Raw genomic sequence first — 72089 nt, forward strand, 5'->3', positions numbered from 1 at the left:
TCAAATTATCAATAAAAAATCATCATGTTTTCACTGTCCATTTGTAAATATTATTATCAACATTATAAAAATCCCTCCATTCTCAGGCATTCCTATCCATTTGTGGGATTGTTAATCGTCTGTATCTTGTGAGCTCTGTTTTGATAATACAACTACGTTTTTTTTTTTTTAATCTAAAAGTGTTTCTGTTACATACTTGTGGGTTTCTGTGACCCATAAATGGGTCTTCATTGCCGTCACAACCACAAGAAACCATATCTCCTCATTGTGCGTTTATCTTCAAACTTAAAAATACAAAGAACATAATTTATTGTTTCTATTTTCTAACTACTAACTTGGTCTATCAAAGGAGCTTCCTCAAAATCACTGACCAGATCCAGCGTCAGATACGTATTAGTATGACTGGTTACCTGGTATAAAGACAGTGGGTGATGGAATCTAAATTCTTCAGCCAGAATACTTATCTAATATATATATATATATATATATATATATATATATATATATATATATATATATATATATATATATACATATATATATATATATAAAGAAATATGAGCATACGAGAAAAAAAATAGAATATGATGAAAGTCTGAGTGTATTTCCCAATGGTGTCAAGAAACCATTACAAGTCTAGTGGTCTGAAAACATCAACAGTAAAGTGAAGGGCAAACATATAATCAACAGTTCACGATGCACTCTATGTGAAATACACTCTCTACAAGCGCGGTTATCAATCACACTGTCTACTGCTGTCCAAACCTTGGCTTTTATAGGCTCCAAGAATCATATCTCGTGTGTGTGGTACGTAACGATAAATACAGTGCCACTAGGCATCTGGTCTGTCGTACGAAAAATATGGTCGGAACTAGAGAAAACACCTGCGCATGCAAGTGATGGAATACCGCATCTGTGAACGTCAAAGACGGAGATCCCCTCTCTCTCTCTCTCCACACACACACACACACACACACAAACTGCTCATACAACTCTGGGAATATGTCCACCACACTGCGAGTCACTGCTTATGGAACTCTGATAAGAGGAATGGTTCAGACGCCAAACGTCTCTGTTCAAGCTGTGTGTGACGTGCGACAATCAGATACAGACAAACTTCTCGAATCAGCACGTGTCATCGTGGTGTTGTACGCACCTTGTCACCAGCTCTGAAGATTGTCACCGTTATCTTGTGCTACTCTCGGCTCGTCTTCTTTCACTACTGTCTGTCTGCCTCCCTGCCTGCCCACATGTCTGTCTGCTTGCAATAAATGCCTATGTAACTGTCACCAACACTGCTTTCCTGCCGACTGTTCCCCAGCCCACTTATATATGGCTACAAGCTTGCTTAAATACCCACAATTCCACCAGTTAGTCCACATGCTTCCAGCACCGCAGCAACGGCCAAGCACAACTGGACCGGCAGGCAAATGTACCATTAAACAGTATGGGTGGCGTCGCACACACACACACACACACACACACACACACACACACACACGTACGTACACACTACCATTTTTTTTTTCTGGACACTATGCCTTGTCAGTGGTGTTTCACAGCTAAATACTGTATATTTATTTTGAGCACTCCATCATACACATATAATGCCACTTTATATACACAAAAAGACACTGTCCTTACTCCGCACTTGCACAAAGCAACCCTTTCAATAAAGGCACAGTGTCATTTACCAGCAGTCACACGCACTCAGTATTAACCTCTTCTGATTCAGCGCTACTCACACCAAAGAAGACAGTGTCACTCTAGTTATAGCGCCAACCATTCCTGTCACAGTGCCATACTCTCCACAAAGCGGCAGAACCTCCTCTCTAATAAGTACAGCGCTACTCTCTCTGTTTATGGTGCTACTTCAGCTACAATGACCCCGCTCTTCTCTCTCTCTCCACACACACACACACACTCCTACCCTCCCTGGACAGACATACTGCACATGGCCGCCTTCCCCACGAAACACAGCGTGACCACCTCAATCCACAGTGCCATCCCGGTTACGGAGGAAGTGTGTCGCTCTCGACACCCACTTAACGTGCCACTACCCAAACAAGGGGTGGTGCCAACGTCCTCCTTCCCCCGGAGCCATCTTTTACGAAGGCTTAGTGCCAACGTGCCACTACCCCAGTGGCCCTCTAGACAAGGCACTGTGCCACCGTCCTGGTGCCCTAGTGGCAGCTCACCTCAGGCACTGCAGACGCCTGGATCCACTCAAATAACCTTGCCATTTAGAGGTTAAGGCGGCAGGTGTTGTGTCTCCCGGGGCAACGACCAAAAACACACATCCCCGTCAGTGTTGTCAACCCCCTCCGCCCCGTCCCACCCCTCCCCCCGTGCACCACACGTCTTCCCAAGGCAAGGTCACGCCACCATTTTATTACATAATGCAACAATTTTAGTGGAGCAACAAAAATATTATCCTCTATTTGTTTGTTTGTATTGGCTCCTCCTGAGCGGTTTAAAGACGTTTGGCTCTGTTGTCGGTTGGAGTTCACTGCGGCGCTCCCTCTTCCTCTTAGACGCTGACTTTACTTCGACACGTCCCTGGTTGACACTTTTTACAAGGTTTTCTAACAAATGGAGTACTCATTCAATTAATTCATTCAATACCAAGGAAAAATATCTGGATTACTTCATGTGGAAGCGTGTGGCATCTGTCCCTCCAGACGCTGTCATCGATCGGGTGGCGTGACGCGTCCGACACCCGAGTTTCACTCCCCAGCAGCCCTTCCCAAAATGCATCCGATCGCATGCCACACCGAACGCTCATTTACGACCCCTCGAGTCAGTCAACGTCAATCTGGCCGTCTGGTCAGAGTGTTTGTGTTTAATTACTGGCCTGATGCTGACTGACAGCCTATTAATCTCCGATGTACTTATTCTTTTTGTTTCATGAACCCACCATGTGTTCGAACAAGACGGATCAATCTGGTATTTGACCTATTGATCGAGGGTAATCGAAGGGCTGTTGGCTTTGGGGTTTTTTTTTTTTATATAATGGCTTGGGAGATGAATTCAGTAGATGCATATTGATCTAATGATTGAGGATGATCAAAGGAGTGGTCATTCTCGCTGGCGGAGGTCAGTCTTAAAGGATGAAGAACACAGAGATGGAATTCAGATGAAGACCACTCATGGGTTGAGGACAGCGGAAGGTGTTGACAAGAATCTAAACAGCAGAGGTCAGTAACCCTCCCTGTCTCACCTCCCTGTATCTTACTCCTCCTCCTCTTCCTGTCTCCCTCCGTCGTTATTCGAGATTCCCGTCTACTTCTCCTACACTATACAACCCTTCCATCTATATATCCTCAATCAACCCTTCCCTACCTGCTCCCTCCCTCCATTACTGCGAGTACTCTGCCTTCAGGATTGCCCACCGTCATCCCTCGTCTCCACTCCCAGCACCGCTCCTTGCCCGAAAACCTTCCTACGCCTCTCCCTGTACTCCCATGCACACCATCTCTCTCTCTCTCTCTCTCTCTCTCTCTCTCTCTCTCTCTCTCTCTCTCTCTCTCTCTCTCTCCACCCACAACTCTGAACTTCATATTCCTTCCTCCATCTCCTTTACTACCCCTCCATCAACTAGTCACCACCTCCACGTCTTCCCTCCACTTTCTGCCATCCATCACCCCTCCATTTTATCTCCCACCGCCCCGTTCCATTGCCATCACCCTCCTACCACCACACTCTTCCCCTGTACCGTCCTCCACTCCCCACTACCACTGACTATCCTCCTCCAAGCCTCTCACTCCCTAACCCTTACACTTCCACGTTTCTCCCTCCATCACTTCTCTACCTCTACATCTCTCCATCATCCGTCCACTCCCGCACTTTCCTAACCCCCTACCACCTCTCATACTCCCGCCTCTTCTCTCATGTCTCTCCACAACATCCCTCCCCTCACCCTCTGCACAAGCGATCCACTCCCCAATCTCCCCCACAATCAACTTCCCTACCCATCGCCTCTCCCTCACCCCTCCACATCAACGTCTCTCTATCCACCATTTCTATACCTCCACGTCTCTCCATCTACCAGTTATGTGTTTTCGACTCGAGTTCAAAACAGACAAGCTCGACATGGGTCAACAACTCCCCATCCCCCGTTCTCTGTATTTCCCATCTACAGTCTCTTTCCTTCTATCTCCTCTTTTTCCCCTTCAGCATCCCTAACGCTATCCTCTCTTCCTTTATCACTCTACCTTAAGTCCCCACGTTTCTTCACTTCTATGGCTTTCCTACCACCTTCTTCAATTCTGTCATTTCCCGCTCCACCTCCACACTTCCCACACGCACCTGACTTAGACAAACACCGCTCCACTCTTGACCTACACACATCTCCGCTCCCGGTCTAATTGTCCGTGCAACCTCATGGCTTCCATTCATCTGCTCTCACTGTCTTACGATAAGTGTTAACAAACCTCGTATACAAGTAACTTTTGTTTTCATCTTCCACCGACACAAACACCTCAAGCAGCCACTCGGGCTGTAACGCAAACTTTTCACTGATATCAGGAGCTTTAGGGCCGCTAAGGAGTTGCTGTTCAGACGACCTGGTTTGATAAGATACGTAAATAACACACACTTTGCAGTAATCTGGAAATCTGGGGCAAAATAAACTATCAACTTGACTTCCGCGTCTCTCCTCCGCTCCTTGACTTCCAAATCTCTCCTCTGTACCGTCTTACTTCCACAACCCTCGACTTTAATAACTCTCCTTTGGCCCCCATGACTTCCACACCTCTCAAAGTCCCATACCTCCACCCCCTACACCTCCTCCTATCCCCTGGCCTCTGTGAAGGAATGATATCATCCCTTAATATCAATCCTTCCACAACTGCTTCACTCCAGCATGACGCTCCATGCTCCTGTGCTTGATTTCCCAGCATCTCAACTCTTTGGTTACGACATCTTCCCCCTAACCTCTATGGCTTCCGCAAGCCCAGCACACAATGCACACTGACCTCATACTTCTTTCTACCAACCAACACCTACAGCTCAAATCCAACGTCACTTCTACCTTGACTTTCGCATCTCTCCTGTGTGCCTTTTAATGTCATCGTCTCACCACAATTCTTCGATTTCAACCTCACCCCAACACTTTGAACTTTACAGCTATATTCCAGCCACTGACTTCCACGCCCCCCTCCACATCTCCTGGCTTCCACTAATTCACTTCGTCACCTGAACTTCACTTCATTACCTTTCCAGTCCCTTCTGTCTCACAATAAAGGGCATTATAAGATACAACCAAAAGCTAATTCCTATATAAATAAATAACAGCATTAGTCCTCTATGGACTTATAACACTAAAAGCTAATTCCTATATATATATTGGAAAGGATCACAATTTTGCGCGTGATCAAGATATTCCTATGAGTCCACGGGGAAAATGAAACACGAAAAGTTCCCAAGTGCACTTTCGTGTAATAATCACATCATCAGGGGAGACACAAGAGAGAAATATAACAGTCAGTTGATATACATCGAAGAGACGAAGCTAGGACGCCATACATATAACACCAGGGTCTAACTACTCTAAAGCCAGGTAACACCAGACGCTAACTCCTAAATAGACAGAAACGTATTCTCATCCCCAGAAGACACCAGAGGCTACCACTTATATATAGAGATGACATGAGAAATGACCTCCTACACAGACAGAGAACACCATAAAGTAACTCCAGTAGACAGATAACTCTGAAGATTAACACCTATACAGACAAAACAACACCAGAAGTTAACATTTACAAAGACAAACCACATCAGAACTAACATTTTTACATAAAGATAACACCAAAAGCAAACACAAGCAGATAACGCCAGGTGACTAACACATATAAAGATAACACTAGAATCTAACACCCATACACCGACGCAGAATGATCACACCAGATGCTAACTTCTACACAGAGACTACATCAGAAACCAACTCCTACATGGAGGGGTAACTCTGCACATATGGTTTTCCTGATCCGGTAGGGGAAGTTCCCCGTGGTTTTGGTCGCTGGGGATCAGCGGTCGCCAGAGAAACCTGGTGATGAAGGATGGATGAGGCCAAGACTGAGGAAAGACGGGGCCGAGGGAGGTGGATAACATGGGACAATGAGGGGAAAAGGAGAGAGGAGCTACAAAGTTACACAGACCACACAGACCAAAGGTCCAAGCGAGATGCTTTGGCCTTAACACCGCTGAAAAAAAAATGTAGTTCCCTTAAAGGGAGCAGAAGAAACAGGAAGGAAAAGCAAAGGTTTTCTCCCTACCCTCCACTCCCTCCGGCAACAACCCGGAAAAAATTTGCAAGACAAAATGCCTGAAGGGAAATTCTTAAGGGAAAGTCAGAAGGTAGAATGAACGTGAATACATCATGCATCCCACCACCAAAGACATGGAACCCTTCACTTTCTGTATGAAAGACAATAAGGGTGAAAGAGAGAGCGAGAGAGAGAGAGAGAGAGAGAGAGAGAGAGAGAGAGAGAGAGAGAGAGAGAGAGAGAGAGAGAGAGAGAGAGAGAGAGACCCCACACTCTTTTGGGCCCCATGTTATCAACTTTCTCTGTTGTCATACAACTTGATAAACATTTGTATGCTGTCACCACTGACAGTTGCACTATATACTTTACTCCATTCATCCAATACCCTGACGTCATAAAAGTACTTCTGTACATTTCTTTTATAAAAGTTTCTCCCTTAGCATCTTGTTAGGGCCTATGGGTGCCCTATGTTTGCATGCTTCGAAGAACTGTTTACCTTTAATATCTGGTTTAGAAACCGAAGGGTGTGATCAGGTAATACCCTCCCTCTTCTTTCTTCCATGGTGAGAAAATATAAGGCATCTTAAACTCACATTGTAACTCCTAAAAACATAAATGCAAATGCTTCAGCAGTTCACTAAGCACACACCCCTTGACACACACACACACACACACACACACACGTTCAAAGACCCGAGAGTGGTAATAATCTCCTGGAAGCACACCCATCTTTATTCCTCCTTCAAAACCACCCTCGCTTATTTTCCAACACCACTGATCAACACCTCACGCCAACCTCAACCCGCTCTCCCTCCTTCGCTGACCCCACCCCTTTCCACCACCATTATCGTCTTACTTTCGTGAACATGATATCAAAATAATAGACGAATCTTGCTTTTTTCTTTCCCCTTGGCAATAAACTTGCGTTCCTCCTTCGTATACCGCCGATTCCTGTGTGTTTCCGTACCACCATCACCGCTTCCCTCTCTCTGTCCCTACGTACGGGCCAGACACGTATTGTCCAGGGAGTGAAGCCGATAAGCGAGGGCCAGGGTTAAGGGTGTTGTCCGTCTGTTCGTGGGTGGAGCTCGGAGTTGTGATGGGGAGGAGGAGGGTGTATGCCGGACGACGTATGGAGGTGAAACTGGTGAATTAGGTTACCATGAGATGGCGATGTGGTAGGGGGTCGAGGGAATCCTTTCACGTTTTCCTGAAACTCCTTGACCACGACTGTACGACCCTAGAGCATAACGGTTCGACCCTTAGAACACGACAGTTCTAACCATGAGCACGACGACACGACCCCTTGAGTACGACGGTGCGACACATGAGCACTACGGTTCGATTCTTGAACTAGACAACACTGACCCCTAAGCACGACGGTACGACCCCTAGAGCACGACGGTACGACCCTTTAGCACGACGGCACGACCCATGAGCACGACCGTACGACCCTTGGGTACGATGGCCCGGCCAGGCCATCAGATACAAGCGATGATGTCGACGGGTCCCAATGCATCATCGAACTATCCTCTCTACACTTTACCATTTTAATGCATTCCTGTTTTACTCAAATCCTTCTAAGCAATCTTTCTTTACTTCTACTTTCTCACCTCCCATTTTACAACCTACTCACTCTGTTCCCTTTGGCACGACCAACTCATCCCATTTCCATTTTCTACATCCTTCTTACCTCATTTCTTTTGCAGCCTCTATCCATTTTCTTAATTTTTTTTTTCTAGTTCGTAGAACGTACTCATCCCCCTTCCTCCTACGCCAACCATCACCCGCCTCTGGCCCTGACGCCGTCGTCTAAACATTTCTTCAGAAAGTTATCTTCACAAGTTTGCCTCTTTATCTTCCATTTCCTTCACCCCGCATTTTTATCGCCCCTTTAAAGTGATTACCCCTCGCTTGGAAGGTTGCCAGACAGTGATTAATGGCCGTATTACTGATAGGGACCTCATCATCCATTTGCTTCTCCCCGCTTCTCTCGTCATATCCCATATTTTCGTTTGTTCATAGCTGCTCCTCTTCATTCTTTCACACATATTCCATTTTATCTAATGACTCGTGTGCTTTTATATCTCTTTAGATTTACACCTTTTTTTTCTCTCTCTCACCGTGTCTAAATTTAGGATCCGTACGTAAAGAATTCTTGTCTTGATCTGCTATGCTCCCGTCCCAAATCTATTCTAGTCCTCTATCAATCTCCTTTCCTAACTCTCTCGTCCCCTGCTTCCAAAGGATGAGAGCGTCTCGTCCCTCTTACCTAATTTCAGCCTGATCTATTTTCTCAAGTTAACTGCGTTCTTAGAGTAGGTCAATACCAGGTTCTTCCTGCAGCAGCATTGACGCTTTTCTGTAAATCTGGCATTCACCTGTATTCCTCTTGTATAGGATTTCCACCAAATTTTTCTTCGTTTCATTATTCCAGCTTGATAATCTAAAATCACTTTACCTGATGATTATATCAATAATAATAATAATAATAATAATAATAATAATAATAATAATATGATGATGATGATGATGATGATAGTCATGACGAAGAATTACATAGAGGGGAAAATACGTAAAGCTTAGATACACAGGCTATAAATGGTGGGGTGTGTAAATACACGGTCTTTACAATTACACTTGAGCGCAGTCTCACGAGTTTATCATCCCACTTAAGAACCCATCTCCAGCTCCCATCAGCCTTTCTTGTTCATCATCCCATCACCCTCTTGTTCACCATCCCATCACTTTCCCGTTCAACATTTCCATAAGCGCCTCCTATTCTCCTGTCCAATCCAAGGGCCCCCTTCTCTAGTCCACTACCCTAGCAGGCACATGCAAGTCCAGCCATCTGCTGCCACACCACCATCCCAGCACCTGACCTGTTCTACACCCCGGAAACCCCCTGGATTTACCATTCGAACAGCCAGTTGCCCTCAGTTGACCACCCCAGAGTCATTTACCGTACCCCATCCCAGTAGGCTCTCGTTCACAACCCCCAGTAACCTGGCCCCAGCCCGTTACACCACCCACGGCCGCTGCTCTTGGCTTGTATCCAGACCTTGGTCACTCTTCCTGTTAGCTCGCCTCTGCCTCTCACTCCTCCTCCTAAACTCCCCCCCCCCCCCCTCTCTCTCTCTCTCTCTTGCTGTATTCCTCTCCTCTTCAGTTCTATTCCCAACCCTCAAAACCCCCTATCATTCTTTGCTCCGTCTTCTCCTTTAACGCCAAACTTCTCACATACTTCATACCTTCGCTTCCCTTAGCCTTCCGTATATATATATTTGCACTTTCGTCATATGTGTCTCACTTCTAAATTTTTTTCTCCAGGCACCTTACCCATCCACAGCTCATTCCTCCATCCACTATCTCGTTATTCTAATCTATTTACTCCTTATTTTCCTATCCCTCTGCCGTCATAAATCTTCCGTCCTCTCCTAAGTGTAGAATTATTGGTTGTCTTAATATATATCTTCAACTGTTGCCAGCGACGCGCTTACGATCCTTTCCGGGCAATTTTTCACTAGTAACGAGGCTATTTCTCAGGCTTGTGCAGTGCTCTCTGCATTCCTCTCCATCTTGCTATGTAACGATGCTATCTCACAGTGGGTGCAGTGCCTCTGCCCTTCTATAATCCTTCTTACACACCTCCACGTTCACATTTTCTCTTACTTCTTGTTTACTTTTCTCCAATTCATTTCACTCCCTTTCCTTCCTCCGGCACTACATCACTCTTCATTCACCTGCATTTCTGAATTCATATAATCTCGCTTTCCTTCATGGCATGACATTATCGACATTCTTCTCTCTCTCTCTCTCTCTCTCTCTCTCTCTCTCTCTCTCTCTCTCCCGTCCAGGGTTGGCCATAAGATGGACTGAGGTACGGTATGGTACGTTCGCTCGTTCAGAAGTTCTTCCGTCGTGCGCTAGGATCATGCAAGAGACGCCACCGACCTCACCGACGCTTGGGCACACAGTCGCCGAGCGTCACTGAAGCATGGCCGAGCACCAAACGATCTATTCCAAATCAAAAGCTCCGACCGGCGTCCATTCTGGTGATTCAACCTGACAAACTTGTGGCCAAATACCTGGACATTACAGGACGGCCATCAGTCTGTTGCCGCTTCTTACCTCGATCCATAAACTTGGTAAGAGAGACGTGCGTCGTCTATACGTTATTACCACAAAACTTGTGCAAAGTATCAGTGGGATACGAAGTAGAGGTAAGCTGGGCCACCAGCACAGGATTATTTCAAGGCTGGTACTTCACAGTGGAAGACGTACGTCAAGGCCAATACTTCACATTGGAGGACGTACGTCAAGGCCAATACTTACCAGTGTGGAACGCACCTCAGGGCCATACTTCAGAAGACACATTTCATGGCCAATACTTCACAGCGGAAGACTTACTCTACGGCCATGTTTCAGTGGAAGACGTCTACGAGGGCCAACACTTGACAATGTACTTATTTCCATTCCTCAACCTCCTTCATTCCTGCGTTCTCAGTTTGTTTTCAAAAAAGGGGTCTCTCAGTTCTCCAATACTTCCCTTCACTTCACTTATCATTTCTGAGAGGGTTTATTATTCCTATCATTTCAGCATGTAGTTCCCAATTATTCCATGTGTTCTCTGCAGCTGGCCCTCTAATTCTCCCTAGTTTCATGTTCTCTTCTCTCACTTCCAATCCACTCAGACTTTCAGTAATAAAAACAAAAAGCATTTTACACACGAGACAGTGTACCACAGTCAACAAGCAATCAAATCACTCCAACATAAATGCAGGAGAATTCCTGGCTTAGAACTTACTCCTTCCCTCGCTGGAAAAAAATAGAAAATAAAACAGATCAATGAAGCGCTTTAATATAAACAGTAATTATAGGCTCGAGTTTGGACGGGATACTTAACACCATCAAAATAATCTACTGTATTTTTGTCAAAGTTCCTTGAAAGAAAAACAATCAACAACAGGTCATGGTGCATGTAGAACAAGCGCCGCTGTTTGCCACAAGTTCACGTCTGTCAACGACTTAAGCATAACAGTACGACCCTTCAGCACGAAGCGTCGGTGCGGCCACTGGATACGACGGCCTTGCCTCCAAGCAGGACCTAAAGGCGAAGGCCCATGCCATCATACTCAGCGGTCGTACTGTCATTCTAAAGGGTCGTACAGTCATGTTAAAGAGTCGCAGGGCCATGTTCAATCATAGTACCTCTGCATCCACCGAGGTTAAGGATCTCCGGCAATTCCAAAACTTGGAGTTCCAGGGTCTCTTTAGCTGAAGGCCTTACCGAGACGTCGGGAACTGATTGGGGCCGCAACGAACTGGGGAGGGCAAGGTCATAGCGAGGAGGCTATCGTCAGCTGAGCCAAAATCACCCAAGGAACGTGATACGTCCAGGGATACGCCTTTAATGCTCCTCATACTAAAGATCATCGGCGTTTGTCTATATTCGGCGCTGATTCTTCCATACTACCTTCGTCTTCCTCCCTCGCACTACCTACAGTAAGTTTCCCTAAACCGATATTTCTCAACGATACACTTACCCAAACAGTCTTAAGCGTTTCACTAAACCGATATTTTTCTCTTCGTTTCATTCCACCCGCCCCCATACGGCACTTTGTTTTCAATAAATCCATATTTCTCTGAGTTTCACTTCCCCACTTCAGTTTCACCAGCTCCCATTTTCCCTGCATCTCGTTATCACATACTGCAAATAATTTTCTCTCGCTAATTCCCTACATTGCATCACCACCTTTATCTTAATGGCCAAAACCTACCCATTCCCTACGTTTCATTTCCTTACCTGATTCAATGCTATTTTTCCTTTAACCTTTTGTTTCCTCCCTTACATTTCCTCCCAATTTCGCTGTATCCTGTGTAGAAGGGGACACCTTTGCTGTACTACCCCGTCATTGTCTGTACAGACAGACAATTTATGAATGCTGTTACTGTCCTCTAACAGATGACCTTGTCATGGGCCATCAGGTCTCCTGTTATCTGCCCTTCCCATGTAAAAGATTCTCTCCTGTTATACACGTGCTGAGTAAACTTATACAGCGTTCCACATGCATCTGATACCATTAGATAAGTGCTTCTACAAACAGTATGAAAAATACAAATGCATTCGCAAGTAGTGTGAGGTGCATTTCAAGCCCATCTTCGTGTAATTGGTGCATTCATATGCAAAGCTGTGGATGCTAGTTACGTGCGACTGCAAATATGGGCACCATGTTCATCTATTTGCAAATGACTATAAATGTAAGAGCCGGCAAAATACACATTATAAAGTAATTCTGCTGTCAAAACGTGCACTGTAAATTCGTCTGTCAGCAACAGGGGTGTTATTACCAGATCAACACGCAGCTGCTGCATTAAATGTGTATGAGCAGGAAGCTTGGTGCATTTTAACTGGCTCCACATATGCAGGTAGAGGACATGTGTCTCTAACGACCGATGTATTCTAAAAGAGGTGTGCTGTACAAAAGCACATAACAGATGCATTTACCAGCAAGTGTCATTTCAAGTACATTCAGAGCTGTCTACTTGTAGCTAATGGACTACACGTGAATCGTAGGGCAAAAGATCCTTAAAAACCTCTTAACCCCTTAAGTGCGACGACGTCATCGTACTCAAGGGGTGTGAATCGTCGTAGTGAAGGGGTTAAGTCGTACTTAAGGGGATGAGAACGATGACCCTGTCACCCTACTTAATGGGTTACGTCGTCTTACTTAAGGGGTTGAAATGAGAACGATGACCCTGTCACCCTACTTAATGGGTTACGCCGTCTTACTTAAGGGGTTGAAATGAGCACGACTTGTCACCCTACGCTAGTGGCTAATCCGTCGTGTGTAAGATAAAAAAAAAAAAAAAGTAAAAGTTACAAGTGCAACCAACTGGAGTCTCATACGTGACAAGCACGCACGTCTGCCGGCAACGAGTGCAACCTCCTGGCATGAGGTGAATCAGGTGCACACGAACTGCGGACAAAGAGCAGGACGTCCCTGAGCCAGGACACAGCACCCTCAGGTCACCTCAAGTGTCCTCCTCGGCCATTCAGGACAATCGTGGGTTTCAGTCACCACGGGTCCCCGCGTGTCACCACGGGGAGACCACGTTGCCAACTCGGGCCGAGTGGTCCTCACCAGCTGGATGGTTAGCTGCTTGGGTTCCGTCCGGTTGACTGGGTCAAGGGTTGGCTGGGCCCGCCAGGAGGTGAGTTGGCTTAGGTATGGGTAAGGTAAGTTCGGTTAGAGTGAGGCGGGGTTTAAGATATATTGAGGCGGGATTGTTTGGGACAGGCCGGGCTGGGATGGGTAAAGGTAGGTTGGCCTTGCCTGAGTTGGGATGGATTTGGATAATATGGGACAAAGCTGGGACGGGATGGCTACCTTAAGTTAGTTTAGGGCAGACTATGATGATGAGCGAGGTGTGATCAGGTTACGTCACGTCCAATGGCTTCAGGTCTAGCTTGCTCACTTGAAACCCGCTTCACTCAGGTGTAAGTTGACAACTTAAAAAAAGCAATGACTCACTTAAATCAGGTTAGATTGATTCACACAGCACCATAACCCGTAATGTACGGTCATCTGAGAGTCCCTAAATGATTTCAGGATCTGGATTTATTCATTCCGATCTCACTTCATAATCTCACTACGGTTCAGTCACCTGTTGTGACGAGGCTCCTTCACAATCTCCTCTTTCTTCATCCTCCCTTGTCTACGTTTCCCTTACACCACATCAACATGGAGTTTATCTCCCTCTCTTTGTTCTCCATCTTATCCAGTGCTCCATCATTCGTCTTTCCTTCCACCCCACCAGACTCCGTTATATCCCCTCTTCACGCTCTCCGTTTAGCGCCCTTCCTCTGCCATTTTTCTTCTGCGTGTATTTCATCTGAAATAATAATACCCACTAATCATTTCCGAGCTAACCCATTTCCCTCCCCTTTTCTATCTCCCATTGTCTTTTCATTTTCTTTATCATTCCCTTATCTCTTGCTCTATCCATCCTCCCTTTTGATACCTCTTTCTTCGTAAGTGTCGACCCTTTCAAGTATTTCACTTTACTCCAACCCAACTCTTGTAAACTTTCCCTCCGCCCCAATCTCTTGAATTCTTCCTTACGTCTTTCCCTTTATTCTATCTCCCTTCCTTTCACATCTCAACGTGTATTTTTCCCCCCTATTCCCCTTCCCAGAGACTGTTGAGATAACGCTACACATGTCCTCAACGAGCAGGTGCTGCAGAGGAGCAAAGCACACGTGCAGCGTGAGCATCCTCGCCGCATCTAACATAAACACTGCCCAGGTCATCTAGCACAGCAAGGACGCTGGGAGCGCTCTCTTAGCCACTCCGTCGTCGCCTTCACAAGATGCCCAAATAAGAGAGCCACGCCGCAACAGCTGTTCAGCTGGAAAAACAAGGTGTTTACGAAGGCACACACGATATTTATTCTAACACACACCAGGTGCACTCGAGCACCTCCCAGTCTCCTTCATATCGTCTCTGGTCTGAAAGATCTTTTGTAAGGAAACCTCTTCTCGTTCAGCACGACTGTGCGCTTCTGGGATCATTCTTTGCCCTTACGGGACTTTACAGTCATTAAAACTTTGTTTTACTCTCGTTTATCATCTTCGAATCTGTACCTAGTTCCTAATTCCTACTCGTACATACAAACGTAGCTAAGCTAGGGTTACATCCTTCACGAGCTATCACATCCGAAGTGTTTACTCTCTCAGCGATTAATTTTTGAGCGAACATCAACCACGTGTTTATCTCCTAGATGTTCTCTTTACAAGCGATGGTTTTAAGTTGAGATTACGTATTTCACGTGTCATAACTCGGCTCTTCGCTCAACATACATATCTGCTAAACAGTCTCCTACCATTACAAGAAAATGCTCACAGGTGGGAGTGGAGGTCAGGCAAGTTCACGGGAGTCAATACTACTGTAGTGCAAGACTCGTATCGCATTCAAATCACACTCCCGAGCTTTGAAGCAGTGTCGCAAGTGTATTTACCTTCAGTAGATTTATTCAGCTCTGAGGAGAACGGCTGTCAATGTACACTGCTAGAAGACGCACTGACCACACCCAAGCACTGCATCCCTGACATCCTCAATTTGATCATTACAAAGGCGAGGTCAAAAACTTCATCCCCATCCACAGCCCAACACTTAAGGCTCCCAAGCTAAAATGATAATGCATGTGCAAGGAAGCGAAGGGAACTGTTCTTCTAGAACACATTTCAGTTGTTTACCGATTTTGTGAAACAATAACAAGAACTAATAGTAATGGCTCCACCCGCTGACATGTCTATTTTTTTGAGGTGTCCCAAACCGGACTATTCCATTCTCTCGAAAGACAGAAGGAACGATGCATTCATATTTCAAGCGAAGGTAATGGTACATACGCAACAGCAAAAATGAACACACATAAAAATGTCTATGCAACATCAACACCCACGTTCAGCAATCTAGCGCTCAGTTCAAAACAAATATATTTCCCTTCCCAACTCAGTTCAAAACAAATACATTTCCTTTCCCCACTCTGTTCAAAAGAAATAAATTCCCTTCACCTCTCAGTTCAAAACAAATATATTTCTCTTCTCAATATTTCTTCCTCCAATTCACTGCAAAATCTTAAGACATTAAAGGCAAGCGTTGAAAGGTTGATAACTTTAATCTCTACCATACTAAAGACCTCAACAATACGTCCATAAGTTCCATGAAGAAAGATAAGAACAACACTAACAACTACTGGCTTTTCCAATACCTCGTCAGAATGCGAGGCATCAAGTCGGTACATCCCACACCTCGCCATCTCGCTACAACACACTCATGACCTCATATGGTCTCCTCCAAGGACGATTTATTAAAACACACCTCATCCCTCTCACTGACCTCTTCAACACGTATCTCCTCACTATATCATGACAGGAGGGAACGAGGAGAAGAGGGAGACCAAATTGGAGGTGGAAAGATGGAGTGAAAAGGATTTTGTGTGATCGGGGCCTGAACATGCAGGAGGGTGAAAGGAGGGCAAGGAATAGAGTGAATTGGAGCGATGTGGTATACAGGGGTTGACGTGCTGTCAGTGGATTGAATCAAGGCATGTGAAGCGTCTGGGGTAAACCATGGAAGGCTGTGTAGGTATGTATATTTGCGTGTGTGGACGTGTGTATGTACATGTGTATGGGGGGGGTTGGGCCATTTCTTTCGTCTGTTTCCTTGCGCTACCTCGCAAACGCGGGAGACAGCGACAAAGTATAAAAAAAAAAAAAAAAAAAAAAAAAAAAAAAATATATATATATATATATATATATATATATATATATATATATATATATATATATATATATATATATATGTATATATATATATATATATATATATATATATATTTGCGTGTGTGGACGTGTATGTATATACATGTGTATGTGGGTGGGTTGGGCCATTCTTTCGTCTGTTTCCTTGCGCTACCTTGCTAACGCGGGAGACAGCGACAAAGTGTATATATATATATATATATATATATATATATATATATATATATATATATATATATATATATATATATAATTCCTACACCACTAAAAACACTTTTATGTCCTAGGACTCTTCAAGCCCATGATGCCACTATCACAAACGAAGACACCGAGCACTTAAACCTCATTTGCCCTACACGCTCCGCACACAGACGCACACACATCACCCCCACTTTATGACCTAGAGTCCCAGCTAGTGGGCGCGGCTGGCTTCCTGGGCTGTGAAAACGCCCCATCATATAATTCATAAGCGTCATTAAGACATACATGTCTAAAATGTGACTGGTAGGCTTAGATACTATTACTTCTGATACCGAAAAACGGAGACAAACAATATCATCTATCTAGTTAATGACGACAGCGAATCCCTCAAAAACATTATGCATTTCCCTGTATACCAATCCTACTGCAGCACCAAAATGTCCATGAGACATGCACCGTTCTCAGCAGTAACACTAACTGCATGTAGCACCAGCTGGTCTTCAATGACGTAACGCCACATCTCTATGAACACTATACTTTCTTTTGAATTCTAACGGCACTCAACACGGGAATTCAAAGACTAAAAACAGAACCTCATTCACAAGTAGACAGAAGTAAAAAAGTATCTTTTTTTTTTCCAACATGTAAGAACCATTCTGTTCTGGATGTCTATTTGAATTTCTTTTGGCTCTTAGAATAATCAACTGGAAAATGACCCGTGCACCACAGGCTATGAATCCCTGCAGTGTAAGACTAATCTACTCAAACGCATTAGAGCAAGCAACAAATGTTCCCTGGCAGTACGCTAAATACCAACCGTTTTAATTTCTGATTGTGGCAAAGAGGATTTACTGATGAAAAGTTAAATGAGTAATTCCAGATAATACATGCACATAACTCGAAAAAATTCTAGCATGGAGACAAGGCGAGTTCTAACATCACATCCACAATTACGTTTCCATACCAGACACATCTGTCCTCAACTAACTTACAAGAAAATTTTGAAGAACAGGCAAGTCAGGCCTTTGAAAAGAGACTAATGGTTACCACTGCACGAATAAACACGACGTCACTGGTGGCATCTTTACTTGGCAAGGACCACAGCCACTTTTTGGTGATAAAAAATATACTTTAAAAAGTCTTTAAAAAATACAGAAGCAACACAGAATAAATGCACGACGATTATAAGTGAAAACTCAAGAGAGACATTTCACAACCTCCTACTCCCCTCCGGCTGTCCATCCTATCTCAGCGTTCATCATCTATACAGAGGTGTCCTCAGGACTCTTGAGATGAAAGATTTTACGCTACAATCGATTGGTTATTCAGCGTTTTTCAGCATGCATAAAAAAAAGACATCAGTATTTCAGAGCTTTTTAGCACAAAGAAATTTATCTAAAACCTTAAAAACTGTTTATATGGAATAATATATTTCCATATCCTATAAAAAGTTCAAGTTATCACATTATCACTGCTTCTAAACCTACAAAATCTGCCTTTTTTTCCTCCTGTAACTCTAACCTTTGTTTTACTCGAGTGCCTATTTTCAAGTACCTTAAATTCTTAAATATACTATTTCTTTAACTAAATTCTTCTCATCTGCAACATCTAATTTTCAGTGTCATCAATCATTTTTCTTTAATAACCTTTCCAAGTCTTTTGTAAACAATATTATCTTATAATTGAATCTCTCAAGCACTGTAAAATATCTGATCTTTTAGGAGTATTAGAATTTCATATTTTTTCAAATGCATTCAATACGTAATGGTCAATTACGAAAAGCTGCAAACGTTTACAAAGAAAACCTGCGTTCCATAGACATCCATGCAGTTTCCATGCATTCATAATTCTTTAGGCAACTGATCATTTGATTACGACCTCAATCAAAATGACCAGCATCCTTGTTAAAGTGCAACACAAAAAATACTTGGCATTATAAATCTAGCAAAAATAAATAATCAATGAAGTTAAATAATAAAATGAAATTTCCAATCATAAGTCGGATGACTGATACACAGTTTCATGGCAATGGACATCTCTGTAAATCATAATTTCACTTACCTCTGAGGACATGCGTACCGCTGCTGGTATGTAATTATCATAAAACTTCCAGCTATCATTAATAATGAACTTACAATCTTTATTGCCAATAATCCGTGCCTAAAGGAAACTGCTAACATAACGTACCGTTCCTAGGCTATCATTAACTAGGAACTTACAAGCTGTTAGGCTCCTAGGCTATCATTAACTAGGAACTAGGAACTTACGAGCTGTTAGGCTCCTAGGCTATCATTAACTAAGAACTAGGTACTTACAAGCTGTTAGGCTCCTAGGCTATCATTAACTAAGAACTAGGAACTTACAAGCTGTTAGGTTCCTAGGCTATCATTAACTAGGAACTTACAAGCTGTTAGGCTCCTAGGCTATCATTAACTAAGAACTAGGAACTTACAAGCTGTTAGGCTCCTAGGCTATCATTAACTAGGAACTTACAAGCTGTTAGGCTTATCATTAATAAGGAACTTACATTCTTAACTCACTTAACTACTGCTAAGCTATCACTAATAAAGACCTTTCATTCTTAACTGTCAATAGTTCTAGTCATTCTGCTACGTCTTAGCTGACAACAGCCCTAAGCCTATCTTCTTGTTTATGTTATCAAAGGTAGGTTATTTTCGTTTCTTGTTAAGGAAATTACTTCAGTTTTAACGCTACTATGAAATCGTGTCGCAAGAGGTAATGCCTACGCAAGTAACTTCACCGTGATCTGCACTCCATAGCAGGTTATTCTCATCTCTTCCCATGCATCATTCCTGATATAATTTTTACATCAGTGTTCAAAGGTATACAATATCTAATTACACTTTTCTTCTTTAGGGGACGGCGCCTAGGAAACTTTTATCTCAGTTCTAAATCATAAGAGACAAGAATATCAAAACAGCTAATAAAGAAAATAAATTGCTTACATGGTACATGACACTATCAGCAAGACAATAATATTATCTCAATGTGTGTGGTTTGGTTCAAGCAGCAAAAAAAACTCATTTGCATTTACAATCACGTTAAAAGTCGATGCATAATTTTCCCTATCTGCGCAGGTTCACAAACTTATATTTACGTCAAGCTTAAGGAAACTATATATAAATATCAATGCTAGGAATATACAGCTTTCTAACATTTACATCATATGATGGAAACATGTCGAATGCTTTATAAACGAATGAAATAAACTCCATATTTTCCAATGTGTTAGGCTGGGTTAGGTTACCTTTGTGGTTTTCGCCTTGTTAAACTAACATGCAAGTTTTACAAGACAGAAACCGAAGCGTCACCACCGCTACACTGGACAATCTATAACCCATGTCATTATTTACCATATGATCTCAGACATGGGATGATGAAGTTGTTGTTATCACGTCACCTGAACAGTCATCTAAATAATAATTATTCAGAAGTTTTAATCCCGAAATAATTCCATAACAACAACCATTCGCTATAAATTACTGTTGGAATGGTAATAAGTCCCTTAATGATATCTAAAATACAATTTTTATAAGTAAACTACCTTACCTAACCCCCAACTAGTGAGGATGGGGTGGGGGGGACCCCCCCTCGGCTCCCAAGCCAAACTTAATCAAAGAAAATATATCAACTTGAGAATATGTGGTGTCATATGATCATATAATCAATGCCCGGAAGTTATAGGTCTAGTGATTTCAATGTCGAACTGTCGCGGATGTCCTGTGATGGGTGTAGCATTCGGCCACACCGTTTCCACAGAGAAATTTACAGTGTTGAGCTCAGTAGTTTCCTCAACTTTCACCAGACAAGTTCCACGTATACAGCACAAACTACGAAAACAAGCTTTTATCTAACATATCTAAAATCATGAATGACGTAATATCAATTCACTAACCTGGTGCGAAGCGCCAACAAGATGGCAAATTCATGGCTCCCACAAAAAGAAACTTCTGACAAAATATCATTTGACTGCGTTGAACTTTATCAATCCACCAATTAACTCACTGACAAAATATCATTTGACTGCGTTGAACTTTATCAATCCACCAATTAACTCACCAATTCACTAATGTTTCGCACAGAGGTCTGAAATCCACATAAAGAAGATTACTAAAAAATCATCCAAAAACAGAACAAAAATTCAAGATAAAAGAAAGATGAGACGTCACTATTGCATTATGGGTGATATGACATCATACAAAGTAGCATCCAAGTCTCATTCATGTATGACTATTCACATTACTTGTAAAATATTTCATATGTTTCAAATAATTCCAGATAAAACGATATTTCATATAGACTGATGAGATTATTTAATTCATATTTTATTAATGCCTTTTTATGCTTGTGACAATTTTTTTTTCTAATATTCTCTGCACATTTCACCGTCTATATAAATAATCATGACTGTCTTCTATATATCAATTTCATTTGAAAGTATTCTTTTTTTATATATTTAACACTTTTCTAAGTCCAAATTATATTTCAAGAGACTTATGTTCCGATCCGTGGGGCAAACTGTAAAAAAAAAAATTCTAATCTAGTATAAAGTTCAACCACTAAAATGCTTCGTTGTAGGCTTGATGCAAAATTTAACCTACAGCAAAAGCTCAGCCTAACATGTAACTGGACCCATGCCCATTATGACAGAATTACAGAGGACACATGGGACCAACGCTCAAGTCTGTATGTAAGATTACGGCCTGCTTCTACGCGCACGATACGAAATAATGCACCAATTAAACTGCCTCTTAGCATCGTGTTTCACACAACGGTAATGCACTGCAAACACGACTTTAAACACAGGCAAAAATCTTGCACAATCAAGCGAAATCTACCCCACTTCAACACCCAGATCTAACTGAACCGACAGAAATCTACCCACCCACCCACCCAAATGCATCTTATTCAAACACATCACATCTAAACCTTCCTTACCGACCGCAATGAATTCCAAACATGACCTGGCCCTACACATCCCAACCAAAGCCACGACAGACCACCTCTACTTAAACACACACACACACACACACACATATCCTATCCACACACATATCCTATCATTTCAAATAAAACCCAGCCTAAACTAGCCTAACACAGTTTGGTCCCATTTAACCTCTTCGACAAGACAGTCCGAAACCTTGGGGTATGATGGCTTGACGTTTAATGTGATCCTTAATAACCAGGTCAAAAGGAACACAATCATACTTAAGGGTCGTACCTGTCGTGCTTGTGAGGGATTACCTTTAAAATCTTTACTCGTACGTAGCTTGACACTCAACAACTCTTTACACAACTTAACATCACTAGGTTTTACCATGAGGTACAACGAGCGCATAGCCCTCACCGTAGAGATGAGAAAGATGGAGGGAAAATAAAAGCAAAAAAAAAAAGTTAAAATCCATCAGTGAAGAAGAGGAGAAACATGTATGGAAAAGCAAACTATGCAAATGTTGGACAATATATAAGAGAACAGAGAGGAATGAGGCAACAAAAGGGGGAAACACTTGGCACAGTAACACAATAATTTATCAACTGCAGCACAACAACTTTCCTCGCTAATCTACACCTGTCAAAGATGCAGGAAAACCTTTTTGTCCACACCGTAGCCACCCTGGCAAGAGTTGGATGAGGGAGACAATCATGTGCAGGGTACAAGCACAGGTTTTACGTCTGAATTCGTACTCGCAAATTATGACAAAAGAGTTGAATGGAAAGGAATGTACTAGACTCTTTAAGATCATAAGTAATACAAAAGAGTGTGCAAGGTAAACGTTTACGCCCCTGACCACGACGGTAAGGCCCTTGCATACGAAGGTACAGCTCATGAGCACGATGGCACGACCACCTGAGCACGATGGTACGACCACCTGAGCACTGGTCCGATCAGAGATCGTTCTTGTGCAGGGCGGTACGACCACTGAGCACGAAGATAAGATCCTTGAGCAGGGCGGTACGACCCTTGGTTATGATGACCCACCCCCTTTGACTTGGTCCGTAAAAGACCATGAATACTGGAGGTCGCACCGTCGTGCTCAAGAGTCGCACCATCAAGCTCGAGGTTCAGTACGCGTGGAAAAAGTTTCCCAGTATCAAAATGAGCGCAGAGGAATGGCTAGTATGCTGGTATAAATGAATGGCAGCAATCATATGTAAATGAGGGCTGTTAATCACAGGATATCATTGAGTCTATGACGCACTGTATCAAGGCTTGTTATATTATGTAAATGGAGGCTTGCAATATCAAAAAATACAATAATCTGGCATTCGTTATCATTATAATCATTATCATTGATTATCATTATCATTATCAACAATTTATCATTAATTTTATCATTTTAATCATTACTACTACTATCATTATCACCGGTATTAAAATGGATACCTCAAAAATGTCAGACATGTACTAGATGTAATATTCCAACGAGAGATTAAAAGCACGCGCCACACGGAGCGACGCCGTTATTTCCGGTATGCAGATGAGGGATTACTTTTTCAACTACGTGCTTGGCAATCAGCGGCACTTGTATACCGCTCACCCCTGGCACGGCAGCGATATGCGCTTTTGTGTATATATTACTGGGAGAGATGGACAAAACACTGTTGCCACAGCTCCCGTTGGTGCAATCCGAATTTGGTTATTACAAAAGTTACAGATTTAGTTATCCAATAATGCCATACCAGAAATTAAAGCAGGCATTTCCTGAGAACGACATTACTTCCATGGGCAAGACGATACCATGTGAGCGTTATTGGGCCCCCGAAATAGTCACTTTACATTGAAGCGGATGGAACTCTTCCATAAATGCAGCAGTCTGCATCTAGTGTGGGACACACCGTCTTGATAAGTGCTACTTATGGGAGAAAAGCTTGCAATATCAGCAACTTCCAGCCTCTTACACTGAACATTTATTCCCCTCACAATCCAATCACCCTTATGGTTTTGCACCTCTTGCTGAAAGCCGTTGCAAGCAAGCCTCACTCGTCCAAGGTTACTTGATAACTCGAATTTGAAGTATTTGCAGAACTGAGGTCCTATGCTAAGTTAGACCCGCAGGCTAGCAAAAAGGGGGAAAACGCCTAGCTCACTATGGCTGACTCTGCCCAACATGGAAATGAAACAAAGAATCCTAGTTAATTATAACCAGCAGAGGGGGTGAAAAATCCATATCGTAGTAAAACTTAAAATGAAAAGCGTAAAAAGTATCGAAAAGTTCGATCGATAAACTAAGAGGTTTTAGAGGTTTAATGGTCCAAAAATTTCCCCTTAGAGAAGAAGAAGCTTTCATTTGGGCCCCAGCTTGGACCAAACCTTACTTTCACCTAAAGATCACCTCGTGAGTCTTGGTTCGCAATGCAGTTCGAGCTCGATGGTCCTTCTCCCTCAACTTAAAAAGCTCCATAGTACAAACAACCAGTAATAAAAATATCTCTATACGGAACGAACTTCACTAAAATCCCGAGACTGGAGACACAGCAGGAACGTTCGTAGAGATAAGGTGCTGAATTGTCAGCCATTGAACAAAGGAGTGTCATACGGTTATACATACATCGAATGTCAGAAAAGGGATGACATTACTCTTCAGCATTACCACAAGTTCTAATTGTTATCATCATTAGACACAAACACACACCTCAAGTAGGTTAGAATAAGCGATATTAAGTTTCCTTTTCATTTGAATTCCTAGAAATACACAAGTTCCACATTCTTATCTGCACTCTGAACACCATCCATCTCTACAATATCATAAACATCAACATATCACAAGACTACTCATTCCCATGATCCCACTAGACACTTACCTCCTAAACTGTCCTGCGCTCATCTCACAGAGACCCACATCACAACATCCCTTGACGTACGATCCCGACCATTGGACATGGCTTGGTGTCTCGAACTATGCGGGAGGTTCCTTCCACGGGTTCCTTGGGCAGGAAGCTGCTTGATTCTGCGAGTCATGATGATGGCCAATTGTACTGGGTGTTATAGAAGTGTTATGTATGAGGTCAGTGATGAACTTCAAGAAGAATACCGAAATGTTTCATTCATAACCGATAGATAATAATACGGTTGTCTGCAACAAAAGGACTGTTACTGTGGTGTATGTGCAAATATGCAATTCATTGTTTCCTAAAAGTAAGACATATATACAAACTTGAAATGTAAGCATGGTTGCATATATATTCTCTTCGTGGGATACAAACTAAATATATCATTTAGTATTTCAGGCTTTGACTATGTAATGTGTCTCGGCTGACCAGAAAGCCGGATATGCAATATTCTATGTGCTAGAGCTAGGCTATATAATATTCAGTATTTCAGGGCTAGTCCGTGTAATGTTGTCAGTTTAATCTGGGATATATCATATAGGGCGAGGTGAGTTATACAGTAGTGATGATGTAGGAGTTCCTTTCACTCAGTGAGGAGGACGATAATACGTATTACACTGACTAAACCATCCAGGGATATGAGCTTGGTGTAACTTGTCACCGCCAGTGTGTGCTAGCTAGGATTATGGTAGACGCGTTAGGTTACAGCATCCCTAACATGTGTGTGATCTCTTCACTGATTATGGTATGCATGTTAGGTTAAGCTATATAGCATCGCCAGTGTGTGTGTGTGTGTGTGTGTGTGTGTGTGTGTGTGAGATCTCTTTACTGATAATTATGGTCGACACGTTAGGGTAGGCTATATCATCGCCAGTGTATGCTGACCACCTTTGAGGTTATCTAAATCCCCTTGCTTTATTGATGCAAACCTCTTTTTCTATTTCCCTCGTGACCTTGGCATCATCCGCAAACATATTCAAGTACAAGTCCTTCCCTTCCCTGCAAATCATTTACTGAACCCAAGCAACATGAATTACAGTAAAGATGTCAGTCTTCGGGCCGCTGTAGCTACACCAGTGTATGTGAGTTCGGTATGCATTGCAATAGGCATTTTAGGTTACAATATCGCCAGTGTAAGAGTCCAGTGTGTATTATTCATCTACTTAACGTATGATACTCAATTTTCAAAGCCTACACTCAGCCACGTACTGAGGATTTGCTTGACTACAAAGAAACTAAACTTAAGAGATTTGGTGTGGATTTCAAATATACTGTGAAAAATGTGAGACTAAACTCTAATGTTTACCTTTGTATATGGCCCTCTTTATTCGTACATGCAAAAATATGATCAAAATATTCACACAAACTTTAAGAACAATTAAACTTAAAAACTGTAAGATGAAATAACCAAAATAAGGTCAAATTGTAATCTTACCCTCATAACATCATCTCGACAAAGGGGATCTACCCATAAACCTACTCAAGATGGATTCACTTTCATTCATCAGACTGCATACCTAGAAAATCTACCGTCGACAAACAGACCGATGAACTAGCTTATTTTATCTAAATCAGATGTTATAAAGGTCAAATAAAATCTACTGACGACATACTATAGTTATGAGATATATGAGGAATTTTTTCATAAACTGCCAATTAAACCCATATTGCGGAGCGAGTCATGTTATGATAATACACTATGTGCATACACATATCTCATATTCATCACCATACACTGCTCTTTTTTTTTCCGGTAGCTTTTATTGACCAGCCCTGATCGGAGGGTAAACACCTAAGTTGATTGGGGGGGTAACCGCCACGCCTAGGATTCGAACCCAAGCCATGCTGACCACTGCACCATGTTCATCATTATCCTTCTTGTGTCTAGCACACTGAAACACATTTCTTTGAGTTGTAAGCTCGCACACATTCAAAACCGTGAAAATATAAAAATTACAAATTTCATTACGGTGTACAAAAGAAAAAATATACCTCTGCGACACTATGTAATGAGAACCCAACCTGAGCCTTTGTCTGTTCTGTGTGTTGGTTGACAGGGTCCTCTTTAAGAGCCAACAGGCACTTACCGATTCATTAAAGAGCGTCTGCATCTGTTCACCGATGAACTCCGCCGGCGCACTCAGGTACCTGAAGCAAGTAACGAGATAATAATATATAGAATACAGCAATGATGTACTTATGTATGTGATGTTAACATAACATTCCCTGCTGAAACACAATTATGATGACGTACGCCTAACCTAATGGAAGAACCAGAATATAGACTGCCTCTTTGGACAAGAATTATGTAAATGACATGAAGTGATAAGAATGATCAGATTTACCCTGAGAGAGAGAGAGAGAGAGAGAGAGAGAGAGAGAGAGAGAGAGAGAGAGAGAGAGAGAGAGAGAGAGAGAGTCACTACCACATAGCTTGTTATCTACTGTTGAGGGCACCGCTCAGTTTAAACTTGTCACAGGAGTTGCTGCCTTAACCACGCCACGCAAGTGGCTGCCGCTCGTTCTTCTGGCCTAAACCTAACCCTTTTTGTAGCACAAGTCTCCACGGAAGGTAAGAATCACATCAGCAGCAGGCCTGTACATGCCGAGCTAGATTTGCGCCATGATCGACTTCCCATTACCGTTGGAAATGCTAAGAATACACTAACTTTGGCAGGATTTTTTCCCCCCTTCGACAGTAAATACAAGTGGTACGTGATTTTTTTTTTTCAAAGTCATCTCACATAATTTGGATCTGATATAGATTCACAGGTTCTTGTGCAATGTTCGCCTCCTTCACGCCTGGGATACACCAGCAGAAGCAGTATCCAGACTATTAGCGGAATATCCCAATGGTTTTTGACAGGCTTTTCATAATCATTACTTTCAGCTGTCTTGGTAAATAAACTTTCATAATTGCAGTTCAGAATCTTAATTCACTTACAATATATTGGAGCATAAATATGTAAAAAGAAAGCTTTCAAAATCAATAACTTACCTTTATAATCATAAGTCCTTGTAGCGCCCATTATATTTTTCTAAGTGATCAGACTTTGTACTACCTTGTTCGCCTTTCATGTTCGTAGTCTCCTTCTACAGCGCGTGTGGTGGGAGGTGCTGTTGTAGGTCAGAGGTAAGATGCTTAGGGAGAGGTACATCTCATTACCCTCTGGGAATGAGTACGTCATCAACGTAGTTTAGCATCACGGCCAGGCGAGCGTCCTGCAACAAGACGGGAGATTTGAAGTCACGCTGCTATAATTTTCTTGTATGACTGTGGGGTGGCGGTGGTGACATAACCAGGAATCATTAAACTTTTTATTTCAGTGAAAAAAAAAAAAAAAAATCAGCCTACTGCGAAAGGGGATGTGAATACTTTCATTTATTAATTCTGGAATATAGAATCGTCCTTCTCTGAAAACTACCTTAATTCAGATGAAAATCAAACCTGGCTCAACGAATATATCGGTGGTAAGGCTTATGGCTCATATTTTATGACTGCTTGGGCTATGAAGTGTGTAGTTTAGTGTAAGTACAAATAGATTATCAGTGGCTAGCACTTGCAAAGTTTTATCCATTCTCCGTTTTTTTTTTCCCTCCCTTCAGCACCAAGATAATTCATGGTCTGGATAACCATCACATAACGCTCGCATTTATCACTTAATTTTTGACAGCTGTTCTCGTAACCAATAATGGGTAGCTAAATCTTTATATGGTATCAGTAAGTCTTATTTCACGGTTGAAAATTATCCCTGGCCATCATTCTTATTCAGTCTATCCGTTTATTACAGATTTAATGAGGGTAACAACCTGCAAAGCACCGCAGTACTGCAATAAAAACAAAACTTTAACCGGAGTGATAATGATACAGTTTACAGTCAACATTCCAAAAGAAAATGGTGACGCGGAAGAGAAAATGTCTCTCCTCGGAATTGAACCCGGACTACATAATTTTCATTTTCCTTGCGCGGTTTGGAAAGGGATGACACACCAGTTTTTTACATTAGGTTCTCTAATATATATATATATATATATATATATATATATATATATATATATATATATATATATATATATATATATATTATTTATTTTGCTTTGCCGCTGTCTCCAGCGTTAGCGAGGTAGCGCAAGGAAACAGACGAAAGAATGGCCCAACCCACCCACATACACATGTTCATACATTCATGTCCACACCCGCAAATATACATACCTATACATCTCAATGCATACATACATATACACACACAGACATATACGCAGATACCCATGTACATAATTCATACTGACTGCCTTTATTCATTCCCATCGCCACCCCGCCACACATAGAATAACAACACCCTCCCCCCTCATGTGTGCGGGGTAGGGCTAGGAAAAGACAACAAAGGCCCCATTCGTTCACACTCAGTCTCTAGCTGTCATGAAATAATTCACTGAAACCACAGCTCCTTTTCCACATCCAGGCCCCACAGAACTTTCCATGGTTTACCCCAGATGCTTCAAATGCCCTGGTTCAATCCATTGACAGCACGTCGACCCCGGTATACCACATCGTTCCAATTCACTCTATTCCTTGTACGCCTTTCATCCTCCTGCATGTTCAGGCCCCGATCACACAAAATCTTTTTCACTCCATCTTTCCACCTCCACTTTGGTCTCCCACTTCTCCTCGTTCCCTCCACCTCCGACACATATATCCTCTTGGTCAATCTTTCCTCACTCATTCTCTCCATGTGACCAAACCATTTCAAAACACCCTCTTCTGCTCTCTCAACCACACTCTTTTTATTACCACACATCTCTCTTACCCTTACATTACTTACTTGATCAAACCACCTCACACCACATATTGTCCTCAAACATCTCATTTCCAGCACATCCACCCTCCTGCACACAACTCTATCCATAGCCCATGCCTCGCAACCATACAACATTGTTGGAACCACTATTCCTTCAAAAATACCCATTTTTGCTTTCCGAGATAATGTTCTCGACTTCCACACATTCTTCAAGGCTCCCAGAATTTTCGCCCCCTCCCCTACCCCATGATTCACTTCCGCTTCCATGGTTCCATCCGCTGCCAAATCCACTCCCAGATATCTCCATTCAAACTTACCTCCCAATTTACTTGAGCCTCATCCCTACTGTACTCTCAGCTTTCTTCTTTCACACACTTTACCAAACTTAGTCACCAGCTTCTGCAGTTTCTCACATGAATCAGCCACCAGCGCTGTATCATCAGCAAACAACAACTGACTCACTTCCCAAGCTCTCTCATCCACAACAGACTGCATACTTGCCCCTCTTTCCAAAACTGTTGCATTCACCTCCCTAACAACCCCATCCATAAACAAATTAAACAACCATGGAGACATCACACACCCCTGCCACAAACCTACATTCACTGAGAACCAATCACTTTCCTCTCTTCCTACACGTACACATGCCTTACATCCTCGATAAAAACTTTTCACTGCTTCTAACAACTTGCCTCCCACACCATACATCCTTAATACCTTCCACAGAGCATCTCTATCATATGCCTTCTCCAGATCCATAAATGCTACACACAAATCCATTTGCTTTTCTAAGTATTTCTCACATACATTCTTCAAAGCAAACACCTGATCCACACATCCTCTACCACTTCTGAAACCACACTGCTCTTCCCCAATCTGATGCACATTATACATATATATATATATATATATATATATATATATATATATATATATATATATATAGAGTGAACTGGAGCGATGTGGTATACAGGGGTTGACGTGCTGTCAGTGGATTGAATCAAGGCATGTGAAGCGTCTGGGGTAAACCATGGAAAGCTGTGTAGGTATGTATGTTTGCGTGTGTGGACGTGTGTATGTACATGTGTATGGGGGGGGGGTTGGGCCATTTCTTTTGTCTGTTTCCTTGCGCTACCTCGCAAACGCGGGAGACAGCGACAAAGTATAAAAAAAAAAAAAAAAAAAATATATATATATATACTCGCGAGTTCCCCGCATCAGCGAGGTAGCAAGAATCAAGTTAGCAACATATTTCCAGACAATCCAAATGGGAAAAGAAACTCAAGCTAGGCAAGTAAAAAGGAATTCTTCCGATATTTCATGAACGTAATTTCTCTGATGTTTTATCTTTACAGGAAGTGCTGTTACAAAAATATCCACCCTGGGTATCTATAGGGAAAAAAGGGGGTACATTTAGAACGGCTCAAGTACTGTCTAACGAATCCAACGTCAGTACCCTGCAAAATGATGAAGTAACAAACTGATGGGACACCTTAAAGCAAATTACTTAATCTGGTGAGCCCAGTAATACTTTGTGGATTAGAAAAAATTATATCACACAGGCAGAAGAGTATTCTGAGGAAAAGGAAATTGTCTTTTTGGAAAGGGACAGGGTAGACATTATTAATTTGGGCTGCAAGCAAGATTTTCATTCAATCCGACATTTGATAAGCTAAAACCTAAGCTGTTTGGAAAATGTGCGCAGGGAGTAAAACAAATTATTTTCATTTTGTTTCTTGTATGAAGTAATAGGTCCAGATAACATGGTCATTTGCAGATTGGCTAAAAGTTGAGAATGACATCCCATATGGTAATGTTCTTGAAGTGCTACAACATTTCTGATCTTTGGAAATGACCAACTGTATGACATGCATCGCAAAGAAAAAGTTTTTACTGAAATGCCATGATCTACAAGAGAATATAGACTCAAAGGTGCAAATAAGATTTGAAGGGAGGTACTCATTAAACTCATGGGATGGAGTAGCAAATGGCTCATCATTTTCAATCAAAACAATTGCAAAGTATATGGAAAGACTGGAAATATGAGAAAGACCCAGATCAAATTTAACGATAGAACCAAAAAAACAAAATTTTTTGTTATCACAGTAATAAACTCTGGGAGTGCACTGCTTAAATGGGTATTGAACAGAACCAGCACAAACAATACTGATACACCTAACAGATGAAACCTAGAAATGGTCACTCACACGAGCTCCTCCCTCATTTTTTCCCCCATACACATTTGCTTTTTCTCGCATTTGTGAGGAAGTGCCAGGAACAGACGAAGAACAATCTCATTTGCTCACGTCTGTTCTCTGCTGACATCCATGAAGTAGAGAAACCAAAGCCCCCTATCCACAGCCAAGCCCCACAGACCTTTCTGTGGTTTCCCAAGGAGCCTAGACCATTCAGTGCATCCTGGTTCTGCCTACTGACAGCTCACTGCCCCTTATCTACCTCAGTGCTCCAATTCATTCAGTCCTATGCATACCCCACATCTTCATGCATGTTCAGGCTTGATAATTCAAATCAGTTTTCATCCCATCCTTCCTTCTTGCACTCAGTCTCCTCCCTCTCCATATTCTCCCCACTTCTATCTTCACTCATCCTCTCCATATGTTGAAACCATTGCAGCACACTCTCTGCTGCTTTCTCTACTACACTCTTCTTGATACCATAACTTTCTCTTCACCTATCATTACTTACTCAACCCTCCTTAAACTACATTGTCCTCAGGCATGTAATTTCCAGCTCATTCACCTTCTTCTGCAACTTTTCACTTAGGGTATAATGCCTCGCATCTATACAACACTGCCAGGATTAAACTTCCATCAAACATACCCCTCTTCAGCTTCATTGACAGTGACTTCTTTTTTCACACCCTACTTAATGCACCCAGGAAGTTTCCAGTTCCCACAGCTCTATCCACCACCACATCCACTCCCAAGTATTTAAAACACCCTACATCTCCATGTTCAATCCTTTCTAAATCTCACTTGAACTGAGCTGTCTGTCTCCCCTGCTAAATCTCATTATCTTAATTTCCTTCATATTATCTTTCAACTTCATCCTTTCACAAACTCTCCCAAACTCAGACACCAGCCACTACAGCTATTCACTAAAGTCTGTCATGAGCCATGTTATCTGCAAACAGCAATGAATTCACTCCCAGACCTGCCCTTCTCTACAATACCATTGCATTCACCTCTCTCACCACCCCATGCTTAAACAGGTTAAACAGCCATTGTGACATCACACATCCTTAATGAAGATCCATATTTACCTAGAACCACTCCCCATCTTCTCTCTCTACTTGTTATCATGCCTTACTCTTTTGATAAAACTCACTGCTTCTAAGCTTTGCTTCCACACAATTTATTAGCAACACCTTTTAGATGCTTTCTCCTGACCTATTTATGCCACATCTAAATCTTGCTCTGCTCTTAAAAGCACCATGATTTGTTCAATAGTAATAAGAAAATACAGTTCTAGAGCTCGTTAAAAATATTAGGGCAATGCATACAACACACAAATAAACTAGGTGAAAGGGCTAAGGTCCTGGGAGCATCGAAAAGTGTGTGGAAGAGAAGTCACTGTCTGTGAGGACAACGATGGGTGAGGTCAATGGTACAGTAGTACCAACAGTGTTGTATGGATGCAAGGTATGGGCCCTTCATGAAAAAGTATAGAACAGAGGAGGATGTGTTGGAAATGAAATGTGTGAGAACATTATGTTGTGTGGGAAAGGTTACTCAAATGAGAAACGATAGGGTAAGAAAGACATGAGGTAGTATAAGGAGTATGTGAGAAAGAGCTGAAGAGAGTGTACCAATACGGTTTGGACATATGGAAAGAACAAGTGAAAGGGAGATGACTAAAAGAATATACAACCAAAAGTGGAGGTAAAAAGAAGCAGCAAACTAAGGAGAAGGTTCAAGGATGCAATGAAAGATGCTTTCAGTGATTAGAGCCTGAACATACTGGAGGGTGTGAGGTACAAATTGGAATGATATGGTATGCAGGGGCTGATGTGCTGTCAATGGGCATAACCAGTATATGTAAAGCAGTCTGGGTAAAGCACAAGAAGGTGAATGGGACTTGGCTATGGATAGGGTGATCTGGTTTTTGGTGTATTGCACATGAAAACTTGTGTGGATGTGAATGAATGAGGCCATTCTTTATCTGTTATAATTACCTGTTTGTACTGTACAGGGAGGGACTTTTACACACATAGCGCCCTTCTCTTGATACTTCCTACCATCATACAACCTCTTAAATCTATGTATGCTGTTTGCATTCACTACATCCTCAGTCAATATGTTCCATTCATCTACTACGCTATCATTATAAAAGTATTTCTTTACATCCTTATTTACAAGTTTCTTACTAAATTTCATGTTATGTCCTTTGGTTTCTCTATCCCTATATCTCTCAAAGAGCTGTCCACTTTATCCAACTATTTTAAAAACTTAAAGATTGTGATCAGACTGCCCCTTACTCTCCTCTTTTCCAAGGTGCATAAAATTAAAGCCTCCAACCTTTCCCTGTATCTCAGCTCTCTTAATATTTGGAGCTACTTTGCTATATGGAAAAAAGTGGAGAAGCATGAAAAAATATGCGTATTTCAAATATTTTCAACAATCCTTAATTATCTACAAATGCTAAGGGAGAGTTCTTTACAGAAAAATTAAGCAAGGTGCATAAATTTAAGGCTCCAGCCTTTGTTCTCTTAATTCTTGGGGCTACTTTGCTAAATGGAAAACAGTGGAGAAGCATGAAAAAATAAGCTTATTTCGAATATTTTCAACAATCCTTAATTACCTACAAATGCTAAGGGAGAGTTCTTTACAGAAAAATTAAACAAGGTGCATAAATCTAAAGCTCCAGCCTTTGCCTGTAACTTAGTTCTCTTAATTCTTGGTGCTACTTTGCTATATGGAAAACAATGGAGAAGCATGAAAAAATAAGCTTATTTCAAATATTTTCAACAATCCTTAATCACCTACAAATGCTAAGGGAGAATTCTTTATAGAAAAATTAAACATGTATCTTAAAAGATTTATTACATATCTCAAAACTCTGTAAGTCTTAAGAAATATAATATAATATGGAGTGCCTTAAAGCTTTGTAGGATCTAAGTCATATAATAGATAAATATAAATAATCAATAACAATGCTCATTACACAAATATGGGGGATACAAAGTTCTCCAATTACCTTTAAAATCTATGGGAAAACTCAAATTACCATTAAGATTATATCTAAAATAAAATTACAAACATTAAACTTTCTTCTTACCTCAAGCATTCTACGAATCACAAGTTGGCTTAAGTACCAATAAACTCATCGTATATGCACTTTTAAGACACTAAATAACTAAACCCATTATACACACAGGAGCATATCCAAATCTGGTCAGGATGGAGACAACTTATGAACTTGCCAAGATAATGATTAAAAGCTCAAAACAAGTGTTACGTAAGCAGACATTGTATCAGAAAACTTTGAGTTATCTAGTCATTCAAATAAATTACTAATATCATTCAAATACTCGCATAACTGAAAACTGCTGTTGTACAGGAGTAAGTTCATTATTAGACCAATGACCATTTTGTAATAAAAATATATCTATGATATTTGATAATACAAAACAGCTTAGTCCAACACACAAAGACGTTGTGCTCAATGAAACAAAGTAATATGCTTTTGCAGAAAGGGAATTTTTTGTTATATACATGCGTAAATGTTTTAGGAAGGTGGTAAAAATGACAGTTTCAGCGGTAACTAGGGTTAACACAGAAACAGTTAAAAAGCATACATATATGTTTAGTTTTCCTTTCAAGGGACTAAAAAGGTGAGAATAACTGTACAAAATGTTTAATTCATTACTGTTAAGTTTACTGTATGGCTAACTGCTCCCCACTTTGGATATGCCCCTGTACATAAATCATTAATATAAAGATACAAAGAGAATCAAACAACCTGATGAAAAACAATTTCCTTATCAAATGCATAGCATTTGATAAAGCACCTGTTTAAAGTGGTTTATAACACTCTTTTACCTCCCTATACGGTGGATCTCCAGAATTCCAATCTTTCAGACCAGGTAAAGGATGGTCTTCAGCAGGGGTGTGTGAAGTCAGCACAGCTGTCTAATTGTTTGGTTGGGCTGGTGAGGGAGGTAAATGCAGGGGTCTTGGAGACGGAGGCAAGTATGCAGTCTGTAGGGGATGAGAGGGCATGGGAAGTGAGTCAGTTATTTGCTGATAACATAGAACTGGTGACAAATTCACATGAGAAACTACGGAAGTTGGTGTTGACTTTGGAAGAATGTGTGTGAAAGGAGTAGTGAATAAAAGCAAGTTCAATAGGTTTAGCAGGGCAGGCAAACAGGTTAGCTGGGGTGTGAGTTTGAAAGAAGAAAATCTAGAAGTGAAGTGTTCTGGACATCTGGGAGGAAGCATGGCAGTGAATGGAATCAGAAGTGAGGCATGGTGTGGATAAGGGAGCAAAGGTTCTGGAAACACTGAAGAATGTGTGGAAAAGGAGAAAATGGGTATGTCTGATGATAACTGATGATATAATAGTACCAACAATGCTGTATGGTTGCAAGGCATGGGCCATACATGAGGATGTGCTGAGGAAAGTGGATGTGTTGGAAATCAAATATCTGAAGACAATATGCAGCATGAGATGGTCTGATCGAGTAAGTATAAAAAAAAGTATGAGAGAAGTGGGTTAAAAAGATGAATGTGGCTGAGAGAGCTGGAAAGAGTTTGCTGAAATGGTCTGAACTTATGGAGAGAATGAGAGAGAAGTTGACACAGTGGATATATGAGTTAAAGGTAGAAGGTACAAGGAAAAAAGGATGACCAAATTAGAGATGAAAGAATGGAGTGAATATGATTTTGGTTGCTTGGAGCCTGAACACGCAGGACAGTGAAAAGTGTGCATGGGTAAGAAAGCTGTGTTTTGATGTGGTTATAGAAGGCAACATGCTGTCAACGGATATAACCAGGGTGTACAAAGTAGCTGGGAAAAGGCCTGTGGGGTCCAGTTTTCGAAACATGACAGCAAAAGAATGGATGTGAGAAAAAGAAGCCTTTTTTTGTCTGTTCCTGGCACTAATACACTAATGCAGGAAACAGCAAACAAGTATGAAAGAAAAAAAGGAGGGTGAAAGGCGTGCACAGAAGAGTGAATCGGAATAGTGGTATAATGGGATCAATATGCCACACATCAATGGACTGAACCAGGGCATGTGAAACATCCTGGGGTAAGCTATGGAAAGGTCTATGGGGCCTGGGAGTGTCAGTGCATTATACATACAACCAGAGATTGTGTGTGAGCTTATGTGGCCTTTCTTCATGTTTCCTGGCAGTACCTCACTGATGCAGGAGGTGGCAATGCTGTTTCCTGTGGGGCGGGTTGGTGTCAGGAATGGACAAAGGCAAGCAAGTATGAATACGTACGTGTGTATATATGTATATGTATGTATATGTTTGTATATGTATGTGTACGTATATATGTGGGAGTGGGGGGCTGGAAATCCTTCCCTCTCATTTTTTTTTAATTTTCCAAAAGAAGGAACAGAAAAGGGGGCCAGGTGAGGATATTCCCTCCAAGGCCCAGTCCTCTGTTCTTAACGCTACCTCGCTAACACCGGAAATGGTGAATAGTTTGAAAGAAAGATGTATATATGTGTGTATAATAGTGAATGGGTCTTTCTTCATCTGTTCCCTGGCGCTACCTCACTGATGTGCCCTATGAGTCCCTTCTATTCTAGAGTCTCCTGTGGCACTGGGAAGCAGGCCAAATCCAGTGGTCAAGATCACAGGTCATAGAGTGTTGTGATGTGCACCTCAATGTGAAGAGAGTGCTGAGCAACTGAATAATTCATGCTCTGTGTCCTCTTTACAGTAATCACAGTGTGAGCATAAAAGGTCTTAGGACAAGTTGAAATGGTGTTCGTAGTGTTGTAGTGACATGTAATGTCAAGAACATGGATGGGAGAGTATAACTTTTGTTTCTGGGGAGTATACTTTCTGATGGGTGCATGTCGGGAGGACTGGAGGCTAAGACTGAGTATGGATGTTTTGTTTCTGTTATATTTGCTGGGGTGGAGGGATCTGTGTGTAGAGGTTACTGATGTGGGAAGCAGTGGTAAGTTTTCATTTCTAACTGGGATTGGTGGTTTGCTATGGAGTGATTTGCTCTATGCAGCAGCACTAGACTGCTGCATAAGCCAAATACCAAAAAGGTTGTGGTAGGACTGTATTGAGAAGATATTTGTTTCATTGTAAAGGTGTTGAGTGTTTATGGCTGCAAGGCAACAAGTGGAGTGGAGCAGATGAAATGTTTCTTTAGAATGATTTTTCTTTTCGTCTAGATCTGGTGCCAGTTAGTGATCTGAGTGCATTTGTGTTGTTTTTGTGTTGATGTTATTGGCATAGAGCAAATGTCATGCATGTGTTGTATGTGATACCTAGAATGATTGGTGTTTTGCTCAGTGGGAGAGACTGTCCATTCAAGTTAACTGCAGCTGGATTTGTCTGTCTGGGGTTAATAAAGATTGAAGACTTTTGTGGAATTCCAAATATTCAATTTGGGGTGGCTCACTGTTTCAACTGTGTAATGTAGTACTGCACATCTGATGTTGCTACTATGGTCTCAGGGTGTTGTGATGTAATTGTTAGGTTGTCTGCATATGAAAGTACCTTTATGATAAGGTTTGCCAGAGGTAATATGAGGTCATGTTTGAATAAACTAAAGATATAATCTTTTTTCATACTTGTCTGCCATATCCTTTGTCAATGTGGTAGTGCCAAGAAATGAAAGAGAAGGCCCCCATTTGCTCACATCCATTCTTCAACTACCTCGTTGAATAGTTAACAAATATAAAAAATATATCATGCTATCAAATTATCAAAACAATAGATTGAGTTTCACAAACAAATATTTTGCTTCTGATGATATTTATAGACGTTTTCAAAAATTCAACAAACAAAACAAAAAAATCATTGTGTAAAACACAATTTCATGGGAAAACACTTTTAAAATATATTTTTCACCAACAGATTTGTCATAAAACTCAAAACATGACAGATATCAGGCACATTTGTACGAAGAGGCTTTGACATATCTTTAAGGCGAGGATGAATATCTGGCCACATTTTGCATGCCTGACATTGTTGCATCACAGAAATACCAACTACTTAAGATATCAAAATTGCTGAACCTGGTAAGGTTAATTCAGTATTGGCATGTCTCCAAACTGCCCTTATATGCCAACAAATTTTATGCCCGACTTTAACCACTATGGATGTCATAAAGTTAGCATTCACAGGACCACTTGGAGCAAGGAAAGTGTATAACATGGTTAACAACCTTATACCAGCCATAAATCCAGCTCGCCAGACATTACAAATTAGACCTCTGAATTTTGTGTATATTGGATCCAATACACAAAGTTGCAGACTTGCTAAGCTAACTTGCCAGAGACAATTTGCTACTAAATAGCCAGGAGCTCTGAACTGACTGAGGCGTAGAGAATATCTTGGGTGTCCAAATACCACATGAGATATATCAAAAAGAAGTTGGTATGATTTCAAACAAACAATCACACCACCAAAGGAAAAAACGACATGCACTTCTTGCATACAGGATGTGTACAGTTTTTGCTTTATGTAGCAGTTGAAATCAGGCATACCATAGTTTAACTGCTCCAAGAAACATCCTGCCTCATTATAAGAGGTAGATAAAAGACAGAAAATCACCAACAGCACATATGAAGATACTAGCACTTGTACTGTAATGTGTTGAATATGTAGCAGACATTGAGGCATAATAAAATTCACAAGAACACCTTACAAAACTGTCCCTTGGGGCAAACCACAAGTTACCAATAGCGCAGGTGTAGGTAATTACTTAATACTTGTGTACAAACAAGTTTTTTAATTGCATCCAAAATTTCACATATACTTTCTCCCCTTGACAAGGACCCTTGACAAGGGGAAAGTAGGTAGTCATTTATCATCTGGATGGATACAATAAATCTCAAAAATGTATGACCCATTCTCTTTAAAGCTGAATATTGTCCAAATTTAAGAATATGGGTAAAATATCAGTACTCCATTGCAGTAACTCAAAAAGTTCAGAGGTAGATTTTGCAGTAACACTTCCTTTTCTTTGTATAAGGTACAAAGCTCATTAACTAGGAGGTAAGCTTTATGTAAAATGAAGGTAATACTACAATTCTGCAAACTGGTATAATGGGCCTCACACCTTTCAATTATACTAAAAACCTAATACGAGGAGGACTCATTTTTCCTGTATCTTGGGATGCATGCGTGGTGGGCACTTGAAGGGATGATATCGACTATACCTGCTTTTTATCAAGTTCCTAAGAGCACCAATTTTCAAAAGGGTACAAATTGCTTTATCATGTTACTTATGCCACACATTTTGCAGTAAAAGACAAGTTAGCATCAGCAACTATATGTTGAAGTAATGTACAAGAAGAATGCAATATATTCATAACAAGGCGAACTATAATCCACAAGTACACTTTTGTAATGATATATGTTACCTGACTGAAGGATTCCAGAGAAGCAGCTCACCTGTAACAAAAAATTTGAAAAATCAGAAAAGTTAAATGTGTTAATTATTAGAAAATAACTAAGAGAAGGAGAAGTAATCAGTTATATTCAGTTCTGGGTCCAAACTTTAGATTATAAACTAAATCTTACATTTCTATAACCACAGGTTGAGTATCCCTCATCCGAAATGCCAGGGACCAGAAGTGTTTTGTATTTTCGATTTTTTTTTATTTTGGAATATTTGCATACAAACCGAGATATCCTGAGGGTTGGGATCTATGTCTAAACATAAAATCCATTCATGTTTCATATACACCTTAAACACATAGCTTGAAGGTAATCTATAAAATGCTTTCAATAATTTTGTACATGAAACAAAGTTCGTGTAACAATGAACCATCAGAAAGCTAATGTGTCACAACACAGCTGCCCATGTGGACAATCTGTGGTTGTTTGGTATCGCCTTCATTCCTGACTTTGAATTTATATGCTATTGATCAGCAATTATTTTCTTACACTTATTCACACATAAGTATTTAACAGTAAGAAAAAAGAACGAAATACCATCAGTACAATGAAAAAATAATGTGTTTAGGATAACTTGTAAGGCCATGTTGCCATTCAAAGTTTCATATCTTTTAAGCATTTCTGATTTTGGATTGGGGATGGTCAACCTGTAAGAGATTAAGGCCAACCTCACTAGATTTTCCAGAAAACTCAAGTTTGATTAGGATGAGACTAATTTCTTTTCCCAATAATATCTTAGCTCTGAAGATACATACACATGACAGCTGGAGATTGAGTGTGAGTGAATGTGGCCTTTTTTTGTCTTTTCTTGGCGCTACCTCGCTGTAGGGGGGCTATTTCCTGTGTGGTGAGGCTGCAATGGGTATGGATGAAGGCAACAAGTATGAATATATACATGTGTATACATGCGTGGTTGAGAGAGCAGAAGAGGGTGTTTTGAAATGGTTTGGTCACATGGAGAGAATGAGTGAGGAAAGATTGACCAAGAGGATATATGTGCCGGAGGTGGAGGGAACGAGGGGAAGAGGGAGACCAAATTGGAGGTGGAAAGATGGAGTGAAAAAGATTTTGTGTGATCGGGGCCTGAACATGCAGGAGGGTGAAAGGAGGGCAAGGAATAGAGTGAATTGGATCGATGTGGTATACCGGGGTTGACGTGCTGTCAGTGGATTGAATCAGGGCATGTGAAGCGTCTGGGGTAAACCATGGAAAGTTGTGTGGGGCCTGGATGTGCAAAGGGAGCTGTGGTTTCAGGCATTATTGCATGGCAGCTAGAGACTGAGTGTGAACGAATGGGGCCTTTGTTGTCTTTTCCTAGTGCTACCTCGCACACATGAGGGGGGAGGGGGAAGGTATTCCATGTGTGGCTAGGTGGCGATGAGAGTGAATGGGGGCAGACAGTGTGAATTGTGTGCATGGGTATATATGTATGTGTCTGTGTATGTATATATATGTGTACATTGAGATGTATAGGTATGTATATTTGCGTGTGTGGACGTGTGTATGTATACATAGTGTATGGGGGTGGGTTGGGCCATTTCTTTCGTCTGTTTCCTTGCGCTACCTCGCAAACGCGGGAGACAGCGACAAAGCAAAATAAAATAAATAAAAATATATGAGTGGAAGCCTTATTACAAAAACAGAATGCCCGCACAGCTATAGACTGCTAAAACCTCCAATCCAGAGCAAAGAATTCAATATTCTCACTTGATTTCATCCTATGTCCTCTGGTTTCTTAATCCCTACATCTCTCTAAGACTTGTCCACTGTTCAATATGAAGTGTTTGTGAAGAGAGAGTGGGTTACTGCATGTCTGAATTGTTGTGTATGTCCAGTGTTATGCAGTCTATTATGGAGAGGATAAGCACATAATGGAGATGAATCCACAGACGGAAATTAATATATCTAATGGAATACTACTGTTCTGAGGCAAGGGTTTGGTAGTGTACTGCATAATTACCCTGTAGCCATTAGCAACTCTAGGGTATGCCACATAGATATCTATTCCTTTCACTTAATGACTTAGCACTGGAACTCTTATGCACTCATACATATTCTAACAACTACAATTTTTCATCTTTAAAGACAAAACTCTCAAAATCTTGGGAAGCCCATAAAGGCTATTTCTTTCTATTTCTTCTGAGATGTGGCTTTGATAAACAATTCTGTCAAAAACTAAAGCCTCAGGAGGAGGAAGGCATAAAAATCCACAGCTGTCTTTAAAGTACAGAAATAATGAAATGCATTGTTGGAATACAAGCTGAAATACAAGCAGTAAATAATGAAAATACACTGAAACCAGGGTAAGTGATCGTTTGTACTAATGCCATTTTTCATGGAAGAACATCGTACCTGACTAAATTAATGTATTACTCTGAGGAATGAACTAAGAAGAATAACCAATCATCACTTTTAACTGCACAGGATATATATATATATAGCAGTCAATGCCAACCTTAACTGGGCCAGGAGTCAGCAAAGATATCAGTGGATCTCCAACCTTCTAGTAAGAAGTAGATTTGTTCCCTTTAAAAACATTACTTTCTAGATTACCTTTAGGAGCTTTTTTCAAGATGTGATCAGGTGAGACACTTGCATAAAACTGTCAGTTATACAGAATCCAAATTAATGGAACCTCTTGATCCTTCCAATAGTCAAGGTTATCTTGTATTCTGCCAAGCCATTGTATAGGGAATTTCCTCCTCTCTGAAGGAACCTCATCTATGTTGTCTAAAGTCCTCTTGTCCTGTGAACATGGGTAAATGCTTTAGCTAATATCTAACATTTTTTTTGTACATGTTCATCATCTCCTGCATTAGTAAGTTAGCACCAAGAACAAAGAAATGGCCTCAGCCTCAATCACTCACATCCAATCTGTAGGTGTCATGTATACCGCACAGAAATTAGAGCCCCCTACCCACAATCATGCCCCACAAACCTGTACACAGTTTTCCCCCAAAGCTTCATATGCCCTCATTAAGCACACTGACAGCATGCTATTCCCTATAAACTTTATTATTCCAATATGCTCTAACGTTTGAAAGACTCCTGCATATTCAGGCCCCAAGCCCTCATAGTATCTCTCACGACATCATTCCACCTCCTCCTTGGTTTCCTCATTTTCCTTATTCCTTCCAGTTCTGACACGTATATGCTTTTAGTCATCCTTTCTTCACTTATCTTCTCCATTGGTCCAAACCATTCAGTACACCCTCTTCAGCTCTCTCATACATACACTACTTTTACTACCACACCTTGCTCTCATCCTATCATTTCTTATTCAATCAACCCTCCTTATACCACACACTGTCCTCAAACGTTTCAATTACAACACATTCACTCTATCCTTTACATTCTGTCCAAGTACCACACCTTGCATCCATACAGCACCAACAAGACTACCACACCATCAAACATACCTATCCATGCCCTTAAAGACAATGACCTCTCTCTCTATGCATTCTGCAATGCATACAAGACCTTTGCCTCCTCACCCATCCAATGGCTAATTTAAGCACCTATGGTTCTAATTTCAGCCATATCCACTTCCAGATATCTACAGGACTCCACTTCCAGCAAATTTTCTCCATTCAAACTCACACTCCAAATAAACAGTCTTCTCACTGCTAAACCCAATAACCTTACTTTTATTCATATCTACTCTCAACTTTCTCCTTTCACTCACTCTCCTAAATTCAGACACCAGCTTCTGCTGTTTCTCACTTGAATCTGCCACCAGAACCATATCGTAAACAAACAAAACTGACCTCCTATCACAAACAATATGTGGATATGCAGCATATCAATAATTGCAAAATGGTGGTTTTGAAAGGTGAAAAATGTTCTATCTGAGGCAGTGTCCCACAAGCATGAGATTCCCAAAAAGTATATCAGGATTTAACCTGCACCTCATAATTTGGTGGGAGGGCAATATACCTCATTTGCCCTTTGCAAATGACCAAAATGTTTACAGCCAATGCTTATAAAATGAGTTACCCTCAGTAAATCAACAACCATTATCAGGCTAATGTCATTGGCTTATCCCTCAAAGCTAATTAGAGCTCACATTTCACAGGTTGAGGAAGCAAAACCAAGGCAGCTACTGGCTATTGAAGGTTCAGGGAAAAAGTTATTAAAAAAGGAGGAAAGGGCAGGGTAAGTACAAAAATCAGGAGAAACTGCTCACAGGATGCCAACTCATGTAAAGAAAAATTTTTCAACTCTCAAAACCTATATATCTCTTCTTGCAGTTGTCATGAAAGCTTACCTGCATGATGGAGGAAGGTTAGAGGAAAACATATTGATAACTAAACCCAAGGCAAAAATAACTTTAATGATTAATGTGAGGAACTCTGGAAACTGACTGTCAAGAGAGAATTCCAGAGCCAAACAGGAAGAATCCATACGTCTCTTCTAGGATACCATTTGATGAAGGGGGAAGAATGCCAAAAATATCCATTAGCTGGTTTTCTTTTAATAAAAGGCTCTACGAAAGCTAAGGCATGGGCCATCTTTTCCCAACATAAAGCTCAGGACAAGCCAGTGAAGGTGCTCACAACCCATGAAACAAAAGTGGAAAACTTCCTAAACTTCGTTTATATATACATATAATCTAGCCAGAAGGGGTTAAAGACCAGGATGAATAACAGATTCTCTCAGTACTCTTGGCAAAGTCCAATGTTTTCTTTGAGAATCAGGGCATTGGGCATGAGGTTCTCTTACAAAACTTCCTCAAGAGGATGAAAAAGGCTAATTCTAAATTTGGTATATACTAAGCCAAAACTGTTTTTTTTTTTATTCTAAACCCATCAAAAGGCTTTAGAAGACATGATACATTGTCTGGACATAGTATAAAAAGTCACAATTTTCCACCAAAAACACAAATGCTGTAAAGATAAGAATTTATGTATGAATGGCTTTAAAAAAATAAGTACTTGATGAAACAGGTCTAAGCTATAAAGATTTCCCCATTTGGCCCACTAGGGAGAGGCACACAGTCTCCTGAAGGACTGGAAAACTAAATCTCAATTCAGGCCTGAGACACTACTGCTACTAGTTATGTTCTGGAGATAAAGAATCATAAGAACTCGAAACAGAAAGCATAACTTACTACTGAGAAAATAATATTCAAGGAAGGCAGCAGTATTTCAGGCCATTTCATACTGAGTATATGTGTAAATACCACAATCCAGGACTGAAGTTAAGTTTTTGCAAAGCTAAGATAGTTTGGAAAAACCCGAGATATATATATATATATATATATATATATATATATATATATATATATGGAGCCATTACAAAACTCAAAAAAAAAAAAAAATTGTTGAGAAGAACCTTTCCCATATGAATAACTTAGTCTTTTGTCTTTAAGGGCAAAAATGGGTATATTTGATGGTACAGTAGTTCTGCTTGGACCTTGTATAAGGCTTAGACAGAAATTTAAAGGACAGGGTGAATGTGTTAAAAATGAAATGATTGCAGAGAATGTGTGTAAGGAGGGTTCATCGATAAGTAATGGTAGGGTAAGACACTGGCATAGTTGAAATAGGTCAAATAAAAGAGCTGAAATGGGTATGCTTAAATGGCTTGGAAATACATCTAAAGAGTGTGGAACAGACGACTAAAAGGGTATACATGTCCAAAGTGGAAGGAAAAAGGAAAAGGAAGAAACCATGGAAAAAGTAGGGGGATGGAGTGAGTGATGCTTTGAAGGTTAAGATGCCTGAATAAGGAAGGTGCCAGGCACCCAAGGGATACAGCAAATTTGGGCAATATGGTTCACAGGGGATGACGTGCTAAACCAGGAAGTAAGAAGAGGTTGGGAAATCCCAGAAAGGTCAGTAAGGCCTAATTGAGGATAGTTGGCTTTGGTCTTGGTGCATTAAACATAACACATTGTGGGTGGCTGGAAGTGAATGATGCTAATTTTTCGCCTGGTCCCAGTGCTACTTCACTAATGCGTCAAATGGCGACCATTTATGAAAAAATGGTGATAGTCACAGAGCTCAGTTCTTTAGTGTTTGTCATTATGAAATACCTATAATTTTGTATTTAGTTCATTCATAGTTTTGTACTCACATTGTATATTTGTTACAATGTGCATTCAATTATTCAAAAGTATTTCAAGCACCATCTTGGAAATAACTGTTATTACAGACTTTATGGGTTACCCTCGGTGCTTATATTTTTTGCCATATAAATCTAAATCCAAAGATTGTTTTTTCTGATTTCATCCTTTTCATATTCTTTAAAACCTTTGCCTACTTATATTTGGGGTTTTAACACTGTACGGTTCTAAAACTAATCATATATCAAAATCTAGATAGATAAAACATGATTTCTCTAATTTTGGCCAGATATGTTATTTACAAATTAAACTTAAGAAATAAGAGATATGATGCATAAGAGGAGACAAATGATGCTTGGATTAGCCGATTCTAAACATTTCTTAAATAACTCGAGGAAATCATTTAATGAATCTTCTTAAGAGATGTACACAAATAATCCTTGAAGATTTTATATGGCGGAACAATCATCTTGAAGTAGTATCAAATGGGTATTCTACATTTGAGGATGCCAATGACAAAAATGGAACCAAGAGGAAAACAGACGCGCAATAATTAATCCAATACATAGATACCGTTGAAGAGGATGTCACAGTCATACCCTATGAGGTCAACATGCCAATATCAGCACATGGGATTTTTTTCAAAAAATACTTCAAAAAGGTGTCGTCGCGTATACAAATCACCTCAAATCTCGTTTCTGCAGTAGTGTCTCACCTTAAATTCCATTTCTGGAGGAGTGTCTTTTTCACATAAGATAAAAGAAAAATAAAATCCATGTGATTACACTGGGTAACAACGAAATTTTGAGTTACGTCAATTGAATGTTTTGATCAGGAGGGTAGACTCACTTCCCTCACCACATGTTTACCTCGCAACCAATGCGGGCCGCCGCTGGCTAGTGCTCGAGCCATTCCGTTAAGTGCAAGATGGCTGAACCACAACAAATGGATGTGGAAAATAACTTTAACTGGAATTCCGACGACGATGACGTGGTTATCATCGAGCATAGGCACACACCAACAGAGTAAGTACCTGCTGTGTATTCCATTATAGTGTTTTTGAGATATTTACTCATATTGGGATATAAACGACCTTTCAAAAGAGGGGTTCCACACGATCTCGATCGATTCACTTCCTTAATCCTGTGCTTTCCAAAGTTGAGAGCATCAGTGTAATTTGGAGGATTTTTCTCATTTGAGGCATTAGATGGGTTACATATCTCTAGGTCACTGTTAATTTAATTCACACTGGAGGTTTATTGTTTCATCGGAGAACTAAGCGAGGAAGTTTCTAGAATATCGTGTTAGAATTATCCTATTTTTTATGTTATTGAACCTAGCTTCATATATCTTAAAGTGCATCGTTTAAAACAGAATATGACGCTGGATAATGAAAATGAAATAGCTAATTGTTGGAAAAGTTATAAATTGCTCTTTAGAACACAACCCTATGCTAAAATTCAAAACCACTAGGATTGCTTAGAAATATTTCATTTAATATTTCGAGGGTAAAAAAGAGTAATTTGCAGTTTTAGTTTGGAAATCCCCAGTAAGCAATGTCCCCAATAAACTGCTTCACCTGTAAGACTTAAGTACGAAATTTAAGTATAGTACTGCTAATACTAGTAGAGTCTACTGCCTACAATCCAACTTAATGTCTATTACTTATCTTTAAACATAGTTGTTCCAGATAGTGGTACCACTGTATATTTTAGTATTTTATTACCATTTTACAAGCTGATATTGCACAGTTAACAGAAATATTGGTACATGTGTTTTGAGGGTCAAGTGCAAAATATGAGCAAGTGAATACTTAGTCCGATGAATTACCCTAATGAGTCTAAAAAATTTAAGTGCAGTAACTGGAATCCACATACAAATCACAGGCACAGTATTGTTGGAAAATGATTAACGGGACAGAGGTTCTCTGGTGGAATATAAATGATACAAGTTTGCATTGGTACTTGTATGGCACAGCATGAATAGAGAATAGAATAACTTTTATTCTGTGATGTATGATAAGTAGGGAAAATGAGGGGTTTATTAATACAAAACTAGGCAATACTCTTGTTGAAATCAACATGATTTAAGGATACCTCATGGGTACCTCACTTAACATTGTAAATAGTCAAAATTAACCTAATTTTTGATGTTTGTTAAATATACTTTTGCCATGGTAGGTTTACATCCAGTCACAGGCCATTTCATGCTTTAGCACATGGTAAATGCTCAAAATGGCCAGTGATGACTGGTAAACTTGCTGAACAAATGTGCCACATGGGTGCAGATAGAAATGTCGTTGAATTGTACTACCAGGAACTCTGAAAATTAAGGTAAATTTTGGCTAGTAGGAGAGGATACAATAGGTTTTCTTGGATTCTGTTGATATCTTCAAGTATTTGATTTCGTTTTATAGTACAGTTTCCCTGATCTTTGTAAAAGTCTTTCTCTGAAATAATTTTAGTAATAAATTACTAAACTACCAGTACAAAATCATTTATATTTCAAAAGTAATAGAGTGGTACTGCAGAACTGGAAATTTACCACTTCTTATGCACAGAGAAGTGGTAATGTCATTTGAAAATTTTAAAAATTATGTGAAGTCAACACTTGACTGCAAAAGTGTATAAGCCGTAACAATTAATTTGCTTTGCATTTGACAGAAAGACAAAACTTTTTGTAATACTGTTTAACCATTTCTGAAAATATGATTTTACATTTTGTGAAGTAAGGTTGTTTTATCTGAGTTTAAGTTCTGTGACACATAATGACAAAGGTAAGCTGTATTGTCTGACTCTGCTGTCAACTAGATATTAAGCATGAATAACGGTAAATATATTTTTTCTTAGATTCATGTCACATATACAATTAGGATTAAAATGCTTTTAACTTATCATTTTAATTGTAATTTAATACGTCTTATTGTCGGAGTGAAAGGATCACTTTTGCATAAAAATCGGGCACTCTTTGTAGATTCGTTAATAACTCATTTTCTGATGAGATCTGGGCTAAGCTTTGAAGTCATTCTTAGCCTTGAAATTTTCTAGGAAATGTCTTTTCACTTTTTAAAGCAGAGAAACTGCTCTACAGATGCATTCATACCTGGAATTATTAAAGCTGCCATTTCATTTTGTTAAGATAAATCTAGATAAGGGATCACAACTTTTTCTTGAAACACTAATGTAACATTGTGGTCACCTTCACGGCTGATTGTGGGCAAGGGGGTTGGAGGGGATACAAGATGTACATCAGTTGATTGATCAAATATAAACCTTTCAGTTTGTTATTGTTACAAATTATATATGAGAACTAAATATTATAGAGGAAGTTCAAGAATATGAATGCTTATTTGCATGAAGGAAGAAGTGCTCGACTGCATTTAATGATACTGTAGTAGCTATCGTTGTGTCTGGCATTGGTAGATCATTAGGCTGATGTAGGTTGAGCTTCAAGAAGCAAACCCAGTCACTATGTATCCAAAGAACTTCTGTCTCCCAGGTTTAGACTGCAAAGTGCAAAATTTACTCAATTTTAACTACGTAGTTTTTTAACTAAACATAGAATTAGGTAGTAACAGTAGAGACTTGTAACACAAACCAAAAGTAACCAAGGTAATCACTTAGTCTTTTCTTATTGGTTAGGGCAAGGTCAGATCAAGTTTATTTGGTTCCTATATATATATTGTGGCATTTTCTCTGCATAACTGTGGTATATTGTTTGGAGAATTTCCTCATTCTTAAATAAAAGTACTGTACATCTTGGATGGCTTTTTTCCTCCACCTCTCTAATTAATTGGAGTGGAATGAAAAGCCTTCAATCTCCTTAATTCACTTCAATCATCCTTTTCTGTATGCTGTAATGTTGCTGCTCTTCACTTTTGTTCTACAGGTATTATTTTGGCTTTTGTTCCTATGGGCTGTCTGCATGTGTCAGCAAAGCATATGTATTTGGTTGATGCTTCCTACAGTTTTTGTGTAGAGACTGGCCATGCAGGGATTGATTATTATGATATTGCCTTCTCTCAAACATGTAAGCTATGAATTTTCTTCCTTCTTTTGTCTTTCCCTCATCCTATAACCATTGTACCTTTAATAGTCGGGCATAAAAAACCAGTGGAGCCCTGGTTATTTTGATTTCTCTTTTACAATTTTCTTTAACCCAAGATGGCTTTTGCTTTGGGCATATTTCGTCCATGCCTTAATGGTCACTATGAAAAAACTTTTCTTCCTTGCACCCTCCTTCATATATGTACTGTGCCAACAAAATGTCTTTATGAGGTCTAGAAACTGATAGATAAAATAGCACTGAAAAATTTACTAATCACATACTTTTTATAGAAGAGGCAACTATTAGCAAATCAGAGGATTGTTTTAATCACTGACGGTTCTAAAATCAACACATTTATGTCCTAAAGTTTAATCGTTTATCAATATTAGGCGAGATATAAGTGCTCAAAATTGGTGTGGTTAAATTTCATGGCTGCTTGTGATGGTACACCTGATGCATTTGATCTACCATGTGTAAATGGTAATATAAAGTAAACATAAACAGTAATTAGATACAGATTTATACATTACCTCTAAAAGTGCATAAAGTGTAGTAAGCACTGTAAACTGAAAAATTAGGAAATAACAGTATTGTAAATTTACTAACATAATTCTGCTGCTCATGAACCAAAAATGCATGGCTATACTAAAGCAATTGTGGATATATTGCTAAAAACATAACAGCAGGTGAAAACTCAGGAGTTGGTCTTCTTGGTACATACCTATAATTTACCCCATGTTTGCCTTTTAAGGTATGGGAATCATTTTCCAGCTGGATTTGATATTCATTATGCAGTATGCATACAATGCATGGAAGTTTAAATCTCAGATTTTTTGTACCTTAAAACCATGTTATGGAAGACTAAAATAACACCAGTATCAGATACCAGGACATCCCATGATTACAATTGGATAAATATTCACAGTAGGCAGATACTAAAAACGGATTACCCTTTGGAGAACTTCAGTGACGCAGTGGACAAATGTTTACAAAGCAATGAAGTATGGACATTGGTTTATGTGCCAAATCAACAAATATCTAGACAGATTAAAGGAGTAGAGCTTGAACTTGGTTCCTGGTTAAGCTGTTCAGTACATTTCTAAAACGAAAGAAGTCATGCAATTGTGAAGTAAAGGTAAAGCCCTGATTTTCACTTGTTTTTTTTTTTTTAAATAAAGGGGGCACAGCCAGCCTGACGAAATTGTATTGATTTTTCATAATACAAAACCACTCCGTGTTTGTCTGATATAATAACGCCTGAGGAGCTCGGATTAATAGTTTTTTTTTCTTTTTTTCATTCTAGTCTGAAATGGCCGTAGGTGGAGCATGACCGTGCCTTGTCGACCTTTCTACATAAGTGAAGCACTGCATGACTGGTCATTATGACATAGTTACTGCATTAGTTTCTATATGAATTTCATGAGGTCCAAGTTACAAAGTTAATTATTGTAAGGGATTTTTGGGTACTTTTTTAGCGTTTCATAAATCGCTATCACTCGAATAGCAGTATCCCTGGCCGCTGTTGGCAGCTTTCCCTGACGAGAGACTTGGCGGCGTAGTGCTACTTTAGGCTGTCTCCAGTCACTCCACTCGCAGAGTTCTACTGTACCTGTTGTCCATAGTCAAACGTAGGTGCCATAATAACTGATGAAGGCCCGTTGTATCTTAAACAGTTGCCACTGAAGTATCAGAATTCTTTTCAAAGCAAAAGTGAGTGTAGCATTACTAAGCCCATATATGTGATGTACCCTGAAGAACGCGTTGCAGTTCGTATGTGCCTGTGTAGGCAGCGACTCCAAGTTTTGTGCGCCAGTAGTACCCTTGGTGTGTGTGACGTCGAGAGTTACGTATTTCAGCGCTAGTGACACGGCACCTAGGATCAAGTGTACGGCAATGGAGCATGATTTTGGCTGCCTGTACAAGGTACGGAGACTGCTTCATTGTTTATGTGTAAAGTGATTTACATTACATAACAGATCTAGGGAACTCGCTCAGGTTTGAAAAAACGAAAATGTGTTTTAGTTATCTGCCTATTTTGCGTTAATTCTTGCTTAATTAAGTACCATTCCTTTCGCAGACGAAAGAGAAGACGGGAAAAAAATGCATCCGAAGAAAATGGGCTGATGGGGTATCTCTGCTGCCTGCCACTATGAAAAGGTTGTTAGATTTGACTTTACATGCAATATGCAGCAACTAACTGCAACTCTTACATAAATTTTGTTTGTACTGTTGTTTTGATTAACATCCTTTATATATATATATATATATATATATATATATATATATATATATATATATATATATATATATATATATATATATATATAGTGGAGCAACTATTAAAATTTTAGGCTACATCAGGGAATAATAAACACTTATCAATACGTTCACTGGTAATCTTGCCTGTTATTATTTCTGTCAGCAAGGACTAGGCGCCTGATGAACTCTTGGAATGTAATCTTGAATAGAGATAGTATGGTTTTGTGAGGATTGTGCTGATTACTTTTCTCTTTCATTACTTTTCTCTTTCGGCTTGTGGTCGTGTGCCTTGTCGTCTCATTAGGTTACGCAGCACCAGACAGCTCGTCAGGTATATTATGTAAGCTGCTTTTTCTTTCTCTTTACGAAGCAGGACTGTCAGTACCCGAGGAAAAGTTGACTTTATTTGTTTCTACTAAATGAATCGTTGTTGTGGGTACACATATACGCAGCTGTTGCCTAAAAAATTAAATGTTTTTTCACGACTTTACTCGTAGACTTGAACGCGAAAATATTTATTAGACTGGCTGTGCCGGGATTAGTTCATGAACTTATCGTATAGTACTGTGGACAATAACTTACAAGCTGCTCATTATTTATTGTTGAAAGGATGTGAGGGAGGCTGATATGCTGAACATTGGCGTAACGTTTACTGTGTAGTGGAATGCTGGTGTCAGGAATGCAAACTTGTGTATTATATATTTGTATTATCAAGATCTTGATGAAAGTAGGTAGGATAAGGTTAACAAGTCTTCCTAATCATAAGTGCACAAAATCTACAGAATTCGTATCGGCACACTGAGCATAGCTGTATAGGTTTACCTCTAAGGCCTGATATACGCTTCGTGTACACTTGTGGCAGTGTTGGCCCTCTTTCTCTAATTGACACCATTTTTAATTTACATGTAACCGAATGTCTGGAGGGGCGCTGTTGAAGAGTTTGCAGTTACAGAGTTTCAGAGATCAGTTCATGTGGTTAGAATGTATTTGTACATTCAGTGGCTATCGACTGCATGCTTAAAGCATGCTTGTCCATCTGTCAGAAACTCGTCTGCAATATTAAATTGCTGACGATGATGAACTCGGTGACAACATTCGTGTGAAACGATGCAGTTTTCTTGATAGATAATAAGGAGCAAATACATTTTCTGTGAGGATGTTTTGATTCCTTTTGTATAATTATTTCAATAACTTCTATCTATCATGCCTTTTCTTATGAGGAGATAGAAAAAAAAATGCTTTCCTTTAGGTAGGAAGGTTGGCAATACAAGTTGCTTATTAATGTATATTTATATATACTCATTGATATATAGTATGCATATTTATATATATTTGTATATATACTTATGTATCTTATTTGCATTGTATACATAATATATACGGTCGGTGTTAGCGGAGTCTGGAGACTACTTTCGATGAGACTCTTTTTGAGACTTTCCCTTTTCCCTTCTTCTAGGCTCAACAGTTAACTGGATTTCTACAACGCGTATATTCTTCCTAAGAGAAAAACAAAGTAATGTGTGGGATGTTTTCCTCTTCAGGTCCGGGTTAGTGGTGGATGGGCGGGCCTTGAGGAGGGAGGTTGACGGAGATCTCTGACAGCCAGAGAAGTCGCCTTATCTACTGTACATGTTCGCTTATCACCTAATAGAATGTTTACTGGGTAAGCGGTGTTTCTGTGCCCCTTACTTTATAGTGGATTCTTGTATCTGTGGTAAACTGATTGTACATTTTGGAACACCATGTTTGCTGCAATAGTAATGTGTTTGTGTGTGCCTGTGTTTAAGGTAGATACAAAAAATCTATTTGTAATAGATTTTTTTTTAACCAGTAAATAATTAACAGACGCGCACTTATGAGCTGGATAAATGGTAGAAAATTAAAGAGAACTGCTTCCTTTATATGACTGGATGCTTGCTTCGCTGTTTACAGGCACGTAATACCAATATAACTCCGCGGCTGTCAGGTGTGTTCGGAAGAACTACTTTCACTGGCTGTTATATGCAGAGTGATGCAGAAAGGTAATGTGATAGTGCAGTGTGTGTATCTTTACAACGTACAGTGAGGGAAGAGCGGGTAGCTTTTGTGACCGTGGTAGTGTAACACAGCTGGACAGCAGGTGTGTGTGCACAGCTTCTGGCCTGCCCTGCTGCTGTTGGCAGTAAAGTGTCGTTGTTGGCACTATGCCATAGATTATCCACCCTCACAGGACCAGTTCACCCGTGCCTCCTTCACGAAACTGTACCTCAGTATTCAAGTTCATAATACAGTATGCAGTTAGTGTGTCTTAATTCATCGTAATTAACTAACTGAGCTCCGTAATAGGCTACAGCCTTGCCACAGTTAACATCCGGTAAGGGAAATTAGGTATATTCCTACTGCAAAAGACGGAAACATTTCATGAAAGATTTTCTGGATGCCTCCAGTGTGAGCATCGTTCAACTAATGGAATGATGGGAAATCATATTTGGCTAGTTCTTCAGTATGATATTTGGTTTGTGACAAGAAGAACCAAGAGCCGTGTGTGGCACTACCGGGAGTACCTTTGGCTTAATTCCCGTGGTGACGCTAGTGCCAAGTTAGTGGTGGCCTAGGAGGGGTTGGGGGGAGACTGGCCTGGGGAGGAAGAGAGAACAACCCCCCCCCCCCCCCTTCTTCCCTTACTTCTGCTACCCTCCCCTTGCCAAAGGGAAGAGTGGCGGGTGCGCGCGGCATCCTGAGCTGGCGGGCAACAGTGTCAGTGGGGAAGAGGGGTGAGCGTGGGACAGAGTCGGTGCTGGTGAGTGAGTCGTGTCACCTGAACTTGGTGGTCAAACCCTCCCCATCCACTAGACCTGACCCTACCAGTAGTTACCATGACCGTGTGATCTCGCCCATTGACCTTTCATCAGACGATCTTCCGAAGTCCCGCATGGTAGCCGTTACCCGTAACCAACCTGCTGGTACTTGAACACCTCTACCATTTCGACCCTTTCCTTTGTTGTCCTAAACTGATAACCTTATACTCTTACCCCCACCTCTGTCATCCTACCATGACCTCAAGCAGTGTATGTCAGTATACCGTTGACCTGCCACCATCTCATGCCTACTAACCACAGCCATCAAGTCTTACCCATCGAGTGACCTTGCGTATAATTTTTCTTTGACCTCGCTTACGGGCCCAACACCTAGCCCAGGATGAGTGCACTGAGACCCACTTGGTGTTACCGTTACACTGAACGCTGTGTGATCGCCTTCTAACGTTCCCTCATTAACGATCATCAGAATTAATGAACAGTCAACTGCCAATACTGTGCAGGTTTCTCGGCCTGAAAATCTGTAGCCTGTGGTGAATTAAGAAAAATGTGTAACTCATCAAATGCATTCTTAGGAATGAGATTGCTGAAAGTGTTTTAAGAGAGCGGTATTTCAAGAAACAGTACGAGACAGTGGAGCAAAGGACAGACTGAAAAATTAATACAGTGTCTCATTTATCCAGCTGAAAATAAGAGGTTGGAAAGAAGCCAAGCACAGTGTCGACTCGAATGCAATGAAGTGGCTTGAAGAAATTATAGTTTAGTGTCGCATCGAATGGAAAAGGAAAAAAAAAATATACAAAGGTTGCTGGGTTTAGTGTCATATTGAAGAGAAACAAAGAGGTCTGAAAAAAACTGTGAATCAGTGAATTACCGAACTGAAACAAAGGAAGTTCGAGAGAATGAGTCGTATATTTACTTGAAGATCCCCTCCCCCCCAAACTCCTCACCACCCTCAGTTAATTTAGGTGTGTTACGGTAAACCTAGAAAAAAAAAACACTAAAAGAAACATGGGGAATCTTCAGGTGATCCATGTATCGTCATTTCGAAGTGAAACGGAAGTCCGAGAGAGAAATTACTCGAGTTACTGTGTCATTTACCGAACTGCTGTGTTGGACGTGCGACGAGAACGTTAAGAAAATAGCGATGATGTGAGGCAGCTTTGTGAATCTTGGGGGAGGGGAGCACGCGTTAGGTGCCGCCCGCATGTGTCGCTGGCACGAGCCCGAAACACTCCGCCAAGCGATCCGTTGGGGGTGAAACCAGACTTAGGGGAGGTTGGGGGGATGGTCTGAGACAGTGTGAAGACCCCCTCCTCCTCCCATACACACACACCCACACACTTTTTCATATTTTTGTGCGTTTGCGTGCCTTTGAAGGCATATGCATGCTTGTACGTGAAAGGCGGAAAGAGAGTGTGTGTATGTGTTTGTTACAAGAGAGTGAGAGAGACGGATTGGGGGAAGGGGAGAGTGGTCTAAGTTGAGTGGTGTAGTAAACTAGCGATTATATAACCGGCGGTACAGTTGCTATGGGGAAGCAATATCTGTCAGGGCAGGTCTTGGCATACCGGAATACACCTCTTTTTTTATATTCACGGTGAAACCCAACGATATTTACGTCGACCAAAACAAGGAACAGAGGAGGAACGTCCTCATTCAGGGCCAAGCCCACATAGACCTTTTACCACGGCGTCCCTTTGAAAGCCATAGTTATGGTAACGTAATTGCCATAGACGTTCAGTATATAATGATACCCGTACTTCTACTTTCTGGAGTAAGTACGTGCGAGTTCGCCAGATAGATAGAAGTTTGGCGTCTCTTACTCAAGGAATGATTGACGTAACGAAGGTAAAACCGCTATCAAGTCAGAGCTGCATTTCCATAGATAAGTGAAGAGCAGTACAGTGCTGTATTACATTAATGCTATTGTTTCCCCAGTTAAGGAGGATAGCGAGTATTCTTTCCGTAATATATAATTTCATGTATGTTTATATCCCTGTGGCTATTCAGAATGGCGACCCAGATTTTTTTTTTCATGACAATCGCATGCATCACAGAATTTATGACACGCTGGGGGAAGGGGGGGGGGGTACGTACAGATGCTAAAAATTCTTTTCCGTAATTCCTAATAACTTGTTAAGAAGTAAGTTGTGTTGAGCCTCACCAGAGCTGTAGACAACTTCAGTACAGCTGTGTACCGAAGAGAAACGGAACTTTATGGGTGATGTAGTAGTACACCATTAGTTGCTTCCTGTGGCCACAGCAACACTCTTAGGTTTTCACTGAAGCTCTACATGTTCACTGCAGTCATCCCTAAATCATCCCTCGTGACCTGATGGTGGTGGTCGCAACAGTGAAGTAACTCTGATACTGATTATTTGCGGTAATTCGCACGTTTAAGATCGGTATAGTGACGACGAACCTGTGACTGTTTTCCCCCCTTTTTTATGAAATAAAAGTTTCGTTATATAGGATCTGTGTCCTTGACTCCATCCGTTAACAAGGACGGATGCTGGCAAGTCTTCGTAGTTGAGAAATATGTTGTCGCTGTTACTTTCATTGTCACCGTGGTACTACTACGAGCAGACGCAAGATATATTTGTAAACGACACGTGGCCCAGCATATACTTAGTTGATGACATAATACGGGTAAAAAGAAGGGCATGACAGCTAGAGAATGGATGCGAGCGGAAATGGCCTTTCTTCGTCTTTTCCTGGCGCATCTTCGTATGCGCGTGAAATGGCGATCATTAAAAAGAAAAGAAAAAAAAAAAAAGGCCACGAGGAAACTGGATAGTAAAAGTGTCGTATAACACTGGAGACTCCAGGCCAGCTTGCTGGTTTCAGTTTTATGTGGTTGACGGATGTAGCCACTGTGCGTGGGTAATTGTGTAAGCCGGTGTGTGCATGCATGTGTCTGACCTCTGTCTGTTTGATTGTCTAGCCGTGTCTTTCTGCCTGTTCCTCATGGAGGGTGTATGAGGAGAGTACTTAAAGAAATCTGACTGGGTGTGACGGCAAGAGATTACATTACTATAAGGGGTCAAGTGAGGGCATATTAGTTATAAGAAGAGAGAACAAAGGATGATGCGAGAAGAGCAGCAATACACTGATGGAGAAGCTGACGTGACGAGCGAGATGGAGAAGAACGTAGTTGAAGCTGCGTCTATAGAGGGGTTTGAAAGGTATACGTTAGCATGGAGAAGTGGCCTGAGCACCTGCCGGAATGAAACTTGATTATATTACAGAAGTCCTTTAAATATATTTAACACGGTGTATGGCAGACCGCGTCAAGAGGTTTGGTGAACTTACAGGGGAGGTGTAACAAGGATGTGGGAAGGGAAATGGTTGTGAGGACCACATTTGTTTTTGTTCTCCGGCAGGTAGCGGGGAAAGTTCAGAAAAAAACAAGAAGCCGTGTCCAGAATTAATGGATTTACATAACGCACACGATACGACTAAAGTGAGCGTGGGTGAACTGAAAATATTAAGGGCTCATAATATGCATGGTTGACGTAAATGTTACCAAAAGCTTCTACTACAATGGAAGTAGTATTGTACTGTAAGAGTTAGTGGTGGTTATAAGTACGTGGTCTGAAGTAAATGTGGAAGTGATTCAGGAGTGAGTAACGTCCCCAGGATGGTTTAATGATTATTATGGACAGGGGCAGTACGTCAAGTGGGATATGATTTACGCCTAATGCCAAACCACATTGAAACATAATGGATGTTGCCGCAGTTACTGCGTGCAGATGACTAACGCCTTCGGCCGAAGCGAGGGAGGATTCGGGTGGAGTGGAAGGCTGTCTTGTGTAGTGTGTTTAGGAAAAGGATGCAGAGAGCAGGTGCGTGGAGGAGCAAGGCACCTTTCCCGCCCAGTTGTCACAGGATAATATCATTTTCAGTGGATATCTGGATGTTAATGAGTATAGTTATTCGGGCATGATCATCAGATTGTACTAGGAAAGCTGAAGCTGGGAGTAGTTGTAACATGGAAAAGAATAGATTACACTGGATTCTGTGGTCATGATAAAGCGGGGCGTATGCCAGAATTGTACGTGATGGAGTGGCTGTCCTAACGTGGATGTATTAATATAAAAAACAAAAACTGGTTTTTCAAGATCAAGAAAGAAAATACGAGCAACAGAGGTGGATGATATGCCTAGTATTATCAGAAATGAGATAGTGAAGATGTGTGAAAGATATGTAAAGGTGTTGCTTGGTATACGTAAGAATAAAAGTCTTTATAAGATAGCGTGGCTGTTTAGGACGTTTTACGGATGATAGGTTTGGTCTTGGCGGACGTGTGGCAGCGTAACTGAAAGTATGAAGGGAAGAGGGGTAGAGCGAGGAAGAGATCAGAAGACGAGCGAAATAACCTGGCCAGTATAGATGCTTCAGATGGGGATGTACAAAAGGTTTATTGTCTTTCGGAAGGGAAGGGCTATGGATGGAAGTGTTAGATTCATGTGATATAGGGACTTGGCGTGTGGAGTGATATACACTGGGAAGTGCTTATATTACCACGGAAGCCCATATGACGCTTCAGCGCACTGGACGTGGGTCAGGATGTGTATTAAAAGCGGTTTATATATTCTCTCTTATTTAGGAGAAAGGTAGATGATCTTAATTCTGCCCTAGCGCGGGTTTACGACGGTCACGTATATAAACGTGGTGGTTTGAAAAGTCACGTGAACGGTGGCCCAAAAGTCACGTCAAGAAGGTTTGGCTCGTGTGTACGTACGTGGTGGGAATACCAGTGAACGCTAATATTATCGTCGGAGGTAAGGCGTGGAGGCCCAGGCCGCTGGCCACACAGCGCTAAAAATAATGGGATACTTTTTTTTTTTTTCTACACCGAGGCGTTAAGAAGAGGGAGAGGAGGGGGGCAGGAGGGAAGCGTGGAGAGAAAATCCGACGAAGGTTAGTAGTGTGATATATAGTGGTACACCTGGCCTACCCCCGATCAGTGTCCATAGCTCGTTCGTGCCCACCATACCCACAGCAGTTTCATCACACCAGGGAAGGGCGTAGCGGGTGTTGGCAAAGGGTGTTATCTGGTCAGAAAATCTAGTACAAACCGAGATCGAAAGGAGTTACTGGTAAGGGAAAAGCTACGAATGTGGCTTTCATATAAAGGGAGTGATTGATTATTTAATATATACCCCTCTGTATGACGTAAAGGGACAGATGAGGGTCGGAGCATAAACAAACAGCGATGGACTAGGCTGTCACCTGCAGGAAGAGTGAAGAGGAGAACCTCGCTAAACACTGGAGGCGGTAGTTGCCAAGATTCATTAGGGGTGACAGCACAGGCAAGTGGACCGTTCTTCGCTAATTACTGAGTGATGAGTGACCGATATTTTTGGGAAGTGGTGACCTCAGACCGTCTTCAGTGTTTCGTCACAAGCGAAAGGAAGTTCTCTACTGTAAAGAGGAAGACACAGAAACAAGGAAAGGACTGGCAAGTGGCAATGAAACTGACGGGGTGTTCAAACATCCAGAATGAACGGTGTTAGCTCTTGGATATTTGAAGTACCTGAAGGTGACTGGTGAAGCAGACCAAACCGAGGCAGTAAAGCAGTCAGAACTGACGGGAGGGGGAGGGATGGACCTGCTTTAGACGCCTCTTTTAACTTGAAATCTCAAAACCTCAAGTCTACCATAGGTTTGTGATGCGCTCGGGAAGTTGTGTGTGATTTATGGGAAAGCGGATCGTGACTGGCGAAGGTTAAGGTAAGTACCATCTTTCTGCTTAAACGTTCTACGACTTAAGAACTTTGTGAAATTTAAGGTGATAGTGTTGTAATAATGTGGTTAAGAATTTCGGCTGAAAGAATAAGGTTTTGTTATTATTTTTGGGTTAGTTTCATGGATGGCTTTGCGACACAACTCGGCAGTCCTCAAAACGAAATACTGATTAACTTTGTGCACTGTTGTATTTTTATGAGAACACCTGAGTGCTAACTGATCAGGTAATGGATAAAACATCAACCTACACGAAATGTGTAGCCTAGTCTCTAACGAAATTGCAGTTTTGATCCTCTGTTCAGACTGGCTATTTGACACTGCGGCCCGTACACTGAAACGTGTATTTTCCACAATCTGGTTGACTTCAGGTAAAATTGAAGGTAACGCGTGGTCTTATTTCTGTCTTACGATAGGCTGCTCCTTTTATTCTGTTAAGCCCACACATTCTGTGTTTGTACACCCTACCCACTTTTGGATTAAGTTGGTGAAAAACTGAACCCCGTGAACGCTTCCTTCAGTTTTAACTTTGTTAGGCTTAGTTGGAGCTCACACTTGTACAGGCCAGGCCCGTGTTATATGTTTCTCTTCAACACATTCCGTAATGTCAATGAGAGCTACAGGCAGTTTAGCAAAACGGTTGGGCCACGGATGATAAGTGATTTTTCTTATTGTACAGATGACAGCTTTGTGTTGGTGAAAATTTCTTTAGTCTTCCATGTCTATCGTGCCAAAGGTATATACTATTTTCGAGGACATTGTTGACCAAGGGTGCCAGGAGTTTCCACTCGTAAATCACATCTTCAGTCGGCTTTAGCTGTCGACGCGGCAGATAATTCGAAATAATTAGTCAACCAGTTGGCAAATGATAATATAAAAAAAAAAAAAAAAGTACAGAGCCTCCCAGAAATTCACAGATTTCTTTTCCTGTTTTCCGACTGTGGTTTCCCGGATGGCCATCTTCCGAATACGTCACTGACAGGAAATGACGGCAACAGACGGAGCGTAATCGCAGACTGGCCTTTGCGTTCTGAGATCGGTAGGGAAGGGGGAGGGCTTAGGTGCAGGGTTAGCTGTGAACTAGGGCGACCACAGCCCTTATACCACCACACTGGCGGGGCTAGCGACATGCACGAGGGCAGATCATGAACAACAGTAATCGCGTCTTACATTAGCAAAGAAATCGCAGGTACTAAATGAGAATTTTCTGTCTGCTTGAATATTTGTGTGTGAGAGAGAGAGAGAGAGAGAGAGAGAGAGAGAGAGAGAGAGAGAGAGAGAGAGAGAGAGAGAGAGAGAGAGTGACTGTGCTAATCATGAGGTAACTCCCACGCGGATTCCAATCCAAAAAGTATACAAGTACTCCACTACGGGGGTTGGCCTTACACTAGTGGTGAATACTTTATGAAAAAAAACTCAATTTCCGAGTCCGATACAGCGATATAAATGCTCAGTCTTTCGATACTTCTGTTTAGATTTTTCGTAAATACTGCTTTTGATTCTAGTGAACTTATGAATATTGTTACCGTACACGAAACCTGCAGACAGTCTACCTCAGTCTGTAATTCATCAATGAGTATAAGCTAAATTGAATGAATGTTACAGCTCTTCCATTGTAAGATTACAGCTAGAAACCAGTATGTATGTATAAAACATGTGAGTTTCGCAGTAGAATCGCTGTGAGTTCCCTATGAGATGCTTGGAACTGATTATACGATATGAACGCGTAATTGTTTCTGCACAAGAAGAAATTACTTGCTACAATGTTAGTTCTGATATTAATATGTTAATATAAGAGATTATGGTGAACAGACTTGAAAATGTACTTGCACATACCTTTCATAAAATTAATTTAGGATCCGATATTCCATTGGTTTGCCGACCGCTTGTATGTTGCACAAGTGGAAATGAAAGGCTGGTTTTTGCCTTCTGTTGATCTTGGTAAACCTGTCTTCTTGAGCACTCGAGGCCTCCTGTTAGAAGAAAAAAATGGATGTTAGCGGTTTCCTTTAGTGGAATATTCACTAAAATGATGATAGACTTAAATAAATTTCGAAGACTCTGGAATGCTAAATTAGCCAAGTTAAATATCGCTAAGTACATTTACAATTTAGTAACAAGCATTCGGGAATTGTGTAGCCAATGAACCAGAATATGTGACACAAACTGCTTCAAAAAGATTCACTCCATGTGAACGCTCAATACAACAACCAGTGACAAACTACTTGCAAATAAAGATGTAAACGAACCAACGGCAGAATCGAGGAACTTTGTTCAAAGTAAACATCACATTTTTACGTGTATATCCTCATAAAAGATGCGATGCTTTCCGAGACGGAGAGGAAAGGCTTTGGAAAAGGTCCTGTTACGTAACACAGCTCTCTTTACCCATGTAACGTTGACTGGTCAAGTCTCAAAATACGTCTCAGGACTTTCCATTTGACCTCCATTATGAATTTAATATTCAGCTGGGCTCATTAGTCCACATGTACGTAGGCATCACTGTGATCATCACTGTGATAGTGTGGGTGCAAGGCACATTGCAGGGGGTAGGTGAAGGCACTGTATTTTCCGTGGAATTCTGTCCTTGAGGATTTTGGCTGTTCCCCAACTTGATTACCAGTGTGACTGTGTGGTGCTGATTCTTTCCTCATTCACGAGGACCTTTTTGGAGAATACTGTCGGGCCCGGCCAGGCCGCAAGAAAGTTTTAAAATGGAAAGTTAAGAAGCATTTATCTAGTAAACGATACTGTGTGTGGCACTCAATGAAGGTCGTCTTAATTCCTTATCTGATAGTCACCTCTCTCTCTCTCTCTCTCTCTCTCTCTCTCTCTCTCTCTCTCTCTCTCTCTCTCTCTCTCTCTCTCTCTCTCCTCCCCAGGTGTTCCGTGCATCCGTGTTGAGAGACAAGAGCAGCTGCAACTTTTCTAAATTTACAGTGTGGCAGGACTGGGAGTACTTGTGTGCGAGTGTCTGTGTGTGTGATGGACGGAGGAGACTCCTTGACAAAGGGAACATCCTGGCTTCCGATATTGTGGCAGGGGAATATCCTGATGGTGTATATGGTGGAGAAAATGGCACTACGCAGAAGACAGCTTTGGAGAGCCTTCTGCTGCTACCATCATATGAAGAGGTCTTGCCTTGTATTGATTGTGTGACAAGACGCCCGTCGAACCTAATTTTGTGAGATTTGTTATGGACCGCTGAGAACGACACTCGTTTTTGTAAAATCCTCTCCCCACAACAGATCACACCACGCAACACGTTGGTCGTGGACTGTACAAGTGTTATGAGTTAACCTCGTATTACATCGTACGATTGTGAATCTGACCAGTGGCAGGATGAGTTGTGCGTTCCTGAACATGATGAGGCGAGCTAGATAACCTTAACGGTAAGAAATAATCAAGTTCATTGTCACAGTTTCCTCTACCCCGGGAGAGTTAGTAAAGAAGCTGGAGAACGCCAAACGTCTAGTACCAGAGATCCAAGGACTATGTTAGTCTTAGACGACGTGGGGGAAATACTGGTCCCTTCTCCGCGCGCTTCTACTTTCTATGGAACAGATGCGTGATCTCGCGGTGTCGCTCTGTGCGAATGAGAAGCACGGTGGACGAAGAAAAAAGAGAAAAAAAAGACTGGCTTTTTATCCCTTGGGCGTAAGCATTTAGCTTTGTGGTGGTGGGAGGGAAATCCGAGGAGGGAGTGTGGGTTGATCACACCGTACTTTACAGAACAAGACGCAAGCCATGGCTCAGCCTGACACGGCATTGAACTTCGGTTTGAATCACGTTATTGATATCTGACGGTTTTCTCTTTGAACGTAGAACACAGGATTTTATGGTTTACCCATGAAACTATGTGTTTTAACTGGGATTACAGAGATGGGTCCCGTGATGATTACTCAAACCGAGCCAGCACAATATAGGTCCTCAAAGACGACATAGCCGTGAGAGATCGCATCCATTACATTGTGTACATATATTTTTTTCCTATGTTGTAAGTGACAGGAGACCTTCCTCAGTACCGTACAGCTCCCCCCCACCCTTTAAATAACTGTGGTTATAATGGATACGTTGTTCCCCCCTCCCCTACTGTACTGACCTGTGTTATATAACCCTCCGTGAATCTTAAGACCTACAGGAAATTGCTTATCCACGCACGGTTCTTCAGGGATGATTCTCTCTCTCTCTCTCTCTCTCTCTCTCTCTCTCTCTCTCTCTCTCTCTCTCTCTCTCTCTCTCTCTCTCTCCAAATATGAGCTTCGAATGCTCGACTTGAGGCCAAACAGGATAACATCCTTATATACAAACTGAGTTTTTATCTTTAGTGTCAGACAGGATGGCGTCTGTCTCTAAAGATGTATAGCTAAACAGGATGGCATCTGTTTCTAAAGACTACCTATGGTTGTTCTTGGTTCGTTTCTCAGGGCGCCTAACGCATCAGACGTTGGTTCTTTCATTTCCCACCAGCATGTGCTAAGTACACCTTTTCACAGATAATAACGCAATCATTCAGCTTTGCTTTTTATGCAGAGGTCAGATCTTAGCGATTCGTTTTATCAGTTAATTTGATCGTCGAGACCTTGGCACGGTGGTTTTAGAGGCGCGAGTCAGCAGTCTGTCTGCAGTTTGGAGGTGTAGGTCGGTTGGTGCTGGTGGAGCTGCAGAGAGCAGGGGATGCGGGAGTTAGGTGTAGTATTAGTGTCACCAGTCAGTGGGATTCCCGGGTGAGTTTGTGGCATGTCGGCCAGCATCGGCCGAATACTACACGTTCGTCACCCCGCCACACTCTCCTCTCCATCCCCGCCACATTCCCCCACTACAACTCCACCACCTTCCATCCTCTTTCACTCTCCGATTTTGTAACATGCCTTTACCTCCTACCTCCGTGAATTAACTGCTTTACATACTGTCTGCTGTGAGCAGAGAGAGAGAGAGAGAGAGATCGGGAGATTAACGTCAACACAGCTGGAGAGTCTGTTACCTCTCTGGTCATGAGCCTGCTGCAGTGTGCGCTTATCGCAACTTGAATGTAATGAGTTACAGCATCCATTCTTCATGAAGGGTCGAACGTGCTTCTTGAATACACTCTCGATTATTTCCACACACACACACACACACACACACACACACACACACATATATATATATATATATATATATATATATATATATATATATATATATATATATATATATATATATATATATTCTGAAAAGATAGAGCAGATTTTACTATTTTTTGTTTATAAATACAGTCAGTACCCAACACTGGATTAATACTGGAGAGAGTGATCAGAGTTCCAAATATATCTCTTATATTCATAGAGCTTACACTATTACTGAAGTATCGAACTTGTCAAACTGCTAAAATAATTAGACAATTTCATAGACTACGCCGTCGAGTACAGAACTACCTTTTAAAGGAGGTATAAGAGTAAAGTGAACCACTTGTAAAAAAAAAAAAAAAGTTAGAGGTGCTGGGATTGAAGATATATAGATGATATGAAGACACGCGAAATCTGCTAACTCGGGACAGGTCAACAGGACCTTACTCACTGTAGTGCTTACATGTCCCTCGGTTCACTAGCAAGATAACCAATCTGTTCTCCCTTATAATATAGTTCCAGTAATCATTTTTGTCCGACGTTTTAATTATTAAAGGTTCTTTAACAATCCTAAACAACTAACGGTATGTTAATTGTTGCAAAAAAAAAAAAAAAATCGCTTTTAGTGACGAATGAATAGTGAAGGCAAGACGAACATTGGAAGAGCCGACACGCAGGATGTTTTGTAACACTGCAAGGACGAGTTATGTTACATGTTTTTTGATACTGTGGTTACGACACACAATCGTGGTTGATGAATAATGAAAGATTATTGCGTTATGCAACCCGTCTGTAAGTAAAGGATTGTTTACGTCACGGAAAGATTTTTAACAAAAGGCGTGTTACGTCAGGGAATTAAGATAACCCCCTTTCCTCACAAGTACGAAGTGGTCAGACGCGTCTTAACAACATCAGTAGCATTTTTTAGACACTTTTGAACATCGCAGGAGCAACAGAGGCCAAAATCATTGTCAGAGCGTGATAAGTGATGGTAATATGAACAGGTCAGTGAAAGGGAGGACATCAGGGATCATATGTGAAAACTAATCTTGGGCTTAAGGGTCAACATGCATATCTCAAAGAGCTGGAGGGGACGGGTTCGATGCCACACAGCTGTGCATTTTATTTTCTAGCTTGGACCAGTCATTGTTGAGTCTGACCTTGCCACAGGTGAGACGTTCTTGCTGAGGTGACCACCATAAAAAGAAAAAGGTCCGAAGATGACCTAGATGTTGGAACTGAATCAGATGGTACAGTCGCAACGATAAAAAGCCTCAAACGCCCCAGGGTATGATGTGAGGTACAATGTCAGACTGGCAGGGGCATCATGGAGGGGGGATCATGGCGTCATGGGGTTGCCTGAGTAAGCAGGAAGGGGTTGTGCCTGCGGGCCGGGATCGGCCCCAAGACGTGCACGGAAGCTAAAGCCATCAACACGACTCCATTGGCGGGCCTAGGCCTCGGTCATGCATGGTGCGACCCTGGTCACCTTGTAGTGTGGATCCGTGCCATGCAAAGACTCGGCAAAGGCTGTGGTAGGATGGCAATATATTACTAGGACAGTAAGGGTTTGCTGTATCATAAGCTGAACGAATTCTGACCTTAACTTTGGAACTTAGAAATTTGGGACAACTTTTTCAGTATTTTGATAAATTTGGGACAACTTTGTCAGTATTTTAATACGATTTTAAATCAAATTTTCACTCGTGCACTACACTGACGATGTTACTTTTACTGTTGATTTTTTTTTTTTTTTTTGTCTAGAGTCACGGGTTGGTTGCTATCTTTGACAAAAAGAATATAGCTGTTTATTTTCTCATATCTGTTCAAGCACAAAAATGAAGTAATGAAAAAGCATCATCACGCGTCATGTTGCGTGTTCGATGTCACGTGTTACTCATTAAGACTTAAGTACGGGGTGAGGGGGTTTACTCTGCGTGTTGGTGCGACTATAATTAAATAGTTATCTCTCACAGCATAGCACGTGACCTCGCGTGTCTGGTCTCTCTCTCTCTCTCTCTCTCTCTCTCTCTCTCTCTCTCTCTCTCTCTCTCTCTCTCTCTCTCTCTCTCTCTCACTAATTCGTCTGATGTTGAATATACAGAATAATCTGAGTTATTTCTATTTTGAATGATGCCCGAGAAGAGTCTGATATGCATTGAGCTGAATATGATTGATTGTTGAATGACTAAATCAATAAAATTACTTGGATGTACAGGTTCGCAGGACTAATGATTGTTGAAGCAAGCGTAGTTGAAGGCATTGTATGAGAAGCTGATTTTGCAAGAAAAGAAAAAAAATATCCACTAAGTAACTTCATAAGCATTTGTTAAAGCCGTGGGATTTAAATTAAGATTACGAGCTGATAAGAGCCAGTATTTTTTAATCTCATCCTGATAAAGAGTGACAACCACCAAGAACGGAAATATGTATTCCTCTAGGCTGAGACCAGTCGAGCCACCTCCCTCCTTTAAGGTGTAGAAAGTGGAGCGCATTACTATATCACGGTCACATTACCCGACATACCGCAGGGTGAGGAAGTGGGTGAAGGTGCCACGTAAGATGTTGGAGGAGAAGTGTTAAAGAGCTGACGGTAATAGTGTTCTTAAAGCGGGTGCTGCCATATGCTCGTCCTCACGAGTCTCTCAACTCTATAACCCACTCACTCTCGCAATCCGCTATTTACACTCGTGTATGGAGTTTGGGCAGACTTGTCCGTATGGCGAGTGCCAGGTAGCGGAGGAGTATTAGCGAGTCTTATACAGAACAAGTCTCTGCCAAGCGTAGTGTAGTGCAACGAGATGTAGAACACGTAGAAAGTTTCGGGTTTCGAAGTGACATTGCCTTTAAAAAGAACGGGAGTAAACTTGGAACACGCGGAACTTACTCATTAACACGTTCTGTGAACTTATCAACTGACTGTACATTTGCCACAGAACAGCCTTGAACAAGCATGCAAGTATAAACAAACGTTACCCCACAGGAAAACGCACAGTCACTTAAACAAATGATACGGAAATGAATCACACATGACTTAGTACAAATACTGATTCATGTTGTTGTTCTACTGGGGTCTGTTGTTCAAGAGATGTACTCAAGTGAACTTAACATTTTACAAGTGAATTCCAAGTTCGACAATGAATTGAGAAATCATTCCATACCCGCCAAAAGGAGAACCAAGTAAAACAAAGTCTTTTAACTCCCCAAACCACAGACAACGTCATGTGTTCCAGCCTGACTGCCACCACATATAACTTCGTGTCACAATCTTAAGCTGCTCTTAGGTTTACTGAATACTCTTATTACGACGTTTCAAAGACATATTTCACTTGTTATAAGTTACTACAGTACGTAAATTTGGTAAGCGGCAGTACCAGCGTGGAACTGTAATCATCTGCATCATCTAATGGACCTTCACTGTATTCCACTGTAATACTAGTGGGTTTTCTTGCTTTTGCCCTTGCCCTGCCATCTACTGTATAATACAAAGTATGTATTGCTATGTAGTGTGTATGTCGAGACGTCAGTAATGCCTACTGCTTCATTACAATTTAATTGACTTGCTCCTCGTGTAACTCGCCTCGCCAAAGGTCAATAAAGCCTTGCTGTCTTAAGGCGATGTCGTTCACATCTCCGGCCAACACCAGACACCTCAGGATTTCATACATACCTCAGGCCGACGTTATGCTCGTCTTCAATGACCGAATCGTGTACGTCACGACCCACGCTGTCTGTTATACACGTCCCATGCCAACATGATTACGAGATGCAAGCGAGACAGCGTCTCGCAAGCCTTTAGTGTGGAGATCGAGATACGTTCTTGCTCGCGCGTGAGTGCCTGACCTTACCAGGAGGATGTTATAAATATCACTGAGGCGTGGCCGAGGTGAGGGGTGCCACCGTTACCGCCCCAGCAAAGACGGTAGTGCCACCCTGGGTGGGGAGGGGGAGGACAGCCCCCAAGCATAGGGGTCAGGGGTCACGGAGGATTGCAAGACGCTTGTGGCTCTTCCTCGCTTCCTACTTCCGACACAAAACACCTGCCGTATACCTTGCACGCGTCCTTTTTGTCTCGCTTGGTCCTCGGTATCTGCCTCTCAACCACGATTATACCTCCCCGCTCACTGCATGCAGAAGATTAGCACTGAGGATGTAGTTTTACCCTATACCTAAATCCTTCTCCTTTACAGTATCCCGTCCCCCCTGCAGTTATGTATGACGTCGTCAACGACCACATCAGGTCTTGTGTGTCTCTTCCATGTACACGTGAGTACACAAGTAGGCCATCAACGATAACCCCTTGTTGACAACTAGGCTAAATGATGATATTATCTTCTGGCGCAACTCAAGATTTTTTTTTTTTTTTTTCTCTCTCATATAAGCGCTTCTCGGCTCAAGTTCAAAGATGTAGGCGAACTTCAAAGGCAGCCTTCTTTTTTTCCCCCCTCCGAACGGAGCAAATGGCAGCAGTTTAGGAGGGGGGGGAGCTCGTACCTCGACATAGCTTACCAACTCATACCCAATTCCCTCCTTGATCTCTCTCTCTCTCTCTCTCTCTCTCTCTCTCTCTCTCTCTCTCTCTCGTCAAAGATGAGGTTGTTCACATGAGGAAGATCAGGTGCATATTCCATTCGCGGGTCAACCCTCCGTGAAAATTGTAAAAATGTTAAGGTATAAATGGTTCGTAAATGTGACGTGAATAAGAATCTGATATTAAACCCATAAACCTACATGTAGCCTCTACATCAGCAAGTACATTCCAGCCACAGTATGTATATTCTTATAACTCGATCGCCGTTTCCCAAGTCTGCATCGTAAGGACTTGCGCGGAATGGAATACCTTTTGTGTGTATCTTACACATTCAGATCGACATATCGTATTTACTAATCCTCCACACAGATGAGGAATGGTGTGTAGCAGGCAGCAGGTGTGACGGGTCCTCTCTCTCTCTCTCTCTCTCTCTCTCTCTCTCTCTCTCTCTCTCTCTCTCTCTCTCGCGACACCTTATGAGATTTATATGTGAATCCATGTTGACAAACGAGTGGAACAGGATGGTAGAAAAAAAAAAAAACAAGCTCCACCCTGTGTTTTCTACCATCTTCATCCACATACCAGAATCTCCTAATACTTCGTAATTTTATCGTTTCGAAATGCGAGCCGGGTCAAAATTAATGGATGAAACTTAATGGAATAGCTTGTGTTATGGTGTAGGATCAGGGGGATTCGACTGTATTTCATACAACTATTATGGTGCATATATTTGGGTGATCGTCCTTAACGAGCACGAAATTTTTTTTGTCAAATCTGGGTTCGATACTACGCTGTTAAGACGTAGTGACAGTTTATCCTTAATGTGAGAGCACGAAAGTTATTAGGTCTTCTTTGGCAATGGTATTAGAATCAATGTGAACGCGCTTTAAGAAGTAATTAAACCCTTCAAAGACTAACTTGGGTATCGGGCGCAGCAGCAAAAAAAATTCTTTTATGGAAAAAGTCTTACATCAGTCTGAAAAACACTTTTGTTTAAAAACTCGGGCGCTGAATGAACACTGAATTGATACTAATGATAGATGTAACATTTCGTGAGCTGCAATGAAGGAAGTGTAATCGGTATCAGGACTTTTGAAACTCGACCTTTGCTGGCCTCAAAATGGCCTTGTAGAGCAACGTGCTGTAACTTAAATTCTTGTCCATATTCTCACGTGCCTAAACCCAAAATCTGGAACCTTAAGGTGGTAGTACGGTTTGGCCGTGAAAGAGTAACAGTTATTCGCACAAACACTGTAGAAAACACAGATTATATTAAGCATTTTGCTCTCTCGTGTTTACAATTTTCAGCTTCACGTATATATGAAAGTTTGAGCAGAAATCGTACCTTAGCCGCTCCAGCAAAAATGCCCTGGACTAGGTTACTGCCAACTCTTTCAGCCACAAAAAATGAATGGTTTAAGACAGACATACCACAAGAACGTTTACAGCTGTGATAAACTGT

The 72089-nt window shown here is 41.1% G+C and overlaps 2 long non-coding RNA genes across 4 annotated transcripts; one reads left to right on the forward strand and one right to left on the reverse strand.

Moving 5' to 3' along the window:
* Positions 1 to 20819: 20819 nt before the first annotated feature.
* LOC139763190 (uncharacterized) lies at positions 20820 to 47008 on the reverse strand. 3 transcript variants are annotated; one of them, XR_011716058.1, is made up of 8 exons: positions 46852 to 47008; positions 42623 to 42815; positions 40033 to 40063; positions 35507 to 35665; positions 27644 to 27867; positions 26733 to 26793; positions 24619 to 24764; positions 20820 to 20901 (listed from the first exon to the last, which is right to left on the reverse strand). It is a non-coding gene; the product is annotated as an uncharacterized lncRNA (long non-coding RNA). The 3 variants fall into 3 exon arrangements; XR_011716057.1 differs by having other exon boundaries at positions 24619 to 24792; XR_011716056.1 differs by lacking the exons at positions 20820 to 20901; positions 24619 to 24764; positions 26733 to 26793; positions 27644 to 27867 and having other exon boundaries at positions 34489 to 35665; positions 46852 to 47004.
* A 24-nt stretch (positions 47009 to 47032) lies between these two features.
* LOC139763191 (uncharacterized) lies at positions 47033 to 54109 on the forward strand. Its single transcript, XR_011716059.1, has 4 exons — positions 47033 to 47161; positions 51939 to 52106; positions 52261 to 52340; positions 53984 to 54109. It is a non-coding gene; the product is annotated as an uncharacterized lncRNA (long non-coding RNA).
* Positions 54110 to 72089: the final 17980 nt, after the last annotated feature.

The sequence above is a fragment of the Panulirus ornatus genome, chromosome 46 (assembly GCF_036320965.1).
Source record: "Panulirus ornatus isolate Po-2019 chromosome 46, ASM3632096v1, whole genome shotgun sequence".
NCBI lineage: Eukaryota > Metazoa > Arthropoda > Malacostraca > Decapoda > Palinuridae > Panulirus > Panulirus ornatus.